The 62188-nt window shown below is 52.1% G+C and overlaps 1 protein-coding gene across 1 annotated transcript; it reads left to right on the top strand.

The window, feature by feature from the left end:
• Window positions 1–1734: 1734 nt before the first annotated feature.
• On the top strand, window positions 1735–44299 carry ATP8B3 (ATPase phospholipid transporting 8B3). Its single transcript, XM_030540809.1, has 29 exons — window positions 1735–1789; window positions 3713–3778; window positions 4595–4686; window positions 5876–5989; window positions 8333–8431; window positions 10339–10400; window positions 11203–11275; window positions 11401–11471; window positions 14504–14586; window positions 16382–16540; window positions 18817–18905; window positions 21531–21724; window positions 23019–23237; window positions 24301–24317; window positions 25292–25296; window positions 27188–27344; window positions 29594–29785; window positions 30140–30252; window positions 31460–31624; window positions 32178–32289; window positions 32673–32748; window positions 34092–34224; window positions 35379–35643; window positions 36125–36348; window positions 37559–37642; window positions 39953–40192; window positions 42393–42531; window positions 42999–43129; window positions 44033–44299. The coding sequence occupies exons 1-29, from the start codon at window positions 1735–1737 to the stop codon at window positions 44297–44299; spliced, it is 3696 nt and encodes a 1231-aa protein (XP_030396669.1).
• Window positions 44300–62188: the final 17889 nt, after the last annotated feature.

Raw genomic sequence — 62188 nt, forward strand, 5'->3', positions numbered from 1 at the left:
CCTCAGTCAGCTGTTTTGAAAACTGTTGGATGCAAATTATCCAGACCTGCTGATTTTAAAATGTCTGAATTTAATAGCTGCTGCTTAACATCCTCTGGTGTTACTGGTAAAATGGAAAGAGTTTCATTATGTAATATGTTTCCCATATTCATTGAATACATCTGCTTTTTCTGCATTATTTTTGATAATACTACCATTTCCATCTAATAATAGACCAATACCATTGTTAGGATTCTTTTTGTTCGAAATATACTTAATAAACTCCTTCTTGTTGTCCTTAACTAACTGGCCATAGATGTCTCCTTGTGTCCCTTTTGCTTCCCTTATCAATTTTCTACAATTCCTAGCTTCTGATTTATATTCATTATTATCTGCTTCCTATTTTTCTACTTCTTTATACATATTTTTGTTCTTTATAGTACCCTTCTCTTTTCTTCTAAATCAGGTTGTTTTTAGAATCAATAAAGCCTTCTTCCTCGATTGTGAGAAGTGAGAGCTGAGTCTCAGGAGCAGCAAGGGTCCCTGGCTTGTAATTTTTATTTGTAATTACCTGGGTGATGAATGATATTTATGGAGCTGAGAGTTTGCTTGGAACCAAACTTGCTGTGTATTTTTTTCTGTGGAAATATTTCATGGATCCTTTGAACTTTGTTATTTCTCCCCTGCCCCCACTTTTCTTTGTTTTCGACTCAAGTTTCTTTTTCCCAGCAGCAAGATTTGTGTTGCGCCTGTCTTAGGTGACAGTTAATCCCGATGCATATACGTACGCACGCACAAACACCCAGCTTCCATTTCAACTACGTGCCTCAAATCCTGCCAGCTGCAGGTGCTTAATTCACTGTGCTGTTTGTTTGGGGGATTTTTTTGGCAACCACTGGGAACATCGGTATTTCTGAGCTGCTGAGCAATCCAAGCAGAAATAATAACACAAAAGTTATTCACTGATACAATGGGGCTCAGAAATGCCACGTGCACCAGAAAGATGCTGTATATTAGAACTTTCTGTGAGCACAAGAGGCCCCTTCTGAAGGGGCCAGTTATGCCCAAAGCAGGAACTGCATGGCCCTCCTTATGAATTCCAGCTGGAGTCAGTGAAATGTAGGCTCAGATCCTCTCTTGGGTTAGTTTATTTGTGGAGAAACCCATTTTTTTTAAAAAAAGTGCTGTCTCTGTCGGTGAGATTTTTGCCCTAGTCAGTGTCAGGAGTGGGAGGGGCAGGAGCAATTCTCCCCCTCCTCAGGGGCTTCCCACTGGGGAACGTGGGCACTGCCACTGCCACTGCCCCAGCCTTAGCGGGGCAGCATGCCTCCTGCTGCACCCTCAGCTGACACAGAGAGGAGGAGGAGCCATGGGTCTCTCTCCGACCCCTTTCAGGCATCTCCTGCTTGTGTGGGCCACTAGGATGACCACTGGGACTCGAGTGCAGAAGCTGAGATCTGACAGTTGTAGAGATGAGGCAGGGGAATTCTCTATTGAGGCTGCTGGACAGACAAGCCTTGTGGTTCTCTCTGGCTTTGTAGTGCCTAACCTGTGCTGTCCTGCGTTTCTGCACAGGGATCCCCTACCTTGGGGTGTTAATTCACACTTTGGGGATTTTGGGGAAAGGCCATGTGTGGCTGCTCATTCTGGAGCAAAAGTGTCCTATTTTGTTAACAAAAGATATGAATTAAAACAGATTCACTTAGTTTGGTGCTGTACATACAGCAGCCCTTGGTCCGGACTGAGCAGTCAGCCATGCACGAACTGGAGGTGCACTACAGAGAGCTGATGGCTCCCAAAGTTCAGGCAGGCAAGTTTGAGTCGGGAGTTGTCAGATGTTGCCCTTCCTCGGGGGTGTTGTGAGTGTCTCCCTGAAGTGTTTTGTGCTCATGTGTGTCAGGGGCAAACTTAGCATCAAACTAAATTGCGCTGTGCTGTAATCAGAGTGATGGGAAGAGGGAAAAAGGAGCCCATGAGAGAAAGAGACACTGAAGGGAAAGAAGAGAGAAAAAGGAAAAGGAAAAAAAGAAGAGAGAAAAAGGAAAAAAGGGAGGTGATCAAAGGGAAAGGATCAAAATAATGACAGGGCAGACCTCCGTGTGGGATTATTAACTAATGAGATAATTAATGCTTCACGCCTCTCTAGTTCCTTTCATCTAAAGATCACAAAGCATTTCACAAACAGTCCACACACATACCTGTGTGGAAGTTCTTCGGATTACTGGGCATAAAGCCAATCTTGTAATTGACAGAGGTGTTTGCTCTTTGGGCATGAGACACTTGGTTAGGATTGCAGGAGGGGACAGAGTTTCTCCTACACGATGATGGCCCCAAACGATTTCTTGTAACCTCTTGAGGGGGGAGATATCTAGGAGTTTCCTGAGCAGCTGGGGCTGGACTAAGGTGGGGCTCGAAGATAATCCATGCTGTTGCTGCTGTGTCAACTGTTAGTGCTGGCTTCATCTTAAATACAAGTTTGGTCACCTCATCCCAGAGAAAACCACCTCAACGTTGGGCCAGATTCTGGAGCCCTTCTTTAGACATTGGCCACTCTGATTTGAGTGGAAGTCCTGTCCCTGCAAAGTCTGAATAGCTGTAATGAATCCATGAGCTGCAAAGCTATGATTAACCACTGGAACGAACTCCCAAGGGAAGTGATGGACTCTGCATCTCCCAATGTCTTCAGATCCAGATTAGCTGCCTTTCTGGAAGAGATGTTTGATCAAATCCAAATTATTGGGCTCAATACAGGGGTAACTAGAATTGGAATTTTAGGGTATCCCAAGGATGTCATTTGGAGCAGTGAAGGTCAACTTCTTCCAGAATAATCTACACGTGCTCTTGAGTAGTCATTGCCAGAGCCCTGGGACCTTTGCTGTAAACATGCAGGCCTTTACTACTTAAGCTAACCTAGACTTCCTGTAATTGATGCTACTAGCAGGACCCATTTGATTCCTACAGGCCAGCTAGGTCACTCATTTACTCCTGCACACGGTCAGTACGTTGCTTCGGGACCTAAAGAGTGCCGCATGCAGATATTTGATCCAGAGATGAGATCATGAGATCTGGAGAAGTTCGGAAGTAGGTTTCGAGCCAGTTCTGAATGCCGCATCCAGGTAGCAAGGCAGTGAACATGACTTGAGGCCAGAGTGAGAGAAATTAAAGCTGAGGAACTAGATTTAGTCCTGCCACAAGTGGTTTCAACTCATCTGGACTCACATTAACTTAAGCCAGCAGAGCACTTGGCACTGTGACTGTTTTGTGCAGAAAGGAGATAAATAGGAAATGTGATGGAAGAACGTAGCGTAACAAATGAGATTGCTGGCCCTCATTGCAATGAAAAGGTACAGCCTTTAAGACAGATGGAAAGAAAATACTCTTTTATGCAACACATAATCAACCTGCTGTGGAATATAAACTGAGACAAGGAGTTAATTAAGGAGAATTGGACGTCAGAGTGGATAACATGTATTTATACCTACTGGGGTAGTAAAATCTAGCCAATATGAGGCTTCAGGGCAGAAGCTCATCACCGTCTGGGGTCAGGAGGAAATTATTCTACTGTGGCATGGTATTGCATTCTGGGATATCAGCCCCAGAGAGCTTAAAGAACCAGGGCAGCACGGTTACAGTGTATTGCCATCCCACAAAAGGAAAAGAGCCGTAGAACTGTAAAACCTTGCTACGATTATTGTTCATTATCGTAAAGATGTTTGGTTTTTTTGCTTTCTAGATTCTGGCAGCATGACCAACCAGGAGTCGCTCGAGAGCTACCTGAATGGGAATAAGAAGCAGCTAGGTCAGTGCAAGATGGCATGGCTGGGTTGTTTGGCATTCGGAGAGCGGATTGAGAATGGAGAACCTGAGCTGGAGGGGCCAAATATGGCATGTAGGGAGCCATAGTAGAGTGGGGAGTTAAAAACCTTGACTAAGAATGTCCCAACTTGGCAGTAGCTATACCCTGGCACTAAAAAGAGAGCTCATAGGATCTATTTAAATGATTTTGGCTGGGGGACTGTTCATTCACCAAGGGTTTGGTTGTGCCATTAAATCACCACCTTTGCCCCGGGATTGTTCCTGAGGGAAAACGACTGAGACAGGCCCTTCCTGCCTCCTTGGACTGCCCATCCCATGCCAGCTCTGCTCAGCTTGATTTTCCCCAGTGGACTCCAGCCCCAGTGTAAGTGCTGGTTTCCCTCAGTCCTCAGGCACCAGAAATCCGAGAGCCGAGCTTGCAACAGGCTCCGGAGCAGGTGTGAGTGGCAAGGGAAGAATTCCGGTGCTCTCTGTCCCCTGGCAGGCTCTACACCGGGCTGGGCACAATCTAGTGCTTAGTGAGGAGCAAAGAAAAAAATGGGGCTGGAGCTGGATCTTGCTGGAATGGACTCTCACTCTGTTCCAGTTGCCCCAAAGGCCACTTCTAATCAGGCTTGTGGGATCCCAGTCCCTGTGGGTCCCAAGGTCCTCCTCCAATCATGCCAGCAGCAAGCAGTACCCGAAGCTCCTTGCGTGCCTTATGGTGTTGTCATCTGTCCTGGTTCTGCCTCATTTCCCCATGGGCCAGAGACTGTTGCCCAGAGATGGCTAATGGCTCAGCGATTGGCTGCTTTTCCAGATTTCACCTGGGAGGTGAAGGCCAACGACCGAGCCTATCACAAGCAGTTCAAGAAGAGAGTTGCCTTCTGCCTGACGAGGAAAAAATATGAGGTGAGTCACCTTGCTTCAAGCCTGTGCTTATTTTATGGCCACTAGTGTCTCCGCTGATTTCCCAGCTGGCAGTGCAAGCCCCTTGGCCGTGGGCAGGGCTCGAGCAGACAGATCTCTAGAGCGGCTGACTGGAAGTGCCTTTTCTGCGAGTGCCTTGTTCAATGTGAGGAGGGTGGGGCCGGCCTTCCGTAATATTGCTGCAGTGTTCGCCAGTCACGGTCCAGAGCAGCGTGTTGCACCGTTGAGATTTCTCCTAGAAGGGAGTTGTGGCTTTGTGTGCTTGAGGGAGCCGTGTGACCTCTGGCTGGTCCATAGAGAGCATAAGGGACCGCATAATGCCCCCTGCCACTGGAAGGCTCCCTTAGCTTGAGTAGTAGAAGCCACTGGAGGGGGTTTGGAGCAGGGTTCTCGTCCTGCTTCTTCAGAGGCGTGTGCGTTTTGTGCGGTGACTAGGTAGGATGTGTTACCATGGGACCTGGTGGCAGAGGTCAGATGGAAAAGCCTGCATGTGAGAGAGGGGATAAGGAAGGGTAGGCTGGGGTGTGTAACCCACTGACTGTGTTCCATGTTCCCCGCTCTGCCCGATCCACGGAGGATACAAGTCTGCTGCCTGCCTTTAGCTCTGGAGATCCCTGGTTCAACCCCAGGTGTCAGCCACACTGCCAGCTGGCTGGACCCACCCGGAGTAAGCCTGGGAGATGAGCTGATAGGCCCAGATGCTCAAAGGTATTTAGGCCCCTGACTTCCATTGATTTCAAAGGGAGTTAGGCACCTAAATACATGTGAGGAACTGGGCCACGAAGAGTAAGGGCCTGGTTCTCAGTTGCCCTGTACCTTGGATAGTCATTCACTGGGCACAAAGCTGGGGTTGGATGCTTCCACTCTGACCTGTTAGTGCTTTGTATCGGGGTAAAAGATGACCCAGGGTTGGTGAGCCTGAGGCAGAGGAGTGGGTGTGGGGGGAAGGAACTCTTCTTCCACTGTATTCCCCCCCTCCCTCGGTGTAGATCCCTGGCACTTTCTAGGCCCAGCAGCCCCACTGCAGAGTGAATCTGGAGTTTAACCTAGGAAGAAGGGGATGCCTGGGCCCCATGAGATCCCAGTGGCTGGCAGGAAGCCCTGCTCAGCCCAGCTCTTGCTGTGTCCCGAGAAAGCCCAGCCATGTCAGTCTTTAAAATGCTCCTTCCAGGATAACACCATCAAGACAGCCAAATACAATGCCCTGACCTTCTTGCCGCTCAACCTCTATGAGCAGTTCCATCGTCTGGCCAACCTCTACTTCCTCTTCGTCATCCTCTTACAGGTGAGATCTCGCTGGAGGTCGGGGGGAGACTGCTGGGCCTGCCAAGCCAGTGCCCTGAGATGAGCACAGAGGGGAGAGAGACACTGTCTAAAGACGGAGCTGTGTCTAGTGCTTGGAGCTCGGGACTGTGATTTAGGACTTCTGAGTTCTAACCCCAACTCTGCCACAGAATCGCTGCATGATCTGGGGCGAGTCCCTTCACCTCTCTCGGCCTCCGTTCGGGCTGGAGCAGTCTCCCTCTCTCTCAGTTTTATAGGGATTTTGGATGATCCGCTGGATAATTTAAGAAGACCATTTTTCTCTAGCAGCTTTCATGCAAGGATCACAAAATATCCTCCAGTCCTCACACTGCCCCCGTGAAGGATATTAGCTGCAGAGACTGTGATGGAGTGAGTCGCCCAAGGTCACACAGCAAGCTGCTGGGCACAGAACCCAGGAGTCCTGGCTTCCAGTCCTTTAATCACTAAGGATGGGATTTGCAAACATTCCTATGCGAGTTAGGAGCCAACTCCCTTGAAAGTCGTTAGATCAAAGCTTCTTCTCTTTGGCCTTGTCTACACACAGAGCCGTACCAGATTTTAAACCGATTTAGCTAAACTTGCACAAAAGGCCATGCGGCTGCTCTTAGGGATTGGCCACATGGGAACCAAGATAACCATATGGGTTTTAATTCATCCCCTTAGTTATTTCAGTGTCAGGCTGCGTGTGGGCTGTCTCGTTTCTCCACAGGAGTATTCCATTTTGAAATAACTGGCTTAATTGACATAAAGCTAGGAGAAGATACTGTTATTGCAGTTGTTTAGGCGAGCTCTTATTTTGGTTTAACCCAGCTTTGGTTTAACGTATCGGCGGGGGGATATTGACCAGGATAGCTTATTCTGTAGCGGCTGTTCTGAAATATCTGTTCTAGCTATTGTGGACTATTTTGTTCTGCAATAACTATTCTGGTCAAGTTCCCCATATCACCCTGTCTGGAGTGGCTCACAAGCGTGAGGTCCGACCTTCGAGCAGACTGTCAAAAAGCAGGGCCGGCACCCCAGATGGGTCAGATGTTTTATAATTAGATTTCACCAACCCTGTACCAAATGTGAACTCCCAAAGTACGACAGTATTTTTATAACGGAGTCGCAGACAGTCCCCATAGACGCTTCAGTCTGTCTTGCCACCCAGGCAAGCTGGACGATGTGATAAATGCTCACTGACACCAACAATTACAAACTAATCCAGTCACACCCGATCCCAAGAGACCAACAGTCAGCCAGGGCGATTTGCATCCCAGATCGCACACCACAGACAATCCTATAGTAAACTGACTAAAGGTTAATTAGCCAAGGAAAAGAAATGAGCGATTAAAGCAGGTAAAATATATATGTACAGGTGAGTCACACTCCATAATTGCAAAAGCTAGCAGAGGCACAGTGTTCTTCCAGTTTCCCTAAAGTCTTTCAGGGCTACCCAGAATAACTTGGGGGATCTCTGCCTCCTGGTTCAGTTTTCTGCACTGTTAGTATCCACACAGCCAGGAGAAGAATTTTTCCTTGGGTCCATATTTATAGCTTCTCGCAGAAACCAAGCTGTCAGGACAGTCCCCATGTGGGTTCTTTCTTCATGGCAGGAAAAGAGGAATGTACTTAGAGACTTTGATCGGACACGTAATGACCACTCGCTTTCAATGTGGAGGAATTAACACTCTCCTGTTAAAGTTCTTCATTTGCATTACATAAGGCTCCTCTCTGTTTGATGAGCTATTTAATTACTGGGGTATATGCAGTGCAGATGCTTTCTCTTACATTGTAACAGGGGACAGATAAGGGAAAACAGCGCCTGCGACATCCCACCAGTTCTTCATGGAGTTTAAACACTAAACACATCTTTGTACATTTCACATTTACTTTGAACTTTACTAACATGCAAATGAACTGGCCTGGCTTGCATTAGTCAGTGCTCAGCTGATGCCTAGGCCTTGGCCAGAGCTGGCAGTTGCCACTTACCAGCATCACACTCCACGGAGACAAGTCCTTAGTTTGGTTTAGCTTGAGTTGATTAGGACGATCTTTAAGCTAAACTGAAATAAACTGCTTGTAAACCAGAATAAGAGCCTCTGTGCCGGTGTTTAAAAAGAGATTGAAGTTAAACTGGAGGAATTTCTACCTGGGGACAGAGCCATCGGTTTGATTACCAGGAAATTCAGATGCTCCCGTAGAAAGAGTGGGGAAATTACCCCAACTCTTCCAACCCGCAAGAAAAGGTCAGTGCTTCAGAGTGGGGAGTGAAGGCTGTGTCTGGTCCCCCACCTTCCCCTAGTAATGTGATGCTCCTCTGCTCTCTCGCCTCCCATTTCAGACCGTTCCTGAAATCTCCACCCTGCCCTGGTTCACCCTGCTGCTGCCCCTGAGCTGCCTCCTCCTCCTCAGAGGCCTACGGGACCTGATTGATGACATTGTGAGTAGCCCGTCAGTTCACTGGGCTGGAAATCCACGAAGGGGCCCAGTGTATGGTGTGGCTTGTCAGAGAACCTGGGACTGAGCTGAAAAGCAGCCTGGCACTCTCTGTATCTTTAGGCCTCAGCACCCGGCATGTATCCACAATGCCTTCATGGAGGCAAGGGGCTGTGGATATCTACCATCCTCCCTTTGGAGCAGGGATGAGTATCTGGCCCCTTCCCTTGGTCTGGCCTCTCCATGATTGACCCACTCCCCTCCCCACTCTTTGGGGTCCCAGCCAATGGACATGCTTCCTCTTAGATCCACAGACATATTGACTGCCCCTCTACTCCCCACATTCAGACCCACTGGGCATGCATTGTGTCGTGCCCATGTGTGCCGACATCAGGGCAGGCACCCAGAACCAAATGTGAACTCCTGGATCACTATCACAGTCTGACCATGGAGTCACATGGGCAGTTCCTTTAGACCAGTGGGTCTCAACCTATTTATCATTGTGGGCCACATATGTGACCCACAATGTATTCCTTGGGCCACAGGTGGAGAACCACAGCATGCTCCCCCAAACCCTGCCCCCTACAGACACCTATGCCCAGCGCCCAAGCCCCTGCCCAGAGACCCTTCCACAGAGTGGTGCCAGGAGCAGACCCGACTGTGTGGCAAGGCAGCACAGGCCCAACAGCCCAGATCCCGGACCCTGCCACACAGGGCAGGGAAGGGCAGGGCAGCATGACAGCCTCAACCCTGCCTTGCCATGCTGGGCATCAGGCAGCCGATGCTCCGGACCCTGCCGGATTGGGCAGCCAGGCATCCTGGCCACCACCACGTGGGCCCTGCAGCTTTTAGCAGGTAGCTGGGCTGCAGCTCTGTGCTAATTTGGCCACATGTGGGCTGCGGGTTGAGAACCACTGCCTTAGACTCTCCAGCCTATCAGGGAAACTGGACTTGGGGCTATATGGTCACTTACACCAGAAATCACACAATATTCAGGTTGCTTCCAGTCCCAAGAGACCAGTCACTTACCCCAGGTCAACTGGTTCCCTAGATCTCACACCAAAGACAACGCCTGTAGCCAATCCTGGAATAAACTATCTAGGCAAGATAAATAAGAGAGTTGTTTCCAGGCTAAAGCAAGCAGACAAACACACAACTGAGTTGCAATAAATCCTAAGAATTGCAGTGACCTGTCACTTCAAAATGTCTTTCATGGTGGACCCAAGGGCAACCCCTGGGGGTCTCTGGCTTCAGTTTGGTGTCTCTGGCCCTGTCAGAATTCAAACAGCAAAGAGATGGAAAGTTTTCATGTATCTTTGTTTTATTCCTTCATTCAGCCTCCCAGTCCGTAGGACAAGTTTCCTTGGACGTTGCCTTTCCAAGGGGCGATAGAGCCATTCACCAGTCCTTTGTATTGCGATGTTCCTTGATAGATCATCTGATTTTTATAGTTCTTCTGGCCACCAGGGTAGGGGTGGAGGTAAACACTCTTCCCCTCCGGGTTCACAAGTTTAGAACAAACATTTTCAAAGTTCTAAAGCAAAACTTACATATTTCCTTGTAGCCTGGAATACAGACATTGCAAATCAGATTCAGGCAGGCAGCAACTTACAAACATGCAGTAGAGTTGTAACACTAGTAAATCTAGTCTTGTAGGATGGACACCTATTTTAAGCAACATTACCACATAAGCGATGGCCGTGCCTCCAACTATGAATGAGTCAGTTCTTAGCTAATGCCTGCAGCCCAGGAAAGAGCCTGCTAGTATCACACCTGGAAAGGGCAGATCTCCTCACTCTGAGACTGGAACTCCCGGACAGAGCCTGGTGCTAACAGGGATGTTCTCTTGCAGCCCTGGTGAACGGGAAAGCCAGACATGGCCTGTCCTTGTCTTTTCTCCTATATTTGCAGGCCCGACACCGGAGCGACTGGATGATCAACAACAGGCCCTGTGAAATCTTGATTGGGAAAAGGTTAGGGGCCTTGAGAAATGTCCAGCTGCGAGCTACAGGATAAAACTCACTCTTTACAGTCATGTTCTCCTCCACCGTGTGTTTGAAGAAGTGGGGGGAAGCTCTGTGCCATTGTCTGAGCTCATAGGGTTCTCCCAATTTAGCAGCTGTGCTCAGAGAAGTGGTTGTGATGTGTCATCACCCCCAGGCTGTCCCACAGAGACACACCTTCCCACAACCTGGGGCAGGTCTCATTTGCTCCATCCTTGGGATTAACACATCCTAGTCCCAGCTGGGATGGGGATCCAGGGGGCCCTGGCTCCAGGCGACACCTCCTCCTGTCCTAAAGGAGTTTTCCTTTCCTTGGAAGGGCACCCAGAGAGTTTCTGCCACTTCTGGCCCATAGGGCTCCTAAAGGGGGCGCTGCAGAGTGTCACCCCGGCTTGAAGTTGCACTTCTCAGGAGGTGGAAGGGTGCAGAAGGGATTGAAACGTCCCATCTGAGCCCAGGTCACTAATGGCCAAAAGTCACTGCCATTGATGGCTGCTAGTTGGCCTGCCTGCTCATGTCACGAAACCAGCCGCCCAGCTGGTCTTCACATTGGCAGGCTTAGCAGAGTGGCTAAGGATTGGATGGGCCACAGAGACTGAAGTCCCCTCTGGTCTTGGAGGTCAGGGTCAAGGCGCAGGGGCTATGGAAGTGGGAGTGAAACTTGCCCTGCTGCTGCCTGGGTACCCTGTGGAGAGAGGTCTCCAGGGCCGTCAGCTCAGCACGTCTCGCCCTAAGCGGCTGGCCCCCTAAGTGGCTTGTTTTTCTCTTGCAGCTTTAGCTGGAAGAAGTGGAGGGACATCTGTGTCGGTGACATCATCTGCCTACGCAAGGACAGCTTTGTCCCGGTGAGTCAGGCCCCTCATGGCGGGCCGGGCCCCTCACTCCAAGGCCGTATGCTGGGGAGCAGGGATGAGGGGGCCTCGTTAGTAAAGTCTCTCTGAGGCCTTTTCTCTTTCGCTTGCTTTTAAAGGCCGACCTGCTCTTGCTGTCCAGCTCGGAGCCCAGCAGCCTGTGCTACGTGGAGACAGCGGATATTGATGGGTAAGGAGTGGGAGAGACCGTGGGGAGACCACAGCCACCGGCTGGGGACCAGAGACACCACAGCCAACGTTCTGAGGCCTCCATATTTGGGATCCCGGCTGGAGACACCTTGGACCTGGGTTTCAGAGGTGCTGGGTGCCTGGCAGCGGTGGGTGCTCAGCACCTTCAAAAACCAGGCCCCAAGGGATTCTGAAATGGGACACCCGAAATTCAAAACCTGGGGTGTGTTGCATCTGCAAAGCAGGGGATCACAAGTCCCATCAGCCCCCTCTGTACATCCCTGCTTTCCTGGCTAAGCAGGGACCATATTTCCTACCAGCCCCATCCCCTTTGCATTTCCATTCCCCTGACCAGGTAAGAGGAATGGTCATGATCCAGGCTGGGCTTGGTTTGGGGAGCGGGAGCCACACGGCAGCAGGGGTCTGGAGAGAAGCCCCAGGAACCATGTGCAGAGCCGCAGTCAGCATGGATTTGTCAAGAACAAATCCTGTCAAACCAACCTGATAGCTTTCTTTGACACGGTGACAAGCCTTGTGGATGGGGGGGAAGCGGTAGATATGCTATATCTTGACTTTAGTAAGGCTTTTGATCCTGTCTCGCATGACCTTCTCATAAACAAATTAGGGGAATACAACCTAGATGGAGCTACTATAAAGTGGGTGCATAACTGGTTGGAAAACCCAGAAAGTAGTTATCTGGTTCTCAGTCATGCTGGAAGGGCATAACAAGTGGGGTCCCGCAGAGATCAGTTCTGGGTCCCGTTCTGTTCAATATCTTCATCAGTGATTTAGATAATGGCCTAGAGAGGACACTAACAAAGTTTGCAAATGATACCAAGGCTGGGAGGGGTTGCAAGTGCTTTGAAGGATAGGATTAAAATTCAAAATGATCTGGACAAACTGGAGAAATGGTCTGAAGTAAATAGGATGAAATTCAATAGGACAAATGCAAAGTTCTCCACTTGGGAAGGAATAATCAGTTGCACACATACAAAATGGGAAATGACTGCCTCGAAAGGAGTACTGTGGAAATGGATCTGGGCGGTCATAGTGGTGAAATATGCCACAAGCGAAATATGAGTCAACAGTGTAACGCTGCTGCAAAAAAAGCAATCATTCTGGGGTGTGTTAGCAAGAGTGTTATGAGCAAGACATGGGAAGTCATTCTTCTGCTCTACTCCGCACTGCTTAGGCCTCAACTGGAGTATTGTGTCCAGTTGTGGGCACCACATTTCAGGAAAGATGTGGAGAAATTTGAGAAAGTCCAGAGAAGAGCAACAAAAATGATTAAATGTCTAGAAAACATGAGCTGTCAGGGAAGATTGAAAAAACTGAGTTTGTTTAGTCTGGAGAGGAGAAGACTGAAAGGGGACATGATAACAGTTTTCAAGTACATAAAAGGTTGTTACAAGGAGGAGGGAGAAAAATGGTTCTTCTTAACCTCTGAAGACAGGACAAGAAGCAATGGGCTTAAACTGCAGCAAGGGAAGTTTAGGTTGGACATTAGGAAAAACTTCCTTACTGTCAGGGTGGTGAAGCACTGGAATAAATTGCCTAGGGAGGTTGTGGAATCTCCATCATTGTGGATTTTTAAGAGCAGGTTGGACAAACACGTGTCAGGGATGGTCTAGATAATAGTAAGTCCTGCCTTGAGTGCAAGGGACTGGACTAGATGACCTCTCGAGGTCCCTTCCAGTCCTGTGGTTCTATGAGGAACTGGCTGTGACTGCTGGATGTCACAGGTGGGTGCAGGCCTGTGTGGGACTTGTATGGGAGCAGCAACAGCTGGCAGGGAGCCAGAGCAGAGCAGCCCCAACGAGAGACACTGACTGAGCTTGGCTTGGAAACCTGCAAATGCCTGTTTGCAGGAATAGAGACTGGACTGGAGCAGTGCCCTGGGCCCCAGGGCTGACCAGCCCTGACCCTCGATGGGACTGTCTAGGGCCCGAACGGGAACTGCTGTTGCTCAATGTGACTGTAACCGTGTAAGCTTCTGTACCAAGGGTATCTGCAACCTCCCCCTTCCTGCCAGCCCCAGTGACAACCTGCCCTTCAGCCCTGTGTCTGAGCAGTTACTGGGACCCACTGGGGCTAGCGCCCACAAGGCCTCGCTGCTGAAGCATCTGCAGGCCTTGCCTCTGAGGTGCATGCACCTGGCATGCTCCTAGGATCTAGGGGTTTGGGGTACAGAATAACCCTAATAATTACAGGGGTCAAAAGAGGTTCCACTGGTGGTTAAGGCACTGGCCTGGGACTCTGCAGAGTTGGGTGAAATCTCCTGCTCTGCCCAGACTCCCTGCCTGACCTTGGGCAAACCATGTCACCTCACTGGGCCTCAGTTCCCCATATATAAAATGGGGATAATGATCCTTGTTCTCCCCCTCTCTGTCTGTCTGGTGTATTTTGAGTGTAAGTTCTTCAGGGCAGGGACTGTCTCTTACTCCGTGTATAAGCAACACCCAGCCCAATGGGACCCTGAACTCAACCGGGGCTGCTCGGTGCTACCGTAATGTATATAAATGGTAATAATTAATAGTACGCCTCTCACTCCACGTTTCTCCAACCCTTGGGGACAACAGGTCAGTGGTTCTCAATCAGGGGTGTGGGTAGGGGTAGGCAGAGCTCTTCCAGGGGGTACATCAACTCATCCAGATATTTGCCTAATTTTACAACAGCTACATAAAAAGTGCTAGCAAAGTCGGTACAAATTAAAACTTCATACAGGCAATGGCTTGTTTCTACTGCTCTATGTACTATCCACTGGAATGCAAGTACAACATTCCTATTCCAAGTGATTGATTTTATAATTCTCAGGTAGAAATGAGGACGTGAGTGATTTCTCAGTCCTAGCGTGCTGTGAGCTTTGGAACATTTATGTCTGGTTTTGTAAGCAAGTTGTTTTTAAATGAAGTGAATCTTGGGGGTACAGTAATCTGGAAAGATCGAGAGCCGCTGCACTAGGGGAGCGACTACCACCTCTTCCGCTTTGTGGCTTTTCCTTCAGATTGTTTTCAGACCCGTTCTTGTTTTCAGGGAAACCAACCTGAAGTTCAGACAGGCCCTTCTGGCCACGCACCAGGAGCTGGTGAGCGAGGCGAGCATGGCTGCCTTTGACGGTGAGTGCCCGGCAAGGACAAGGTGCATTTCGTTCGCCTCGCCGGCTCCAGGAGAAACCCGGAGCAACAGGGATATTTATTTAATTACCCTGCTAAAACGAAACACTCCCCGGCACGCGAGTCTTCCCTGGTGCAGAGGGCGAAAGCCCAGACATGTGACTGATGCAGAGCCCTCTTGGGAGGCTGGTGTCAGTGCTCTTGCTCATCGTGCTGCAGGAGGCCAGATTCACATCTCTTTGTGCCGGGGGTGGGGGCTGGTGGAACAAGACAGTGTCACGGCTTGGCCTCAGGGGATTCCAGCACGGGAGGCTGCAATGGGTAAAGAGTGCATCCCTCATCCGTGTTTGCCACCACCCCTTTCCAGTCAGTGTGACGGGACGACGACTCACCGGTGCGGCACCTCCTGCTGGTCATCCTGGGAATTAGCTTTTTCCAGCCTGGAGCACCCTCTGTAGGCCGGTGTCTCACCTACCGCTGGCCCCCGTGTCCCTCCCGGACCCTGGTGCCCTTTACGTCAGGGTTCTGCCTCCTAACAGTAACCCACAATGTGGGGCTCCCCACCCAGGAGATCCCCCAGCCCTCTATCCCCACCTTGCCTCAGTGGCTACTGCCAGTCACCATCAAGCCCCTGCTCCCTGGGGCAGACTGCAGTTTGTAAACCACTCATCATCAGCAATGGGGGTTGTACCAGCCGCCTCTACTTGTCTCTGGGCTGCCCCTCTGCAGCCCCAGGACCCTTTCATAGGCCCTTAACTCGCCTGCAGCCTGGGGCTTTGCTAGGCTGGAGCTCCCCAGCCCCCTCTGCACTTCCCCAGCACTGCTCCACTCTAAATACCCTTCTCAGCTTCCCAGGCAGCCGGGTCCTTCTCTCTCTAGAGCCAGAGAGAGTGTCTGGCCAAGCTTCTGGCCCCCAGCCCTCTCATAAGGGCCAGCTGGGCCCCGATTAAGCTGGCCACAGCTGTGTCTGCTTTCCCATCAGCCTCCCTTTTCCCAGCTGCAGCCCTCTCCAGGGCTGCTTTCACCCCTCCAGGGCCAGAGCGGGATGACCACCCCGCTGCAGTCAGCTTTGCCTACCTTGAGCTCCCCAAAGCGGCCTGCAGGCCCCTTCCCAGCAGAGTTGCTTTCAGAGGCTGCGGCGAAGGGGACCAGGCACATTCCAGGCCAGATAGATGGAAGGGGAGGTTGTGGCCGCCTTCAGCATTCTGCCCTTAGGACCATTCTGCCAGGGCCTTAGCCCTGGGGTGAATTTACACCAGTGTAGCTGAGATCAGAATCGGACTGATCTATTGTATATTGAGATAAAAACAACCAACCCCTGGCCCTCCCGCCATTTCCCTTCCTCCCCTCAGGACCTAGGTCTGTGTTCCCAAGGATTGTCCTCAGCTGTGTCTCCAGCTCCTGGCTGTTCTTTCTTCAGCCATACAATACGGAGGGTGATGCTGAACTACCCCGAAGCTGGGGCTCTGAGGATGAAGGGGTTAATGTTTGACCCTAAGGCCCTCCTTCATTGCTTCCCAGGGAGGTCACTGGGCTCGCTCATCCTCCCGCCATCCCAGTCCATCCCCCGACCCGCCATCCCTTGGCATATCTCTCTCAGGTCACTGTGGCCTCCTGCGATTCCCTACGAACCCTGGACAAGCCCCGTCTCTCCCTGGTCTGAGTTTCTTCCACAGAAGCTGTCATCTCCCCCAATCAGGCAGAAGGGGGTGAGGGGTGGGAGGAGGGACCCCTCTCTTTAGTGGCTCCCCAGAAAGCCAAGGAGTGATTCAGACCCTCCTTGCTGTTGGCATCCCAGGGAAAGTGACCTGCGAGGAGCCCAACAGCCGCATGCACAGCTTCATCGGCACGCTGGAGTGGAGGGGTGAGAAGTACTCGCTGGATACTGAGAAGATCTTGCTGCGAGGCTGCAGGATACGCAACACTGAGACCTGCTACGGCCTCGTTATCTACGCGGGTGAGTGCCAGCGGCATATGTGGCCCCCCCGCACTGCCCAGCCCCAGGAGGAGGCAGGGATGAAAATAATAATAATTGGAGATACACCTATCTCCTGGAACTGGAAGGGACCTCGAAAGGTCATCAAGTCCAGCCCCTCTGCCTTCACTAGCAGGACCAAATACTGATTTTTGCCTCAGAGTCCCAAGTGGCCCCCTCAAGGATTGAACTCATAACTCTGAGTTTAGCAGGCCAATGCTCAAACCACTGAGCTAAAGACAAAGAGTTGGGGACAATCAACCATAGCGCCACTGAAATCAATTCAGCAGAGCTCCCTTGAAGTTGATGGGAGCTAGGCTGATTTATGCCAGAGGAGGATCTGGCCTGGTGGGCTGAATGGACATGTGGGGCTGCTGCTGGCGAGCAGTGTGGGGCAGAGCCATGCCCCTCAGCCAGCCTTCACCTGCTGTATCTCATCCCTGCGGAAGCTGGTCCGTATACCTGAGTACGGAGGCTGGCCCAGTGGGAAGCAGGCCACCAGCCAAAGGGTAGGCCAAGCTTCTCACTGGATGGCCGCGGTGGGAGGTCTGATTCTCTCCCATGTGCATTCGGTGTAATTGGCCAGGTGCATCATGGTGTTGGGGGATGAGTTGCCTTCCTGTGAAGCCTCAAGAATAGGCCGCTGCTGGCAGGAGGGGAGGGATGCCGGACTTGCTGAAACAATGGTCAGCCCCAGGTACAGCCATAGCCTCTGTGTTTAACCCATCAGTAAAACTTCCTTTTCGCACGGTGTCAGCACTATCGCAGCCCAGTTCACAGGTCACCCCGTGTATGACGTCCACACATGCATAGGAGTTGCTAGACATTGCACGATAGTATCCAGGTCTGTTGGATATTCCTTCCCGATGCCTAGCTTCTGCTCTGCAGCGGGGCGGTGGATAGTTCTCATAACGAGAGCAACTGCAGGTGCTGTTCTGACTCATTTGAGTAGCACGGTTGGTCACGCAAAGAAACACCTGCAGATTCACTGTTTAGATTCACATTCTCAGGCTCCCTTCAGATTTTCCCTTACAGTGAAGGACTTAGGAAACTCAGTCTGTTTGTCCTAAGAGGTGACTTGATCCTGGTCTATAGGTACCTACAAGAGAAGATTTCTGACAGTAGAGAGCTGCTTTTGTCTAGCAGACAAAGGCATAACAAGATCCAGTGGCTGGTAGCTGGTGTGAAATCAATTCGGGCTAGAAATGAGGCACATTTTTATGTGAGTGTAGTTAACCATTGGGACTGCTTACCATGGGATGCACTGGAGTCTCCATGACAAAGTCTTTAAAGCAAGACTGAGCATCTTTCCAAAAATATGCTGTAGCTCAACCACAAGATATGGACTTGGTGCAGAAATTACAGATCGGAATTCTATGGCCTGTGTTATAAAGGAGATCGGACTAGAGGACAGAACGGTCCCTCTGACCTGACTCTGCAAAGGTTCTTCAGCCTTTTGGAGAGCTCATTAAATCCCTACCGTAAGGGCAGAGGACGAGGCGACACCTGGTCTTGTTAATGATCCTGCCACTGTCCCCTGATGTCAAGATACCCAAGGTGGGATTTGAAGGCTCCATGTGGCCTGTGGTTTCCAACTCTGTAGCTCTTTGCCAGCTTCAGGGTGAGAACAGTTCTGATCACTGGCAGGTGTCTCTAGTGCTGGCGACATCGGACAGCAAGCGGTTTCTGTTTATCTAAGCAATACAATTGGGATGGGCATACTAGAAATGCCATTGATACCTTGGGCCAGAGTCTTATTTACATGGAGGCCCCTTTGCACCATTCTGGCAGCAATGAAGGAATAAATTGCATGTATGCTCCTGACAAGTTGCCTCCGCAGCCCTTGAATCGCAAAGGTCGGCCATTCACGTGCAAGTAACATTTCTAGAGTTCCTGCACTGGAGCTCTCCAATGCCTGTACAAAGGGCTACACATAATTATACCCAGTTTATAGATGGGGAAACCGAGCCACAAAGGTGAATTGAATTGCTCAAGATCACACAGTAGGTCAGTGGCAGAGCTTGGAATGGAACCTGGGAGGCCCCTGGTCTAATCAGTAGACCACGCTGTGGGATGGTGGAACAGGCTTCCCTAGAATGAGTTCCTATCACAATGTGATGACACCTACATCATGGTGCATGTGTGAGACTTTTCTCCCCAGTCTGGAAAGCAAAGTGGGTGTGATGCAGCCAGCGTGCCAAACAATTGCCAGGGCCAGGTGTTTTTTTATTTTCCTTTCTAAAATGTGTCTTGTCCAGGGTTGGATTCCAAAATTATGAAAAACTGCGGGAAGATCAAGATGAAGAAAACTAAGCTAGACCGCTTGATGGACAGACTGGTGATCTTAGTAAGTGCATCTCTTCCACAAGAAATGGGCTGGCCAGCTGAGCTGGCGCTGCAGGACCGCTCACTCCCCAGAGGTGTAGCTCTGTCTCTGGGTCAGCATGGAGTGGAAGGCAGGTGTGGGACTAGTGTTGGGAGCGTTTTATCTGGTGAGTTGAGGTGGGGGGCAGTTCAGACCTAGGTCAGTCATTGCCATCTGAAAGCTGCTGGGGGAGATGAGTTGGGTGCTTCTCAGTCTGGTTCATAGTGGCTGGATGTCAGTGTCTCTCAAGGCAGCATCGCAACTGGCGTTACTTTGCTTGCTGGCAGCTTCAGCAGAGGGACCAAAGACAGAGGCAGAACTCCCCTCTCCTCTAAAGATGTTGCCTCTGACACAGCAGTTAGTGCAGCTGGGACACTTGCATGGCTTTTCGTTCTCAGCAGCTGTCAAAATGGCACTTTCCCCATGGCCCCTCCCCTGAGCGGCCAGACCTGTCCTTGTCCTGGTGGGCTCTGCCCACCCACTGTGAAAGCAAAGAGACCAACCCCTTTCCCCAGCACTGCAGTTTACATCAAATAACAAGACCAGGTCGACTTCACTCCATTGAAGTCAAAGGGGCCAGATTCTCAGCTGATGGACATTGACCGTAGCTTCCCTGTAGAGCTGTGTCAGTGTACACCAGCTGAGGATCTGGCTTGGAGAGCACATTGTCATGTTCCGTTTTCAAAGCCACTGAAAGGTCCTCTGTCTGTAGATTCTAATTTAATGGCTAATTCTTGTCCTGCTGTCTTGAAGAACCGCGGCCACATATGTTTGCAGAGGGCTCAGCAAGCAGATGGGTGAACGTGGTGGTAGGACCATGATGCTATGTTGATAGCTACAAATGAGCTAGTTGAGGCTTTCTAAGCTCCTGCTTTCAGGTGTTTGTAACTTTCCAACCAAATGCCCCATCAGGCCTATTTCCATCAACACTAGGAACAACAAATATTCCTCGTGGATGTCTGGTTAGATACCAGCTACCCCCGGGGCTTTGTATTGTGTCTATCTCGGAGACAACACAGTCCACGGCTATTTATAATACCATCTTGGTGTTCATCACCATTGTACATCGGAAACAGGAACGAATTAGGCTTGGAGAGCGAGGAAGTGACTTGTCCCCAAGGGTTTTTTTTTGGGTGGGGGAAGGGGAGACAGGACAAAACCCAGCTCCCCAGAGCCATCGTCCTAACCACAAGACAATCCCCGTCTGCCTTGAAGTGTCTATTTAAAGGCAGCACTCTCAGTTACCTGTTCTAAGTACGCTGCCTCATTGGCTCTGTTCTTCCATCCTTTATCGGTGGCTCCCACATGATGCTCTGTGGCCCTGGGGGGTGTGGTCTGTGGATGATCACGTGGCACTAGCTCCTCCTCCCGCTTGCCAGGTGCATGGAGAGAAATGAAAGGGGCATTAAATACTTTCTTACCGGTGCTTTGCCATATAAGCACTGGCTGCACCTGCTGCGGGGATATTATGTGACTAGAGATGGGCAGGGGTGGGTCTAAGCCATAACCACCAGGAAGGAAGGTGCCCATGAGATGTATCTATATTATTATTATTGACTGTGTTATCTGTAATTATTATTATTTTATTATTAGTTTGTATTCCAGTGGCACCGAGGAGCCCATTCATGAACCAGAACCCCAGTGTGCTAGGTGCTGCACAGACACAGAACAAAATGACACAGTCTCTTCCCCAAAGAGCCTCCCATCTAAGTAAAATATGGCCCCCCACCAGGGCAGAGCTTGAGAACTTGGGCTCTGTGTCGAAGGTCTTGTCCACATGGGAACGTTTTACCAGTTATCCAGATCTAGTTATACTGGTATAAACCTCCGTCGTGTGGACACTCTTGTTCCAGTAGAAGAGTGGCTCTTTTGGGTTTAGTTCTAAACCCCTTCCCAAGTGACACACAGTAACCTGAAAAAAGGCCCAGAATAAGAAAGTCCACACAAAGGTTATACCAGGATTCATGGTTTCATCCATCTTCTAGTCAGGGCTCCCTGCGTAGTTAATTTTCACCCGGAAACCCATTCACTGAGCCCAAAGACTTTATTAGACTAAGGCATGTCAGTCCTCAGGAGACTCAAATGTGTCACATGGCGAGAACAGGAGAGACCAAGGTGCCACCCATGCCCAAGGCCCTGCAATCGCAGGGAATTGATGAGGTGACAGATGCCCAGATGATCCCAAAAGGTGATCCACACTCCCAGCTGCAGAGGAAGGTGAAAATCTCCTAAGCTGACCACCTGGGGGGGGAAATTCCTTCCTGACATCGAATCTGGCCATGTGTGACCAGGGCATATGAACAGGACACACTAGCTGAGGATCTAGGGATTACTCTAGTGGTTTAAATTCACACCATAGGTTATACCGAAGAAGGGCCTGTCTGCACCCTTGTAACTACCCTGCTTCACACCCGTGCAGCCATTATCTGCACGGGGAGAACACCAGTGTAGCTACACTGCTACTGAAATGGCTAATGCAGACAGACCCTCACTTCTGCCTCTCTGGACGCCTGGGCGGTGCTGCTTGGCCCAGGAACCCCCTTGGACAAAAGCCTGGTGGAATCCTGCACGGTGCCTTGAGATGTGGATTTCTTCCCCTGCCCCCAGATCTTCGTGATGCTGGTCATTACATCATTCTGTCTCGCCTTTGCCGCCGGATTCTGGGCCGTGAAGTTCCAAGTGGAACACAGCTACCTCTCCTCTTTGTATGTCGGCACAAGCCCTGCCGAGCAGGCCTTTTTCACCTTCTGGGGCTTCATGATCCTTCTGAGCATCATCATCCCGATGTCCATGTACATAACGTAAGCTCCTCAGAGTGGATTCTGTGCTGCTTATAAATAATTGCTGTCTTTTACTTTACCCTTTTGCCCTTCTGGGTAAGCCTGCCATTCGGGGCAGCAGGGAACATGGGACTGTGGGTCAGCATGCCTGGGTTCTGTTTTTTACTCTGTCGTGACCTTCAGCAAGTCACTTCTTCTATTTGCCTATCCATGGAAGGGGGTAATATTGACCTAGCTCAGAGGACGGGCTGTGATGCTCAAATTCATTAACGTTAGTAAAGTGCTTTGGGATCCTCAGATGAAAGTCACTAGAGAACCGCACAGGAGGCTGTTGTGGTCTGGAGGTACAGCTAGGCTGGTGGCAATAGCTTGATGATAAAGATAATATTTGGTCACTAAATGATCCCAATGAGGACACAAGTGTGAGCCTGAATACAGTTAATGCGCAGCATTGTGGCTGTTCAAAGCACTTTACAGAAGTTAGATACTGAATCCTTTCCTGCCGCAGTGAGGTCAGTGTTCTTAACCCCACTTTACAGAGTGGGGAAACTGAGGCACACAGGTGAGACGTGACTTGCCTGAGGCACCAAGTCAGGATTAGCGCTTCTGGCTCCCACACCTTTGCCTGGGTCTCCCTCGGTGCTCATCAGTATGGTAACAGGATGTTAGATTGAAGAGTGGAAAGGATAGAATGTGATAGCTGGTTAGGGCTAGGAACAGGAGAGAGCAGACTCTCCCTCCTCCTCTAAACCTGACCTGAGCCTTCGCTGAGTCTGGAAGAGTTTAACATTCTCCTCTGCCCATTACTTTGCACATTCACTTCCCTGGGAAGCAGGAGCGATGAAGATCTTTGGGACATCTCTGTTTCCGTCCTGACCAGAGGCAGAAATGACTGGAAATCTCTTGCTCACCCAATAACTTGAGATTCTCAGCTCAGCTGGGAAGACATCAGAGGTCCGATTCATCAGAAATAGCTTCCTGAATTTTGGGTCCTTACCTGAACCTTCAGAAGTTTGAGGTTTGTCATTAAGGGCCAGCTTTTCAAAGGTGCTGAGGGACTGATGTTCTAGCACTCGGCACCTTCCATTAGGGGCAGATTTTCAAAAGAGCTTCGCACTCAACCTGCTCCTGACCCAGAATGCTGAGCTCTCATGAAATTCTGACCCTAAGTGATCTACATTGTTTTGGATTTTAGCAGGATCCGAGTTGTAAGACAAAGAGAAAGGGGGAGATGTCAGAGTCCCAAACGTCCCTCACTCTGTGGCTAAAATAACTATTGTGCCTGTTTTGTGTCTCCTTCCCCTGGGTCTCCTAGGTTTGAATTTGTCTACATGGTGAACAGCTATTTTATTGACTGGGACCTGGAGATGTATTACCCTGCAAAGGACATGCCAGCAAAAGCCAGAAGCACCAGCCTCAATGACCAGCTTGGCCAGATTGAGTACATCTTCTCAGACAAGACGGGTACCTTAACGCAGAATATTATGACCTTCAAGAAATGTTGCATCAACGGGATCATCTATGGTACCTCTGAGTGGAAGCAGGTTTCTATGGGTTCTTGGGGGAGGCTGACGTTGAAGAGTTGCGAGGTGCAGGACACCTGGGTTCTATTTCTTGTTCTGCTGGGGATTGGTCCTGCTTTGAGCAGGGGGTTGGACTAGATGACCTCCTGAGGTCCCTTCCTTTGCTACAGACCTGCACAATCCATAGCAAATCATTTAATCCAGTTCATTAATATTAGTAAGGTGCATTGAGGTCTTCAAGTAGAACTTCAGCATGCAGTTATGTCAGATGCCGTTGGGCAGCTGGTTTGCTGGGACTGCTGCTTTTCATGCTGGTCAGTGTTGTCCCATTGTTCGCTTGTGCTCTTCCTAGCTGCGTGGTGCACTCATCGCTTAGGGTGACCATATGTTCCGGGTTGGCCAGGACAGACCCTTTTTTAAGCCCTGTCTTGGCTGTCCTGACTTTTTTGGCAAAAGTGGGCATTTCTCCTGTTTGCTCTTGCCAACTACGGGACAAAGGCACTTTTGTCAAAAAAGCGGGGTGCATCAGAACGTGCCGGGGGAGGGAGTGGCAGTGCCGGCCCCTCATGGTGGGGAGGCAGGGCTCAGGAGAGCAGCAACGCCCGCCCTGCGTGGGAAAGGGAGGGTCAGGGCTTGGGCCAGCCTCACACGGGGGTGAAGGGTGACTTGGGTGAGCAACTCGGGTCAGCCCCGCATGGAGGTGCGGGCGCTCTGGCTAGCCCCATGCGCTGTCCTATTTTCCCTTTGGAAAATATGGTCGCCCTACTTGTCTCTCACTTGGATTGTAAGGTCTTTGGCGCAGAGACTGGCTTTTTGTTCTGTCTCGTTCCTGGCACAATGGGACCCTGAGCCATGGCGAGGGCCTTTGGGTGCTACCACAGTACAAATTATTGTTATGTCTTATAAATAATGAGCATTCTTTATAATCCCCTAAAGAGAGAGGCTGGGGAATGTCTGAGAGAGGGCCCAAGCCCCAAAGCTCCTCTTAGGATCCACCTCAGCACCTCCCTCAGAGAGAGGGGAGCAGGGGTTGTTTCAGATCTGAACTTCCTGTCCAACCTATCCGGAAAGCAGCCAGTATGGAGCTCTCCGTTCTGGCACCGCAGCCTTTGGCTGGCCTGGTGACACTAGATGAACTGAGACATGACGTGTGACCTGGGTGATTGAGGGCAGGCTGCGGGCAAGTTGGTAGGCAAAGGTGCTTATTGAAAAGGGGGTAGACCCATAGGGAACCGAGTAGAGCTGGAAATGTATCTTATTTCCCACAAAACATTTTGAGAGGAAATGAATTTTGTCACAGAATTTTTTTGAGGGTGGGGTCATTGAAACCCTGCAAACCCTGAATTTTTCAGTTCTGGGTTTTGAAAACTGGTTTTCAGGTTTTTGACACCTCCTCACCCCCCAATTTCAACAGAAACAGAAATTTGTACCAGAAAATTTCCATTTTGTTGAAAAGACCTTTTCGGTCAATGTTGTGTCCCTCCCAGCTGGAGTGCTGAGGGGAGTTCAGCACAGAAATGATTGCTTGTTCGTAAATTCCTGCCAGCTGCTGCAGCTCTCCTGTGACGCTCCAGAATGCATTCATGTGCCTTCCCCTGCTTTACTTCAAGAGCTCTCCTTAAATGTGACCTCAAAGGAGGGAAAGAAAAGGGGTTGTTCTTTTATGATGAAGAAGGCCCCAATTTTCTTTTTTAAAGTTATTTTTATGGTTGTTTTTACCCTTAGAAATATCAGGATTTTCAGGTCTTGTCTCCCCTTGTATTGCTGGATGATTAGTTGGGAGTCTTTCGTGGTTTTGAGAGCTTTCTCAGGCTCAGCTCTGAACTGATGAGACTTGCAGGGCAGGGAGTATTGAATCTTTAACACAGAGAGCTTTTCTCCTGACTGCCTATTGTACATTTGTGTTAAAGGTTCATTGACAAAACCAGACAGGGGGAAAGCCCCAAGGAACTTTAAGGAGTGTGAATAAAAACCACTTTCTTATCAGAAGTAAATCTAATTTCTCTTCCTTGGTATCTGGTGTCATAACCCTTTCAATTCTCTGGTCATCGATAGAGTTTCCCAGGGAAAGTAGGTCAGGTGAGATCTGAATTTCTAATGCTAAAAATATGCAAAGAACCCAAACCAAACAAAAAACTTCAACCAACCAAACAAAACGCCCCTTATTTTCGATCCAATTAAAAAAAATCCAAGCCTGTCAGGACTTCTTCATAAAGAAGCGAATAACAGGACAAAGACCACAGATTTTTCCTTTTGCAAAGTCATCTTGAAACCCTACAGCTAGTGGACGGAGCTTAGGGACTGGTCGTTCTTTGGATCTTTTAGACGGGTATCTGAGAAGGAGATTAATGAGGGGCTTGGCAGTGAGAAACCAGGAGAGATCAAGACTCCCGCAAGGCAGTGATGAAAGTGGGAGAAATGGGAGGGCAGGTGGCCAGTGCTGGAGAAAATTGTTCTCTAATGAGTTAAGGAAAGATTTGCAGAAGTGACTAGTGATTTTTGGGCACCCAACTTGAGATGCCTAAAAGGGCCTGATTTCCAGAGGGTGAGCGTACTCCGTTTTTTGACAGTCAGATCAAAGTGTTTTCAGCTGGGTTCCCAAAATCACATGTCACTTTTGACCATCTCGGCCTGAGTGCCCACTATGAAGCGTTCAGTGCCAGTCTTTTATTAATTGATTTTTTTTTCCAACAGGATCTGCAAATGGTGAAAACAAACCTTCGGTGCGTAACTATCCGATGTGTAGTTATAGTGGTTATACGTGGCAGAGCCGAGAATCCCCTGCATAGCAGAGCCGTACACTCCTCCTTGTGCTTGCTGTTCCCCGGCCCAGTGTTTAACACAGTGACAGCGAGCCATTGTCAGCTTCCAGGGAACGGGAGGAAACTGGGCCTGCCGATCTCAGGGGTTATCTCTGAGGATACTGCTAGCCCCATGTTGATCGGTGCAGGAAATAACTGTCTCCAAACACCTGGTCCATCAGGTGGGCTGATGGTGGTTTTGGACTGGTCTGTATTCCTGGGGTGCAGAGGGCTAGGAAACGTGTAGCAGATTTGGGGCCTGATTCCCCATTCCCCTGCACCTGGTACAGTCATTTACAGCTGTGCAAATGCCCCTCAAATTGTACCAGCTCAGAATGGCGGTATTTTTACACCTGTTCTGCACAGGGGTGAATGATGCCAGCAGGTGCAAGGCAACAGAGAATGGCTTGTAAATACCTTCTAATAACAATGTTGTGCTAGCCAGCATCACACTTCACAGTGAGGTTCCATTTATTAATGGTTTATAAAGGGTAAATAATGATTAATAGGTGTCACAGGCGTGTTCCATGTAACAAGCATGAGTAGGATGGATTATAAAATGGTTATAAGCCACAGTTATAAGCCAACTATTGATCGGTTGGGTGCTAGAACGCTTGATTAGCCAGTTATTAAAACCATCTCGTAATCATGTATTAATGTGTTATAAACAGGTCCTTAGTATAAAGGGTGAGACACTGGCCTGTTTGCCCATTAGAGGGGAAATGGATGGTAGGAGACAGGTTGCTAAGGGAGATGGAACCAGCTTAGGGTCCATCTGCACTTGGAGTGGGGGTGATTTCCCGCTCAAGGAGACGTACCTGTGTTAGCTCTGATTGAGCCAAGGTGCTGAAACCAGAGCAGGGACTCGTTTGCCCTGAGTACATCCGTCTGAGACCACAGGCTGGCGCTCAGCCTGGCTAACCCGTCCCGCTACTCACACTGCCAAAGCTATGCTCCAGTTTTAACACCTTAGTTCCATCCGGTCTAGCACAAGTATGTCTCCTTGGGTTGGGAATCCCCCGCCCCAGTGCCCAGTGTAGACAGGCCCTTTGATTTCTCCTTCTGGAGAAAGGTGGTCCCCATAGTGCTGAGCCGGGTCTGCCTGGCTCTTTGATTTTGCTCCTTGCTCCTGTGAACGTCTTGGCCCACTCCTCTTGCAGAAAGCCAGCATGAGCTGGAACCCCTATGTGGACAGGACGGCCGAGTTTCACGACCCCGCACTCCTGGAGACCGTCCTGCAGAACGACGATCCGGTGGTGAGGGAGTTCCTGAGGCTGCTGGCCCTCTGCCACACCGTCATGGTGGAGGAGAAAGACAGTGAGTTGGGTCTGAAAATGACACTCCGCCGCCTTGCTGGCTGGGGAGCGCCGTGGAATTCTCACGGGGCCCCAGGCTCTGACGCGGCCTGTCCATCTTCTCGGACTTTGCTGCTTTCGGCAGCCATGTCTGAAGCCAGAGGCCGGTGCATTTAAAGATGAGCCTGGCTGGCTGAAGGACCTTCACCTTAGACCCATTCCCGTCCTGCACCAGAGCTCTGTGTGGGGTGGAAAGGGGTCATTGGGGGCATGGCCCCAGGTCCAGCAGTGCTTGGCCCCAGCTGAGGGCTTAGTGCCTCCTTCGGGATAAGAGATTCCCCAGAGCAGATCAGAGGGGGAATGCTGCTGAAAAGTGGGGGAGGGACACTGAGAACCCACCCCTTGCCAGCTGGGAACCCGCCCTTGGGTGGGCTTTGCCCATGTTCCTCTGATCACTGCAGTCACCCATCGCCCCCTGCCCCACCCCAAATATGGAATTGATGCCAAACCTAGCAAAAGGGGAAACCCTCAGAGGATTCTCACCCTGGTTGGATTCAGTTAGGGCTGATACTTTCCGTGCACTGATCCAAAACACACACAGTTCAGGAAGAGCGTGCAAAGGCAAGGGGTGTCTCCAGAGGCATAGAGGGCAGGTGGTTCGCTTCGGCTCGCGAAATGGGACTGTGCTCTGGACTGAGGCTCCTGCTGCTTGGAAGAAAACAACCAATCCTTTTTCTAGCAAAAGTCAAGAAAGCCCGAACCTGGAAGATTGTTCCCTTTTCCCTCAGGGCATCACAAGGTGGCAGTGTGAAATGGGGTAACCTGATCTTGATGTGCAAGGCACATTAACATTAGGGGGTGGCGCTGGGGCAGGTCACCTCTATGCTAGGAGGTGGCACTGGGGCAGTTCATTTCTACGGTAGTGTCAAGGTTTTTTCCCCACTTTGAACTTTAGAGTTCAAGAAGTGGGGACCTGCATGAACACTCCTAAGCTTAATTATTAGCTTAGGTCTGGTACGCTGCCACCAATCAGAAGTAGTCTGGCACACTTTCTGTTCCCCCAAAACCTTCCCTGGGGAACACAGATCCAGAACTCCTTGGATCTTAAAACAAGGAGAAATTAACCATCCCCCTCCTCTTCCCCCCAGACTTTCCCCTCCCTGGATTGCCTTGAGAGGTTTCACACTGATCCAAACTCCTTGGATCTTAAAACAAGGAGGAATTAACCATCCTCCCTCCTTCCCCCCTCCCCCTCCAATCGCTGGTGAGTTCAGACTTAATCCCTTGGATTTTAAAACAAGGAAAAATAAATCAGGTTCTTAAAAGAAAGCTTTTAATTAAAGAAAGAAAAGGTAAAAATTATCTCTGTAAAATCAGGATGGAAAATGCTTTACAGGGTACTCAGATTCATATAGACTAGAGGGACCCCCCCCCCAGCCTTAGATTCAAAGTTACAGCAAACAGAGGTAAAAATCCTTCCAGCAAAAAGACACATTTACAAGTTAAGAAAACAAACATAAGACTAATCTGCCTTGCCTGGCTATTACTTACTATTTTGAAACATGAAAGACTGATTCAGAAAGATTGGGAGAGCCTGGAATGATGTCCCATCTCTCTCAGTCCTGAGAGCGAACAACGAACAAAAAACAAACACAAACAAAGACTTCCCTCCACCAAGATTTGAAAGTATCTTGTCCCCCTATTGGTCCTCTGGTCAGGTGTCAGCCAGGTTTACTGAGCTTCTTAACCCTTTACAGGTAAAAAAGATATTAACCCTTCACTATCTGTTTGTGACAGGTAGGGACGGTGCTGGGACAGGTCACGTCTATACTAGTGGGTTGCACAGGTGCACCAGCATCAATGTAGCTGCTCCAGTGGCCCAAAGCCTTACAGAGCTTGGGCCAAGGGCCTGCGGGGGCGCTCCTCCGAGCAGCAGGAAGAGCGAGCTTTGACCAGGAAGCAGCAGAGTGCTCGCATGTGACGAGCTGCATTTCTGCCCACATGAAGCAGGGGATTAGCTCCATACCAGGGTGTTCATTTAAAAGTAATGAGCCGGGGAACAAAGGCATCGGGGGAGCGAATCCTCTGGCTTCTGGGGAACCATCATGGCATGAGGCCCCGTGAATCCCCACAACCCTGAGCAGAGACTTTGCTTTGCCCTGAGCGGGGCAGGCAAATGGCCCTGTAGGCAAAGCCAGCGTCCTGCTGGTTGCTGACTCGGCTCAGGCCTAACAGGAAGACCCTTGTCTGTCTCTTGCCCTGTTCCTTTAGCGGGCCAGCTGGTTTACCAGGCGGCTTCGCCAGACGAAGAGGCCCTGGTGACGGCAGCCAGGAACCTCGGGTACGTCTTCCTCTCCCGGACACAGGACACCATCACCCTCAGCGAGCTGGGCATGGAGCGGACGTACGGCATGCTGGCCATGCTGGACTTCAACAGCGTCCGCAAGAGGATGTCCATCCTGGGTGAGCCGGACGGCAGGGGGATAGTTACTTGCTGGTCACTGCAGATCGCTGCAGGCCTAGCCGCTGGAGGGCAGCATCGCTCCCACCCGTGAAGACCCCCGAATGGGAGTGGTGCTTTTCAGCGGTCGCACTAGGGGATATGGCCAGGACACCAAGAACCAGCCCTGAGAGTCTCCCTTAGCTTTGCTGGGCACCTCTGGTGCCTTTATGCAAACCTGGGCCTTAACGGTGCGGGGTCTCCCCAACCCCCATGGTGTTGCCCTCCACCCCACAGTTTCCTCGGCAGCCAGGGAGGGGCCGTGGGGTCAGGGGAGACACAGAGTGCTCCGTGGCTAAGCAGGCTCCTTCCCGCAGTGAGGGACCCCGAGGGGAAGATCCGGCTCTACACGAAGGGGGCGGACATGGTGATCCTAGAGAGGCTGCGTGAAGATGGGTCTGCCACGGCTTTCACCCAGCTGGCCCTGGATGTGAGTGCGGGACCAGCTCTGGGAGGGGTGGGGGCTTATGGCTGCTTGTGCTCCTTGTTTTCCCTGCGTCCTGGATGTGATCTCACTCTCGCTGTCTGCCTCTTACTCCAGCTGTCTCCCTAGGTCCACGTGATTTGATTCAGTCTCAACCCTCCACGGTACAAGGGCCCCAAAGCTGCCAGTGCGATCTAGGCCTGGCAGCCTCTGCCAGTTTGCTCCTGCTTCCCCAGGGCTGGATCCTGGCTCCCCTGGTGCATCCTCATCCCGGGGTGACAGGTGCAGTTACCCTGAGACTCTGACAGCAGCATCAGCAACTCTTGTGATTTTATGTCAGCTCTTGTTGTATTTGATGTTTTCCTGGCTCCTGGAGTCATGTGATTAGCTGAGACACTCAGAGGTAGATTATGCTTTTGGGAGGCCCTCGGCCAGAGCAAGTGGGGCTCCTCTCCACCCCTTCTGCCTGCAAGTCCCCCTGCCCCATGCTTGTGCTGGGGAAATGGAGTCCGGGCGTGGGAGCTTGCCCTGTGCCCCCACCCAGCACTCCTGCCGGGAGCGAGGCCGGCACGCGGAGGCTTCCCTGGCTCTGCCCGGCTGGCACTCCTGCTGGGGAGCAGGGTCAGGGCACAGGGGCTTCCCCTGGTTCCTGGCAAGAGCGCCAGGTGGGTGGAGCGGGGCAAGTCCCCGCATGCTGATCTCACTTCCCTGCAGGAGTGCCGGGCAGAGCAGATCAGGGCACGGGAGTGCCTATTCTTCCGGGGCCCCGCGAGTGGACAGGGCCCCTGGTCACGGGCCCTGTTGGCCCAGTGGCTAATCCACCATTGGAGAAGCTCAGCGTTCATTTAAAAAAGAAGATGTTTTTCTCGTCTTCATGGTTGCAGAGAAAAGCTTGAAAATGGGGCCCTGAAGGCTCAAATCCAGAAGGCCCCAGTTATTATTGGTTAGAAACATCTCATGACTTTTGAGCCACCCTGGTGATTTTCCAGGACCTGCCTCAGGATGTCTGGATGCTGGTGGGATCAGAAGGGTCCTTCAGCACGGACTCTGGAGCTCCCTGTTGTACATGAGTAGCCTCCTAGAGGTCTCTGCGCTGCAGCTGGCAGTGGTGGCATGGTGGCAGCCATGTGATGGCCGCCGTCGCCAGGTTAACGCTGACCTAGCTGCAGTGTCACTGACCTGCCGGCTGTATCCCTGTCCGTCCTCTCTGCAGAGCTTTGCAGAGGAGACCCTGAGGACTTTGTGCCTGGCCAGCAAGGAGGTGAAGGAGAAGGACTACGCTGAGTGGAGCAAGAAACACCATGAGGCCAGCGTCTTGCTGCAGAACCGTGCCCAAGAGCTGGACAAAGTGTACGAGGAGATGGAGCAGGATCTCCAGGTAGGATCAGGCTCTCCAAGGGCTGGGAACTTAGTAGGGGCCCGGTACAGGTGGGAGGAGGCAGGATTCGGGGCTGGCTTGGTGTGGCTGTTGCAGAGTCTTATCCCTGGTGTGACTCCATGGGTCTTGATGGTGTCACAGTTTGCCAGCATAGGGCTTAGAGAGAAAGGCCTCCCCTGCTCGATGCTGACCTGCACGGTCCAGCTGGAGGAGGGAGAGGGCTGCTTGGTCTCCATGGTCCTCTGCCCACCGTGAGGCCAGTCGTCATGTATGGTTTTTGTGTTGTGGGCATCTCCCCACTGGAGTCTGGGCTGAGAATCCACCAACCCATTTCCCGTAGGGGCCACCAAACAGCCATCATCTGGGAATGGCTTTTGGTCACTTCACACCTGGGCTGGAGTCTGCAGGACACGGCAAGAAGAATTGTGATGGAGAGATCATTTGTGGGTGGGTGGGTAGACCAGGGAGCAACCCCCACCACTGGATGCTGCCCCACCTCGCTCCATCCTGCGTGCACTGATCATTAAACCCTCCCACGCCCCTCTTTCTCCAGCTCCTTGGAGCCACGGCCATTGAGGATAAGTTGCAAGACGGGGTCCCCGAGACCATCCAGCTGCTAAAAAAGGGGAACATTAAAGTGTGGGTGCTGACTGGAGATAAACAAGGTACAATCCACGTGGAACCTCAGAGCCAGACTAGAACCGTCCGTTCTTACCTGGAGCAGGATCCTCCCCTGCAAGGGCCCCCACTTCCCTGAATTTCTTCTGCGTTGCTGGGCTCTTTCTGGGACAATAACATGTAACACTTTCCACGGGTCTCTCTCATTTTACAGAGGGGGAAACTGAGGCAGAGGGCGCAACCTGCCCAAGGTCACCCAGCAAGAGCAGGGCTAGAACCTGTCTCCTGCTGCCCATGCAAGTGGGAGCTGCCCAGCCATGCTGGGAGCTCCATAGCTAGTGCTAGGAGTGAGTGGGGGCAGTGCTGGGATATTCCCCTGATGCCGGGGGACCCCCGTTGTAGCAGCAGTTTGGTGACTTGTGCGTTGCAGAGACAGCGGTGAACATCGGCTTCGCTTGCCGGCTGCTCACAGACGACATGCAGATCCTGGAGGAGAAGGAGATCTGGTGAGTGGGTTCCCGTCTCCTCCCAACGCCTGTCTGATAGAGCAGCAGGCGGGAGATGAAGTGCTCACTGGGGGGTATGAGCCACACTCAGAGCCATGCTAGTGCATCTGCAGCCTCTGTCTTGTTATTGCAGCCATGAGCCCCTCCCAGCACCTGTCCAGCTCTGCCAGTGCCCCTCAGTCCTGACCCGAAGTCCCCTGCTAGCCCAGCACTGGGCTCCCTGCCAACTCCAGAGCTCTGCCAAAACCCCACAGGGCCCTGCTAGCCCAGCCCTGGGGTACCCCGCACTCCCAGCTCTGCGATGCCTCTCACTCCTGACCTGCAGCCCCCTGCTAGCCCAGCCCTGGGGTCCCCTGCACTCCCAGCTCTGCGATGCCTCTCACTCCTGACCTGCAGCCCCCTGCTAGTCCAGCCCTGGGGTCCCCTGCACTCCCAGCTCTGCGATGCCTCTCACTCCTGACCTGCAGCCCCCTGCTAGCCCAGCCCTGGGGTCCCCCACACTCCCAGCTCTGCGATGCCTCTCACTCCTGACCTGCAGCCCCCTGCTAGCCCAGCCCTGGGGTCCCCCGCACTCCCAGCTCTGCGATGCCTCTCACTCCTGACCTGCAGCACCCTGCTAGCCCAGCCCTGGGGTCCCCCCTACTCTCAGCTTTGTGGTGCCTCTCACTCCCGAGCTGCAGCCCCTGCTCTCCCAGCACTTGGCTCCCCACCACTCCACAGCTCTGCCAGTGCCTCTGGCTCCTGACCTGTAGCCCCCCTGGAGACTAACGCCCACTATTCCCCTGCAGAATAGGAGCAAGAAAAGCAGCCATATGGCTCCTACCCCATGAGCCCACATAACACCCAACCGCCCCTTCCCTGGGACTAGGAGTTCAGTCTGCACGGCCTGTTCGGGGCAGGGCTGCCTGCCAGCCAGGGGGCTGATTCTGGAGCTGTGGGCATCATACCCATTGCCTGCCTTCCCACAGGGGAGCACTTCAGACGCCGATGTCCACCCTGGAGCGGGAAGGTGAATTCCCAGCTTGGGGAGATGGACCCCGGCTGGCTCCGCCGGCGCTCATATGCGAAGCCTAGCAGCATTGCTGCAGTGGTGGGAGGGGCTCGCCAGCCAAGTATGATCCTGTCCTTGGATAATACCTGGGGTGGCTGGTCTCTCTGCAGCTCGGGCCACCCTGGCTACCCTGGTACAGTCACAGCAGGCTTGGGTTTCACCGCCAGCCCCGGTGTAGGCATAGAGGGTTCTGCAGCCTATGCCCAGAGCTGCCCAATCTCCCTAGGATGGCCCCTGGCTCGCCTTGGCTTTGCCCCACGTTCCATCCCCTCCCTGCCCCTTTCTTGCCCAGTGAGATGCTGGAAGCCTGTTGGGTGAGCAACAACAACCTGGCCAGCAGCGGGGAACGCCTCTGCCAGTTCCAGCAGCACTCGGGGGTCTTGCACCAGGGGAAGATGGCCTTAGTCGTCACCGGGGACATCCTGGTAGGTGCTGCTCCACCGCACCCTCCCCTTCACCGCGCAGTGCCAGATGGACCGTAGTTATCTCACTAGAGTCCAGCAGAGAGTAAAGCGGGGTAAAAACCGCCTAAGTGAGGCCGGGGGGAGATAGAACCCAGGAACCCAACCCCAAGTGCCCGGTGTGGATTCTGGGGTGGGGCCCATGGCGAACGCATGGTATTGCGTCATTTCTACAAAGCCTCCCCTTCCCAAATGATCCCAGGATCACCCCGCCTGCCACTGGAAGGCAGCCCGCTCTGGGCGCAGCACGGCAGCTGTTTAGCAACGCACAGCAATGCCAGCCAAGCATTCAGGGCTGGAAGTGAAGATGGGTCTGGCCCCAGTGGGCACCGCAGGGGGAATGGAAGGAAGCTGAATGTAGTTATAGTTACTGAACATTTATATGACAGTAGCACCAAGCGGTTCCAATCAGGCTCAGCATTGTGCTGGTGATGCTCGGAACACACAAGAAGACGTGGGTCCTGGCCCTGCCCTGAGCAGTTCACGCTTTAAGAAGAGCGGAGGGGTGGGGCTGGGGAAGGAGGAGGCCAATCTAACTCATGTTTATAGACACTAGCAATTTAAAAAACTAGATAAACAAAGTAAGTGTCCAGAAGCCTCCCCAACCACCTGCCCCTGGCAGATTTCTCCTTGGCAGCAGGGGAGAGGGGGTCTTGAAGGGACATTTAAAGGAGATGCTGGCGGTGGCTTCTGGATTGGACACTTTGAGCTTCCTATCGTGCCTCCAGTCCGAGGGTCTCAAAAAGGTTGGTGAATGAGGGGAAGAATTTGCAAAGTGCCCAAGGGGTTTAGGAGCACAGATCCCAGTGTACGTCGATGGGCCTCATGCTGCTAAATCACGGGGCCACTTTGGAAAATCTAGCCCTTCCGCTTTACGGTGGGCAATTCTTACCCTGTTTTAGAGGGGAAACCAAGGCAGGGTTGTGGAAAGACTAGGTGTCTCAACTGAGAACAGAACCCAGGAGTCCTAACTCTCGGTCCTTAGCCTGAACCTCATAATCATCCTCCCCCTTCCCCACCAGCCAAGTGGGGTGTGGCTCGGGCACAGGGCTAGCACCCCTCGCCCCTGGGGAGCCGCTGGTCTGATGCCATCTCATGTGTCTCTGCTCTGTCCTCAGGAGAAAGTCCTGGGCACTGGGGAGAAGGTGAAGAGGAAGGAAGGTTTCTGGGCGCGGCTGGCCTGCTGCAAGGCTCAGACACAGCCGGTGGCAGACAGCTCGGTGGAGAAGGCCTTTGTAGACCTGGCCACCGGCTGCCAGGCCGTGATCTGCTGCAGGGTCACCCCCAAGCAGAAAGCCCTGGTAGTGCAGCTGGTGAAGAGACACCGGAGCGCCATCACGCTGGCCATTGGGGACGGAGCCAACGACGTGAACATGATCAAGAGTGAGGCCTCAAGCTGGCGGGTCGGGGATTGTGTGAGCTCATGGAGCCCTGCGAGCTCAGCACGGACACCTCCTCCATGCAGGCTCCTCCCCTCTTCAGCTCCCTGTATAGCAACCTCTTCCACGCATCATCAACTGAGCTTCACCCTGTAGCCTTCTGCACCCCAGCACAGGCCACTGTCACTCGAGTGAGAGGAGTGACTCTGTCAGCTGGTAGCAGTAGTAGGCTGTTCTCCTCTAGTGGCCCAGCCACTTTGCCGGTATGTTACAGCCACAGGATGAATCTATGGTGGCCCTGGGATTCCCCTTTTGTGGCTGATCGGTCCAGAGCTCACCCGCAGGGGCTAGGTCTCAGGGCAGATGCAGGTCAGTCGGAGCAGTCTACCAACCCCACAGGACCGGGGCTGATTTCCCCCGCCCGGGGACACGTTTATAATGTTTACCCTGTGGCCCTTCAGCCCTGCCTCTCTCTCTCTCTCTAGCGGCTGACATTGGGGTTGGAATTAGCGGGCAGGAGGGGATGCAGGCTGTCCAGTGCAGCGACTACGCCCTGGCCCAGTTCCGCTACCTGCAGCGGCTGCTGCTTGTGCATGGCCGCTGGTCCTACCTGCGCATCTGCAAATTCCTCCGCTACTTCTTCTACAAGACCTTCGCCGGCATGATGGTGCAGATCTGGTTCGCTTTCTACAGCGGCTTCACGGCCCAGGTCAGGCTGCAGCCATGGCTGTGCTTGGAGGGTGCGGTTGCATCATGCACCCTCTCTCCCCCTCCTACCCTTTGCCACCCCAGCCAGCCCTTTCCCTCTCCTCACAGAAGGGTGGCATGTCATGCCATGGCTGAGGCTGGCTCCAGTAGCACTTTCTGGGGGTGGACATGTATCCTTTGTCCTGGTAATGTGCCCCTTTCTGGTACCTGGGGGCAACAGCTCAGCAGTAAAAAATCCCCACGGGGTGAAAGCTCCCCGAAATCCATTCCAGGTGCGCACAGAAATCCAGGCCAGATTGTGCCCACGACCCTGCGTGGCCCTGGAGTTTGATGCAGCATCCAGCATCTGCTACAGAATTGTCCACTAGGAATCTCAGCTTCCACTGGAAAACAATCAGGCCGAAGTTTGCAAAAGTGACTCTTAATCTTTGGGTGCCCAGGTTGGAAAAGCTGCAGAGGGGCAAGTGCTGGGCACCCGCTCTCTGGAAATCAGGCTCCTTTGAGGGGTCTCATGTTGGGCTCTCAAAACCACTAATCCCTTTGAATACCTTAAGCTAAATTTCTAGCTCTTAAGGTCATGAAGAAAACCTCCCAAACATGGAGTAGGGGCCAGCTGATGCAGTGAGGCCTGCAGGGAGTCTAAAACAATAGCTCTGAGAAGTGTGTGTGTTATCTCTGAAACCTAGTGATGACCATTTATGTACCAACATTCTTAACCCTGATCCAGCTAAAGTGCTAATCCCACAAAACCAAATCACATCTCACGCCTTCCCAGAGGCGAAACCCACTGCCTCCCCCAGTGACAACTTCTACCGACCACTTCTGCCTTTGAATCCAACATGCTGCGGCAAATTGAAAATTAAACTTTTAGGAGCAGGATTAAGTAAATGCAAACCGATCTCAGATCATACAAACCTGGGGCCTCTGTCCCTACTGTCTCGTCGATTTCATAGTTAATCCTCCATTTTTTTAATGTGTTGGAGGCTAGTGCAGAACCTCCATTCTGCGACAGATTCGCAGGCAGTTTGGGTTTGATCCAGAGTCTGCTGGGACTTGGTACTGACGGCAGTGATTGGACTTTTTTAGATCTCTCTGGCTGCAGGCCCCATGAGACTTTGCTTATGTCCCTTTCGTTGTCTGCTCAAAGCACCTGTGCTCTGCTGCTCTCCTGGGTTGGTTCTGATTGCTTTCTCCCGTCTCTCCCCCTTTAGCCTTTGTACGAGGGCTGGTTCCTCGCACTCTACAACGTGTTCTACACCGCCTACCCTGTGCTCTGCATGGGACTGATGGAACAGGTAGCGTTTCCCACTTTGCTGCATGCTGCCAGGGACAGCCCTGCAGCTGGGCTGTCGGGTGGGAGGCCTTGGGTCAGTCCACCTATTCTTTGGATTGAATATGTGTGTTTGCCAGATTGTGAGCTGGCTGCTCAGCCACGGGAAATCAGAGTCCCTGGGGCTGACTTCAGTGGACTCTGCGGGTTTACATCGGGTGGGGATCTGGCCCTCAGCCTGCCCACACTTGACTGTGTTCAATCACATTAAATACACCGACAGTCTTGCACATTCTGCATGCTAGCACTCTGCCCTGCCAACCCACCCTCAACGGCCTTTGCATGTATATCCCAGAGAGCCCAGCTCAGCTCCCAGCAGCAGTGCACTCTGGGATTGGGATCGTAGGATATCCCAGGGACACCAGGGGAATCATCGAGCTCCCGTAATCCCTCCGTTCCTGGGAATCGGGGGTAGTTCCGCAGTGTGTATCTCACAAAAAGGTGCAGGGGTGACCCTCACTGTCTCTGGTTTAAATAGCAAACACCCGTTGCAATGTTACTCTAGTTTTAAACGTATACACTGCTTTCCACCCCAGATGGAGTAGTCCATGCTAAAGGTGACCTGCAAAGGGTATGGCTGATACTGGCTTAGTGCCCTTTGCTGGCTTACAAACAAAGACTGACATTTTTGTTGTTAATTTTTTTGTCACTAATTTTTTTCCTGCTTGTTTTTACGTTCTGACAGTACCAAGTTTACACGCATCAGGGGCCCCGGTGCCCAGACTGTGGCCCCACCCCCCCGCTCCACCCGCAAGCCGCTCCAAGGCCTCGCCCCTGACTGGCCTCTTTCCCCCGAGGCCCCGCCCATGCTCTGCCCCAAGGCCCCGCCCCTGCTTGGCCTCTTCCCCCCCGAGGCCTTGCCCACCTCTCACTCTTCTCTGCCCCTCCCCACATTTGCTCCTCTCTGCCCCGTCCCCCTTTTGTGAGCAACAGGCGAGGTCTCAGGGGAAGAGGCCAAGCAGGGAGGAGGCCTCCAGGCAGAGCGCAAGCGGGGAGGGAGGATGGGGCCTCAGACCAGGCACCGGGGCCCACAAAAGATTATTCCAGCCCTATATTCTGATGTCAGGTGTTGCCTCCCCTGTTTTCCCTGAGACGCTCTGCAGCTGCATGGGAAGCTAGCAGGGCACAACATGACAAGAGTCAAGGAAACTAACCCCAGTGGATTAGGAAAGGGAATTGTGGTCAGAAGGTGGGATTTACAAAAGCCCTCGGTGCCATCTTAAATCCACTCATGGATGGCAGTGGGAGTCTGAAAATCGCACCTGGGTGGGTTAACACACTTTGCTTTTGGTTGATACTGTCTTTAACTTCAAACACCTAACAAGCTGTTGGGAGGAAAATGCTCTATGGTAAAGATTCAGCACCTCCTGCTCCTTCAGTTAAGGGCCAAGAAAACTCCCCATCCCCATTTCTGGGTCTTCCTATGAGACCTCCAGCGAAAGCAGAAATTTACTAAAGTAAAAAGCCAGGCAGAAACTCCCTGCCTTGTTTTGAAAAGCAACTTTCAAGTCTCCTGACTGGCATTCTTAGAGAAGCAAAGCAGGGCACAAACCCTGATCTTCCCCTATGTGGGTCACTTTTGAGGAGGATGCAATCAATCCGGTTATGGACCCTCCAAGGAGAAGTCGGCCCCTTGCAGCATCTCTGGCTTGATCTCTCCATCTTTCTTTCCTCCAAGATTCTCCATGGGACTTAGAACCCCAGAAGTATCAGGGTGGAAGGGACCTCGAGAGGTCATCAAGTCCGGTCCCCCCGTGCTGAGGCAGGACCCAGTCTACCTTCAGGCCTGTCCGTGTCCCTCTTAAGTGTCCTTGATCAGACTGTGCCTGGTACTTCCATGCCTCTGAACCGCTCCCTACTAGGAAATGGTAGCAAGGGCTCATGCCACTCTGTTTGTGAGTGGGGGCTGCGCTCCATCTCCCCTGTCCCCCTCAGCCGGCTTCTCCTCCATCTGCTGTGATCTGGGATCTAGGCCTCAGCATTTTGAGCTCCTAGCTGTGTGTGAAGACCACACACAGAGATTGCACGTGTCCCTGGCGCTGTAGCACCTCAAAATCTCATGCCCCCCCCGCCCAGCACAGGTGGGTGGATGGCTGGCTCCCCCACCGGCCCATCCCTAATATCTCCACCCCTCCACCAACCTCGTGGGTGGGCTCCTCCTCACCCCAGGCTCATCATGGGTGTATGTAACATGGCTGGGTGGGTGGCCTCATTAACATGGGTGGCATCTGCGTGTCAGAGACCCCCATCTCCCTTTCTTCTGGCTGCTCGGCAGGACGTGAGCGCGGAGAAGAGTCTGCAACTCCCCGAGCTCTATAAAGTGGGCCAGAAAGACGAGCTCTTCAACTACCGGGTCTTCTGCGTGACCTTCCTCCACGGCACCGTCACCTCCTTGGGGAGCTTCTACATTGCCCTGTGGGCCTTCGAAGACAGGGTTGGCAGCAGGGTTGTTGGCGATTACCAGTCCTTCGCCGTGACAGTGGCCACTTCGGCCTTCCTGTCTGTCGTTGCTGAGGTGAGCCTCGCTTCCCCCCCCACGCCCCATCTCAGAGCAAGGAGCTGGGGGGGGGCACCCTCGAGGACAGGTAGCAGGGCAGAATCAGATAAACTGAGCCTCATTAGGAGCAGCATCTCAGCAGATGTAGGACCTTGAGTGGCACCATATGGGCTACTTTTGAGATTATGGGCCTAAAAAACCCCCCAAGTTTCCAGGCCTTGACACGCGGGGACCAAACGGGTGTCGTTCCACCAGAGTCAAGAGCTGAAGCTGGCCTGGTCTGTTCTAAGCATCCTTGGCTGGAAGGGTTCCCTGGACGCAGCCAATGGCCACGTGGGGGGAGGCGCTGCAGTCTGAAGGGAGGTTGGCTCGGCTTGGTGTGAGCCGTCACGGGGGGCTGGCACGAGTTGGGGAAGGGGCCAGGGCTGGCGATGAAGAAGAGGCCGTTTTGCGGCTGTGAGGCGCCGGGTGAGGAAACTGCTTTGCAGGGCTGTTGGGAACCCGCAATTCTGGGCAAACGGTTCCTTCTGGGTCGGAGCGAAACCCCAACATTTTCCCACGAATGGGACCTGGAGAACATTTCTAGTCAGGGCCAGCGAAACGTTTCGTTCCAGGAACAGTCCAGCGCTTGGGGTTGAGAAGGTACAGACGTATTATTCCCACATCACTGGGTCTCGTTCGTTTCAACGCTAGTCAACCGTCTGCGGATTGATTCCAGGCTGTGCCATTGCAGGAAGCCCAGCAAATAACCTTATTCACAAACATCGCCGGCTCCGGTTATTTGCCCTCCCCTGCTCCTATTCAAAGGCTGTTCCAGAACCTCCCTCTGACGGCTGGAAACCTTCTCGTTTCTACCCTCTGTGCATCTGAGTCCATAGACACCTCTAATGTTAAATGTAACACTAGCGCTGAGGTTTTCCTGTACTTCAAAGATAAAACTGAAGTGAGGAAGGTGAACTGTTGTGACCGGGGCAAAGGGAGACGTTTCGGCGTTATTGAAATGAAACGAGAAAGTCGAAACAATCCTGTTAGGCTTTTCCCGTCGGAAATGGCATTGAAATGACCGCGGCCCCGTGGGACGTTTTGATTTCTGTGAGACTGCGTTCCCTGGTGGGAAACTGCTCTGCCCTTTCAACTCCTTTGAGCCTCCCAGACTAGGAGATGAGCCCATGTTACATTAGGGGAAGTGCTGGCCATCTTCCCTGTTGGTTCCACCCCTGCCAGTGGGTGACACAAACACTTCCCAGCCATTGCTAGCCCTGACTGCACTCGGCTAGCATCAGCTGTGTTGGGCCCTATACAGACAAGCCCCTCTGGCGAGCACTGTGTTCTTGGGGAACTTCTCCTCTGGCACTGGAGGGGTAATTCCCAACTCCAGGAGCTCTGATTGAGCTAGTGCAGTGTGGTGCTGAGGCTGCCCGGGTGGCAGGAAGGGGTAACCGTCCCAGGACGAACCCCTCTGAGATCTAGGCGTGTCCTCGGGGCACCTTTCCCCTCCTGCATTTTTAGTGCAGTAGGTCAAGCCAGGCTAGCGCAGGCATGTCTGCCTGAGCAGCAGGTCACAGCTCCAGCTCCGAGGTAGACCTGCCCTCACCCTTTTGCAGAGTGCGTCTAATTGGCACGGGAGAAGCACTAACTGGATTTGGATGCCCCCTCGCATTGACCTTTACGTCCCATCTCTAATATCACCAACTGAACTGGCCCATTTGGCCACAATGACTTTCCTCAAGGCTCAGCCATGGCCTAACTCATGGTCCCCAATGTGGTGCCCGCATCCTGGCCGGTGGTCGAGCATCCACTGAAATGCCGCTGAAATTTGGTGGCAACACCTCTGGATGACACAACTTGCCGCCAACAAACGGCATCATCCGGAGGCATCGCCACCAAAATGCCACCAAATTTCAGCGGCATTTCGGTGGATGCTCAACTGCCACCACAGTCCTTCGTCTGGCGCCTGCCAGACAAAATGGTTGGGGACCACTGGCCTAACTGCTCCCCTGGCAATCAGCAGGAGAGTTAATGGCCCCAGAATTAGGCAGAGCCGAGCGCTGGGGTCAGTCTCACCTGCTGTGTCAAAGGCCTGGGATAACTCTCCTGGGTTGAAGGCTCTGCGAGCAGCTCTGGGGAGCAGAGGCTGCCGATTCCTGGACTCAATCCCAGCGCTGGCTGCAGAGTCTAAAGGGTTAACGGGCTGCTGGTTCTGCTTCTTCCTGGACAGATCATCATGGACATTAAATTCTGGACCATTCTGACCTTCCTGACCATCGCAGGCAGCCTGATCTTCTTCTGCCTCTTCTCCTTCCTCACCCAAAATTTCCCGGCCTTCAGAGAAGCCCCTACCATCTTCCGCTTTCTGGGTAAGGCGCCGCCCCGGGACCCCATGGTGGAGGGACTCGCATCTGGGTCACTTCCTCTCCCCACTCCTGACCCATTTATCTTGAGCCCTCCTCTCTCATCCCCCTGCTCAGCGGTGTCAGAAGCAGGAAGTCGGGGCCATGCGGAGTGGAGTGTTTGGAGACACCGTCCCCCTGCCCCGTACAGCCTGGGGGATCTGAGTCATGATCCCATTGGCCTTAAGCAGAGCCCTAAATCCATGACTGATCCATTCCTGCGTAACCCTGCCGCCTCATGGGCCCATGGGCTGTGCTAGGAGAGTGGCGTACTGATGCAGTGTGAGCTGGGAAGACGCACTGGACGCTGCAGTTGCCTCAGGGTGAGGGCTCGGACCTTCTATCCCCACTGACTGGGCCCTGGGTATAGGTAGAGTCATTAGGGTCTTTCTCATGTCCTGTGCGACTCACCCTGGCCTGCGTCCTACTGACAGATGCCTCCCAGAACGCCCTGACCGACCCGTACGTCCTGGCCATCGTCCTGCTGTGCGTGGTGGTGAACACCATCCCCTCCCTCACCATCCGCCTGCTCCGTGTTATCACAGGCACCGGCACCATTCAGGATGTAAGTGTAGCTCTGGGCAATGGGGTGGGAGACCAACATCTCTGAAGGCCCTTCCCTCGCAGTCCAGGCCCTGGGCTATTCTCAAAGGGTCCGTTGCCATGCTGACCTGTTTTCCAGGCACGTCAGCACGTCTCTAGCCTGGGTGTGGCTGGATTTATTAAAGGGGTTGGCCGTTGCCGTACGGGCTGGGATAAGGACAATCCACTCTCATGCTTCAGGGCACCAGATGATCACCTTAGTGGTCAGGAAGAAATGAGCCAACCCACCACTGGCACATATGGCATGATACATTGATACAGGCTCCCCTGAAGTATCAGGTACTGGCCATGACTGAAGCCTTGATGCTGGGCTGGAGTCTTTTCTCGTTCTATGAAAGGGCCTTTTGGCTTTCTGTATTGTTGTGTGATGCCATCCCATCCTTGGCAACAAGATCCTGTGTGTTCTTTGGAGTTGAAATCTCCTGGCCTTTTCTCATTGCATTGTGGTGGGAATGGCCAAGCATCACCCATTTACCCCCATTGTTAATGGGGAAGCAGGAATATACATTGCCAGCACCCCCTACTTTCCTCTCCCAGCTGGGGGCAGGTGTCATGGCCTAGCAGCAAAGCCAGCTGAATCAGTGCCCCCCACAGGCTGAGCAGCGCTAGCGGGAGGCTACTTCCCCCAGCTCTGCTCGCTGGCTGGGTGGGAGTGAACCAGCCTGCGCAGCAGGGAACCTGCTCTGCCCATGTGACAGACTGGAACCCGAGAGCTGAAGAAACTCGTCCCAGGCCCACCAAGGAGGCTGGGGCAGACCCCAGATCTCTCAGACTGGTCCCTTCACCCCAGGGCCAACCTGCCTTTCTCAGCCCAAGTTCTCTCCCTTTGGGGGTGGTGACCTTTCTCTCCTTGGCTCCCCTGCAGAAGATTAGCTCCAGGGACCTACGGGTGGCGGAGAGCACCGTGGAGCTGAAGTCGCACTTCCGCAGGGGCTCCTTGCACCGGCGCTCCAGCTACGCCTTCTCCCACAAGGAAGGCTACGCCGACCTCATTGCCAGGGGCGCCAGCCTGCGGGTGAAGGACTCCAGGAGCCGAGGCCCAGTGAATGCCGGCAGCTACCAGAGCATCCCGCTGCCCACCAGGGAGGGTGCAGCTTCAAGCCCCAGTGTTTTCTTAAAGGAATGCAATTAAAGGGATTTTATGTTTCATGCTGCTTTTGGACTTGGGAAACTGCTTCCCAGCTGGGTCTGGAGGCTGCAGACTGTGAGTGCTAGCCAGGCACCGAACTGGCTGCACGTCTCCTTTAAGGGTCATTTTTTCTATTTTTTGACTGCCAGAGAAGTATTCCTTTGCCAGCCTTTCTGCAGAGCAACAGTGACACCTGGTGGCCACTAGTGTTATTTGCAGGCGTGAATTATCTGTGGATATTCCCTCTGGACCCCTCACTGCTGTTTCAGGATAAGGTTACTACATCATGCCAGCTGCTGTGTCAGGGCGGAGTAAGGGTCTCTGGGCAGGAAGATAGTGCCCTTAGCAACACTGATGTGTCAGGCAAGGACCATTCATGCGCTGACCAGCTCAGTCTTTATACACTGTGCTCAGAACTCTCCTCACTTGGCAGGAGTACACAGAGCGGAAGGATGGTGGCCTCATTCTGCCCCAAAGCTCACCTCTCGAGCTCACTAACACAACCTCGGTGTTGTAATGAACTAGCTCGTGCTTGTGTGCACAGCTGCCCTCTCCTGGATGGACTCGGAATTGCTCCAACTGTGGGTCATAGGCCCTATACTGTTAACAGGGATTCTTACTGACCTTAAAAGACCAAGGCCTGTGGCTTTGGAGCAGGAGGATATGGATCTTGTATCTGCTACAGCTGTGAATGTGCAGGCAGCCAGCGCGTGCCACAGAGTAAGTGGGCGTGTGCCTGGCCCCAGCTTGTTATGGTACATTCCGTGTTCCGAATTAATAAAGTGCCTCAGTACAATAAGAGCTCTGGGTCTGGCTATTTAATGCCATATGGGTCCTCTTGAAGGGCTGTCTGGGGATGGATTGCACCCTCAGCAAGTTCGCAGATGACACTAAGCTGGGGGGAGAGGTATACGCTGGAGGGTGGGATAGGGTCCAGAGTGATCTAGATGAATTAGAGGATTGGGCCAAAAGAAATCGGATGAGGTTCAACAAGGACAAGTGCAGAGTCCTGCACTTACGATGGAAGAATCCCATGCACTGCTACAGACTAGGGACCGAGTGGCTAGGCAGCAGTTCTGCAAAAAAGCACCTAGGAGTTACAGTGGATGAGAAGCTGGATATGAGTCAGCAGTGTGTCCTTGTTGCCAAGGACACCAACGGCATATTGGGCTCCATTAGTAAGAACATTGTGCCAGCAGATCGAGGGAAGTGATTAGTCCCCTCTATTCGACACTGGCGAGGCCACACCTGGAGCATTGTGTCCAGTTTTGCTCCCCACTACAGAAGGGATGTGGACAAATTGGAGAGAGTCCAGCGGAGGGCAATGAAAATGATCAGGGGGCTGGGGCACATGACTTACGAGGAGAGGCTGAAGGAACTGGGCTTGTTTAGTCTGCAGAAGAGAAGAGTGAGGGGGGATTTGATAGCAGCCTTCAACTCATAGACTCAAAGGTCAGAAGGGACCATTATGATCATCTAGTCTGACCTCCTGCACAATGCAGGCCACAGAATCGCACCCACCCACTTCAATAACAAACCCCTAACCTATGTCTGAGTTATTGAAGTCCTCAAATTGTGATTTGAAGACCTCAAACTGCAGAGAATCCTCCAGCAAGTGACCCTTGCCCCACGCTGCAGAGGAAGGCGAAAAACCTCCAGGTCTGCCAATCTGCCCTGGAGGAAAATTCCTTCCCGAACCCAAATATGGTGATCAGTTAAACTCTGAGCATATGGGCAAGACTCACCAGCCAGCACCCAGGAAAGAATTCTCTGTAGTAACTCAGATCCCACCCCATCTAACATCCCATCACAGACCACTGGGCATACTTACCTGCTGATAATCAAAGATCAATTGCCAATTAATTTCCAAAATTAGGCTATCCCATCATACCATCCCCTCCATAAACTTATCAGGCTTAGTCTTAAAGCCAGATCTGTCTACCTGAAGGGGGATTCCAAAGAGGATGGAGTTCGGCTGTTCTCAGTGGTGGCAGATGACAGAACAAGGAGCAATGGTCTCAAGTTGCAGTGGGGAAGGTCTAGGTTGGATATTAGGAAACGCTGTTTCACTAGGAGGGTGGTGAAGCACTGGAATGGGTTACCTAGGGAGGTGGTGGAATCTCCTTCCGTAGAGGTTTATAAGATCAGGCTTGACAAAGCCCTGGCTGGGATGATTTAGTTGGGGATTGGTCCTGCTTTGGAGCAGGGGGTTGGACTAGATACCTCCTGAGGTCCCTTCCAACCCTGATATTCTATGATTCTATGACCCTTCCCTCCTGGGAAGTCTCCCTTCCCCCATCCCCTCCCTGCATTTCTGTCATGGAGCTGATATCTGAGCTTGATCTGGGTCTGTCTTCTCCGTGGCTTGCTGCTTTGGGAAGACTGGTTGCTCTAGAGTTTCAGTGCCCGACCTCAACCTCATGCACAGGCTGCCCCACTCTATCCGAACTATTTCGTTGCCACGAAGCTAGGGGAAGAAAAAGAAACTGCTTGTTGGACTCCCTGGCTTTGTAGGCTAATCCTTTGGTGTGCCTGTTCCCTCACAGGCAGCAAAGAGAAGAAAAGAAAGAAAAAAAACCTCCCTGATTTTCAAGCAGCCAAAAGGAAAAATGTGTCCTTTTAAAATCCTGAGGTCTGTGCCTCTGGTTCAAAATGATCCCACCGCTCTGGCACTGAATCCCCACTCTGGCACTCTGAGTGCAGAACTAAGGGGCCCGCAAGGATGCTCAGAATTAATACTGGCCACTCCAGGCTTGTATTAAACTCCCAAGGTTACAGCTTCTCTCTGACATTGGCTTGGTAAACGCTGCCACCACCCAAATGCAAAAACCCCCTTGGACCCAGGAAGGAGCACTTGGGAATTCCTCCCGGTGGGTACCCTCAAGCCCTTTCACCCCCACCGGCTCCCCCCTACCCCGGGGAAGAGCTGAGAAAGAAAACAAAGGAAATTATCTGTTGCCACCAGCTAATCAAACAACATGCCAAAAATCCAGTCCTGGTCTTAAAAAAGATCAATTTTATTAAAAAGAAAAAGGAAGAAATTACATCTGGAACTTAGGTTTTTGCTAAATTTTAAAAGAGCAATTCCCAAAAATTAACCCCCCAAAACAGCTTTCTTGGGAGTTCAGCTTAAAGGTTACAAGCAAACAAAAGCATCAGGGGTGAGCACACAGGAGTCCACAAGCCTTAAAAAATAAACAGAAATGAACCTAGTTGCATCTTTCTAAACATTCCTAATTTACTTACATATTTGGGTTGTTAAAAGTAGTTCTAGATCTGATCCGATGACTTTCACATCTGGTTCACAGCATTCCTGCTGCCCCTTCCCTTCAGCCCGGAGAGAACAACCTCAGACAAAGGGAAAGGTTTGTTTTCAATTTTGAAAAGTTTTAGCCTTTCCATTGGCAAGCTTTGAGCAGGTGCTTGTTTTACCTGGGGAACTTTTTAATCCTTTACAGGTAAAGCAAGTAGACAACAGCTACTAAGAGGGATTTTACAGCTAACTGGCTGGCTGGGTGTCTATAAAAGGGAGCTATTCTTCCCCCCCCTCCTTCATTTATGACACTTTGTTCTGGAATTGGTAGCAGGCTAGATGCTGTCAGGGGTATTTTCTCTGGACCCAAAGGCCCAGCTGCTGCTGCCTGACCAACAGAAGGATTAGAACATTTTCTCATTCAGAGTCTGACGCAAGGACTGGATATGGCGCAGGGCCTGTCTGAGTGTCATTGAGACATCATGTGAGGTGGATCCTTTCGCAGGCTCGGGGCCTGATCTGTCATTTCCCTGCTGAAGTGCCAAGCGGGTGAGACTCCATTGTGCTCTTCTGCAGCTGCTTCAGCTCCTCCGGGCTGATGGAGAAGCAAAGTCCTCGAAACTGGGCTGCTCTTCAGCCTCTCCCATAAGACCAGGCCAAGCAGGTGTCCCATGGACCTGAAAGGCAGCAGATTCAAAACCCACCGAGAGTCTGGCACCCAACAGGCATTTAACCTTTGGAACTCCCCACCCCTGGTTTTTAGTGAGACAAGGAGCCTAGCAGGAGAGGTGAGAACACTGATTAAGCAGATGAACCTTCCTGCTACAGGGCACAAACCAGCTTCTAACTGGTGGGGTGGGGAAGAAACTTCCCACAGGGGATGATTGTTTCATAATTGTCCATTAGGTTTGCTCTGTGCTGTCCTCTGTGCTATGATTTTGAATTACGTGGACCTCTGGTCGGATCTGATTTAGCCTCTCCCCAGGCCTGACCCTGCACTCCTGGCAGTTAACGGGAGCTGGAGCAGGCCCTGAGTTGCTAGATGCTAGGTCTCCGTTAGCACCATTGGGAGCGAAGGGTGCGGCTGTGCACCTCAGGGGCCTGGGTCCTTTGTCAGTGTGTTGAGCAGACTGGACCCATCAGCCCTCACCGCCTGCCCATCTGTATTCATGTTCCAGCAACATGGCTGCAGTCACTTCACCTGACTGTGATGTGGTGCACTCACCCTGCCCTGGACAGCACAGAGTTAACTCCCCACTGAGGGCTGAGGAAGCCACGCCCCCATGTCCCTACTGGGCATGCCCAAGTGCAGTGCTAGTATAAAAGGAAGCAGCCCAGTTCAGTCTGGGTTGATTGCTGGAGTGGCAGGGTGGATCTTGCAAGCTCCAGTCTGAAAGCAACTACAGCCCCCAGCTGTGGAAGCCAGAGGTGCTGATACCCCGGCAGATGCCCAGATACTTGCTGATACCCCAGGGGATTCATGACTGCTGAGAACAGCATGGGCTGGAGACACCCAAGAGTCCTGGCTGCAGGAATCATGGTAGGAAGAAGCCCAGGGGAGGGACTAGCCATAGTCCTGAGTGTAGTTGGCATGTTGTGGCTGGATCCCTGCTGACTCAGCGGTGAACTCCCAGTCTGGGACCCCCTAACTTGGCTGCCACCCACCCCTAGATGGTGGCCTGCCACCCCGTTGCCTCTGGCCACTGGACCTTGCAGGCCTGAGGTGGAGGGGAGCTCAAAGGACGGGGTGCACTCACCCTGCACTGGATGGGGACCTGATTTTATAGGGACAGTCCCAATATTTGGGGCTTTTTTTTATATAGGCTCCTATTACCCCCCCACCCCCTGTCCCAATTTTTCATGCTTGCTGTCTGGTCACCCTATGGGGACACCCCCTGTCACACTGCCCCACCTCAGAAGGGTGGGTTGACACATGAGTAGGAGATGCCCAGGCAGGTGGGGATCCTGCTCCTCTCCATTCCTACCACTGTGCAGCGATTCATGGGTTGTGAGGCTAGAAGGAGCCATTAGCTCAATCCGGTCTGACCCCTGCACAACACAGGCCATTAGCTCACACCCCATCCCTCCCTGGAGGAAGGTCAGTAAGTGGGGTTGGGCTAAGGCAGCTTCCAGAGAGGCAGCCAGACTGGATCTGAAGACACCAAGAGCTGCCAAATCACCATGTTCCAGGAGCTGATCTCCTGCTCCCACAGCTTCAAAGCTGGGGTGGTATGTCTGGATGGCAGTGGCCTGGCTGGAGCGCCGAGCCCTGGGCTCTCATTCTGCTGTTCGGTTTGCTTCTCTGGGTTACTGCAGAGCGGAGGGGCTCAGCCAAGGATCGGGGCCCTGTAGAGGCAGGTGTTATACAAGCATGCGCTGAGCAGACGGCCCCTACCGCAGAGAGCTGGCAACCCAAGTCTGAGATGAGACAGCAAGCGGGTGTAACGAACAGTCCAGGGTGCCAGCCGGAGGGTTCTGGTCAGTGTGGCGAGCAGTGCTTAGTGTCCGTGCCATGGGGGGGCCATAGGGGTGCTTTTCAGGCCCTGGGCCGGGCCTTAGAAGTGTTTGAGGGAGGGGCTGGGAGGACAGGGCCGTGTCTGTGAAGATTTACATGGATCCTTTCTATGCACTCGGGCAGCATGGGAGAAAGCTCCCAGGTGCTTGCTGGGTAAACTGACAGCTTGGCCAATGGGGTAAAGGGGTGGTCAGCATCTCCCATGCAGGTGATGGGGAGGCTGACCTTACGAGTGGAAGGCTTGTCCAGTGGTTAGAGCACTAGCCCCAAATGTAGGGGGCTGAGGTTCAATTCCCTGCTCTGCTACTGACTTCCAGTAGGACCTTGGATAGTCGCTTGGCCTCTCTGTGCCTCCGATCCCCTTTGGATGCCTGGGGACGATGGCCCGTCCCAGCTCATGGGATAAATAGGGGGCCGGGTCAGTGTGGGGCACAGAGCGAGGGCTGGGAAATGTTTCACGGACGGCCCCATCTCGCGTTTTTGGCATCAATTGGAATCTCTTTGCGGCAGGTCTGGTCTTGGCAGCCTGTTTGTTCAGGGCTGGCGGCGTTGTGCAAGTAACAATTGGTTTGATGGTGTGGGGGGGATGTGTCTGAGGCTACAAGCGAGGAAGGTGATCTGGGCAGCAGTGTCCGGTGTGGGTGGAAGGGGGAGTGTCCCAATCCTTGGCGTGAACCCCCCCCCCCAGAGTGCACAGATGAGGTCGGCAGGAAGGGCTGGCAGAGGAGGCTTCTCTAGCCCTTCTCAGGGTGGGTCTCTTGCTCCGCAGGCCCTTGCTGGAGCAGCCTGGGGAAACCCCCTGCCTGGGCCCTTCCCAAGCCCTGGGAATCCAGCCACGTGGGTGCTCGTGTCCCACACGGGGCGGGCGGGGGTGGCAGGCTCCCTCTGCTGGGGGGGCGGGGAATATAAAAGAGACACTATCAATAGTGCGAGCCCAGAGCTGGTTCGCTGTTGTCCCCTCGTGGTGAGGATCAGCAGTGCAGCGAGTCCAGGCTCAACAACAATTCTGACACTCGCTGCAGGACACAGGCGCCCTTGTCTCGGTGACCGTCTCTAACAGCTGATGAGTGAAGTGGCTGATGGTGCTTTACCCATGGCCGCAAAGGGCGGATGTCTCAGCCTGCCTAGATCACCGGCAAACTGGCTCGCAGCTTTGCACGGCACTCGGGGTTTATGCGGCACTTCGGTTTTCTTTTTCTGTTTTCACTTTCACCCATCCCATCGTTAATCAGGTGATGGGGAGGCTGCGCTTAGAATGGAAGTCTTGTCCAGTGGTTAGAGCACTAGCCCTGCAGTTAGGGGCCGAGGTTTAATTCCCTGCTCTGCTACTGACTTCCAGTGTGACTTTGAACAGTCTCTTGGCCTCTCTTTGCCTCCAAGGGAAGCTTTCTACCTAGCCAGTGATTTCCCCCAGCTAGCACCATCCACACGTGTGTGTGTGTGTGTAGGGGGAAGCTGTATTCTTTGTCTTGCAATTCCTGGGGTTCCACTCAAATGAAATGGAGGGTTTAGTTTTTTGGGTTTTTTGTTTTTTTTTTTTTTTTTTTCCCCCCAGTGGGCAAAAGGAGCAGAAAGGGTGTGTGTCTGTGTGTGTTAAACAAACACTTACACAACACCCTTATCTTCAAAATCCTGCTTAGCTGGCACTCTAGAAACAGGGAAACTCTTTATTCAGCCCAGTTTACAGTAGTTGTGCTCATTCTGTAAGCAGAGGCCTGAGCCTCACGTGGTCTGTAAACAGCACCCTGGGAGAAGCAACTCAGCAACCCCCTTTTAGTGACAACATCTTCCCTGCCTCCATCTTGCAGCAGGGCAGGAGGGGCTAATAATCAAGTGCTGATCGATACCTGTGTGTGCCGGCCAGGGAGAACAGCGCAGTGACCCCCCGTCACCCTCCATCCTATCCCTACCTGCAGCAGTCTCTTTAACCAGTCGTGTGGACCAGTCACTAGGACGGGAAACAGCGACACGCTCTCCTGGCGTGGTTTCATCTACACTCGCATCAGCTGCATTTTCCAGGCAGTGGCTTTTGGTTCACCACAAGCTGGTCAGGAGTTGTTCAGCTGCAAACGAACAGCAGGGCTCGGGCTGCCCTGACCCAACGAGCCCTGGGCTCTGTGTTTTAAGAGCATTTTGGAATCTGTATGCAGTGCAATGGGGGCACCCTTGGGTGAGAAGTAAAATGTGTTCTTTGGGACACCTCCAGGAACACGCAGCATCGGAGAGAGGGTAAATTCAACCAAAGCTTCCCCCCCTCTCAGGGACCAGCCTCATTTAACCTCTTGGCTTTGCAGAGCTGAGCTGGAAACAACATGAGAACCTTCCCGGTCAGATTGTACCCCAAATACTCATCCTGTATCCACAATCCATATCCTGAGTCTGCTGCTTCTCAACTGGGGCGGGGGGCTGACGAGGCAATGGACATCCCCCACCTTAAAAACAGTTGAAGTAGATACAGTAAATCTGGCTCGGTCTGAGCGTTTGTCTCCAAACCAAAGTTCCTGATTCAAATAAACCCAAACTCTGAGTTCTTCCAAACCTAGATCCCGTCGTGTAGTTACCAGGTCATTCTGAGACCGGAGTCCAGAAGAGGATTTAGGGAGACGCAGCGTATCGCGACCCTCAAAAACCCAGCTGATGGTACTAAAACTGGGAGCTAGAAAGCACCACAGGATCTGCATCCAACAGCCACAATAAAAAAATCCCTTTTGGATTGGCACTGCCTGGAAGGGTCACAGGTGGGGATTGAACCTGCAACCTCTGAATCACCCTCTAGTGCCTCAGCGAAAAGGCCAAACCCACTGGAATAGGCACAGCAGCAGACTCTAAAATCTCTTTACCTGCACTAACCACTAGAGGGGGCAAAGAGCCGTCCTGGGTTAGTCTGGATTAAATCCTCTATTGCGAACAGCTCCATGGGGGCGAAGGTTAAATTCTGCAGCTCCCCATTTTGGGGGGAGGGGCAGCTGGGGTACAATGGGGCTGTGCGCCTATGTGGGGGGGGGGTAAAAATCCAGGCAAATTTGACTCCTTATGCTTAAAGCAAACCCCCCCTGGGATGGGGCTTAAATGGTGACTCTTGTGGTTACTTTTACGGCCCCTTCCAAGCCAACGGGGAAGGCCAGGGGATCTCTCAGGGTGCAGTGAAGACTCGGGTGTTTCTAAGCCGCACGGGAACTTCCAGAGGCGGAAGAGGAACTATTCAAACAGAAACGAGAGCTTTGGAAGGGAGAGAAACCCAGATTCTTCAGGGCATCAGGTGCCTTCTCTTACAGAGCCAGAAGGGATTTTCTCTAGGGAGCAGGTTATCCCATGGCTGCTTCGGCAGGGTCTCTTCCTGGGACTGGCAGCTATGGGGGAAAGGCTACCGGACTAGATGGATTCTTATGGGCCATGGGGATTTTTTTTTTTAAGGGTGGGACATCTCCCAAATGGAAGGGACTGAAATGAAAGAGCCTAGGCTGGGGCGAGGGAGGCTGGAATAACTAGGTGACCAGACAGCAAGTATGAAAAATCGGGACAGGGGGTGGGGGGTAATAGGAGCCTATATAAGAAAAAGACCCCAAAATCGGGACATCTGGTCACTCTATAACTCAAGATTTGCCTCATTGAGACCTCAGGAATTCTGCAGCGCCAGTTGCATTTCTCAGGTCGATGATCAGCAGGCACCAGCAAGACATCGATTGGTTTATGGGCGACAAAGGCAAATTTGGATCTATAACAAGAGGACCGCTTACCAGAAGAGTGTGTATATGTTAACTGCCCCAGCTTTAAGCATCCCTCCCGGGCCGCAGTTCTGGTAGATCTCTGAAACCAAGCTGTGTTGGTCCTGAAGGGGCAATCCATCAGCTAGCCTGGTAGGTGGCACCCATTCCTCTGAGTCAGCTGGAGCCCAGAGAAAGGTGCCATCCTTTTCGTGTCCTCACTTGTGCTCATTAAAGATCTACCCTATCCTGGTGTTCTCTTTGACTGATTAATAACCCTGTCTCTTTAAAACCATGGCAGCTTCTTTCTGGCTTAATGTTTTTGAGTTTCAACTTCTGGCCATTGGAAAGCCAAAAGCCTGAGCCCGTAAATGTTTATTTTAAAATGTTTTCACTGGCTTGTTAAACATCCTGCTGCAGCAGATGCAAACCAATCCTCACAGCTCATGGGTTCGCACTGGAGCACTGACCAGATTTGCAAGATATTTAAAACCCAGTTCCTCACATGCAGGGCGACCAGACAGCAAGTATGAAAAATCAGGGTAGGGGGTAGTAGGAGCCTATATAAGAAAAAGACCCAAAAATCAGGACTGTCCCTATAAAATCGGGACATCTGGTCACCCTATGCACAAGTATTTAGGGGCCTAACATCTATTGAGATCAATGAAAACCCCTCAAGGCACCTAAATATCTTTGAACCTCTGGCCCCAAATCAAAGCATCTATTACCCCCTTTACTTCCCTTGTTGTTCACCTGCATGGGAAACTGACTAGAATCAAAAGTGAAATGGACTCATCTTATGTTTTACCACCCAAGAGAAATGAATAATCCAGGTGCTTTGTGTCACCCAGGTGCTTTTCACTGCACAGGGAAAGCTATTTTGAGATAGGGGTTTACGTGTATGGTGAAAAATATCTGGATTATTCCTTCCACTTGGATCCTAAAACCAGCTGAGTCAGTTTCACTTCTGATTCTAGTCAGTTTCTCTTTCATCTTCCCTTTCTCACAGCATGCTGTGGCAACAGGGACAAAATCAGATACTCCCAGTCCCAAGCATCTGAGCAAAGAAAGGGGGGGTATCTGTTAGCACTACAGAATTTAGGAGACACAGATTAGTGGCTCGGACTCCATCCAGTGGAGGGCGTAGTGGTAACACACACACACTAGGCAAATCCTGAGGAAACCCTAAAAGTCTATGGTATCCCGCCAGGTTACAGCAGCTGAGGATCTGGCCCATGATTTTTAAACCTTCTTTTTCACCCAGACAGAGGAAAATTAAATCGTACACAAGACCCCACGGTGCCCTCCAAAGGCCAAGTAAAACCGTGCCGTTGTCTGACATACATGCTCCAGGGTGAATGACTACAAAATAATTTATTGAAGGAACAGAAAGCTGCAGAAACTTACAACACAGTCATGAACAGCAGAAGATGAACAAATAGAGATTTTTTTTTTCCCTTTTAAAATCTGCCAACAGGCTGGAGTTAAGGATACCCGGTAACCTCGCCCTGCGTGACTCACTGAAGAAGCCCAGCCCCCCAACTCCAGATTACACAGCACAGTTTGGATAAAGTGCCTAACACATACAACTCTTTTTATTTTTTATTTTTTTAACCTTTGTAAATAGCTTAAACAAACATAATTGCAAGACACAGAGGAGTACCAATTGCATTTCGCTGTAGAATAGACCCAATCCCATGAGATTACCAGCGACACAGTGGCAAAATAAATCAATTCAATTAAATGAAAAAGCCATTTCAAAATTAAAGAGATGCAATTCCCTTCCCCCTTTCTCCCCCCCCACCCAAAAAAAAAAGTTCATGCAGTACCAGGGTGAGCGTCACCTATTGCTATAGAAAAAAGACAAGTGATTGTTTCTCGAGGTGTTTGGGCTAGTCCATTTTGGTTGTTCTTGGGACGGTTTCTGGCTGACTTGGTCTTCTTTTCATTTTTAAATTTCAGAAAAAAAGGAACAATTTTTTTTATTTTTATTTATCTAAAAAAAAAAAACCCAAAGAAAGAAAGACAGAGGTAAGAGGAATTGGATTCCACACCAGGCCGTGTGAATCCAGAACCGACCCTGGCTCTCAGAGCCTTCTTGGAGTAACTGTCCCCTGAGACAAGGGAAGTGACCCCTAGATTCCAAAGCCAGAAGGCATAGAAAACAAGACTTGATTCTCTTGTCACTCACTTCTACAACTAGATTTTGTAAAAACCAATTGAGTTAACCAGTGTAAATCGCTGCATAGCCAAACAGTCTGGTCCAGCTTTGGCTGGTTGGGCCAATACACATTTCCTGAAGCAAACCAAACTGAGCGTCAACCAGTTTAAGGGGATTCACACAGCGGTTTGCATTGGTTTCACTAAACCGATTTAAAATCACTGTGGCAGCTTTGCAGGCGGATGAGATGTTACATGCGTGTAAATCGTGAGTATGTGGGGAGGAGGATGCAAAGCCCATTAAAGTCAATGGGAATATGTCCATTGACTTCAACAGTCTGGGATTAGACCTTCCCTGAAATCAATGGAGTCAGGTCTGTAACCTCTAAACATTTTGCGTTGCTTTCCTGAGATGCAGCTGGGAACCTGAGCCTGCCGTCCTTACCCATGCTGACTTAGGGGCGTCAGGAACAGGCCTGGGATTGATGACTGGAAGTTTCTTGATCGCTGGAAATGGACAGAGCTGGAGATACTCTCCCACTTGACACTGCACAGAAATCATATTCAGGCCTCCTCTGCTATAGCCTGGCCCCTCAGCTCTACGGACCAGGGGTGGTCACCCAAGTCAAACCACTGGATGCGTATTGGCATTCAAGCCATGGGGATGGGTAGCCTGGGGGACTCCCCTTGGCTGCTAGGTTTTCTAAGCAGCTCTCAACAGAAGCAGGACCCTCTATAAGCTCATTGGGAAATGGCAATTGGACCTGCCCTCCTACAGCACCTTAGGAAGCGCTCAGAGGCCCAGCCCCTTGATGGTATCCAGGTTCCTGAAATCAGTGGATGTTAGGAACCTAAATACGTTGGTGGATCTGGGCCAAAATGCTTTAGAAACATCAACAAATTAAGCCTCACTCTCGCTGGCAGGCAGAGGAATGATCACGATCCCCATATTATAGGTGGGGAAACTGAGGCACGGCGTGGTGAAGCAATGTGCCTGAGAATGAATGCCCAAAAGGGAGTCCATGCTTCCCACCACATCCAGTGGCCGTTTTCCCTGCTTTTGCAGGCTCTGAAGTGAAAATGATTCCTGGTTTTCATTTCCTGCCTGGGTTCCCTGCTCTGCACCCTCTACCTACGACCTGGATCCCGTGGCTGAGAAGTGCTACTCTGGAAGGTGCCCAATGATCCTGAGTCTAATTTTCATGGTAGCTGCATGGTAGATGCCAGCATCAGCTGGAACTGCCCAAGAACTGCCCGAGACCTACTGAGAGCAAACAGCTACATGGGTGGGGGTGTCGGCCAAGCCCCTTAAAACAACCGTCAGCCAAAGGCCAGACCCCCAAAGCTTTTGAGCTACACCTCCCTCAGCAACACGTGTGCCAGGCCCAGGAACAACATGCAAAATGACAGACATGAGGGATGGGGAACGTTGCGTCCTCTGGGAAGGCACCAGGGCTTTTTTTGCTGGATTGCTGGGGAGATTCAAACATGCTCAGCAAGTGTCAGGATCCCCTGCTCTGCTGGAGATGCGCGTTTGACTCTCTGCTGGAATCAGGGGTCTCCAGAAGTGTCTTTGACTCATCCCCCTACTTCCCGGGGCCCTACAAAGGCTCAGAGCTCCTCTCTGTGGGCCAGATCCCAGCAACTAGGCTGGGACTCAAATGCTCTGCTGAATTGAGGGCCTGGGATACCAAGCGCAGTCACGCATTTTGGTCCCGCTTCAGCAAGATGCTTAACTTTAAGCACATTCCTTGTCCCATTTACTCAGGTGCTTGAAATTAGGCACGTGATCCAGGACCCTGTTGACTTGAGGACCCCTCAAGTCCCCCTGCCTTTCTGCTAGGGAGTTTCTTCCCCTAGGGAGCTGGACTGAGAACTAGCAAACTCATGGTCACAAAACAGTTGTCAGACGGGCATGACATGGGTAGAATTGAATGGGATGACCTAGGGGAACTTAGAACCTTTTCAAAAGAAAACAGGTGTTATTTTGTTTGGCAGTTTTCACTTTTTCGTTTTAAACAAAACAACATTTTTTGTTTCCTTTTAAAAAATTTCATTTCACATTTTTGCATCCCCCACCCCAACCTTTCCCCACTCCCCACTGTTACGGAGAGGAGAGAAGGAAAAAAACCCTATGAAAATGGGGTGTTTTTTCCCGCACCATTTTGAAATGAACAATTTTGAAAATTAAAAAAAAAAATTGACTTTCCTTTCAAAATGTTTCATTGCATATTTTTAATGTCAAAAATGACATGTCCCGCCCCCACACACAAAAAGTTTCTCACAAGACCCCATTTTTCTACTAAAAACCTCTTCGCTGCAAAAAGTTGGCCCAAATCAAAGCAGACTAGACACTCTTCCATAGACACCTAGCATGGGCAGATCGGACCAGAAAGGGACAAACCTTGCAATTTTGGAAATTAGGGATTAGCTGATCAAAAGCAAACCCCACTCAATTCCAGCTATGGGAAGAGTGCTCCAGCCCCCAGACACTGAATTAGAATGCTGCATAGGGTAAAATCCTGTCCCCCTTCCCCATTGCAAGCAGTGGCTTGAGTTTTAGTGGGGCCAGGATTTCACCCCTAGAATTCCACATTCCACCCATCCTCCAGGTATATGGGGATTGATCTAGCATGTTGCACCAGCTGCTTGCTCTCCAAGGGTCTGGATGGGGATCCCAGTCTCAGCAACACTTGGCTCTTCCCTCACTGAGCACTTTTCATCCCTAGATCTCAAAGCACTGCACACATTCACTCCATTTTACGGTGGAGAGCTGGGGAGTGGAGCAGGGAAATGACTTGCCCGGAGGCCAGTGGGGAGAGCCAGAAACAGACCCCAAGTCTCCCGGCTCTCAACCCAGTACGGGTGGCAGGTTTAGAAATCACTAGTGCCCCTTACTGCATTGCACCCTCGCCTTGTAATCCTGGATACAACTAGCTGGGAAGGAGGGACAGTGTCTGAGCAACGGGAAGCCACAGGTGGCTCGGCAGCAGAATTCCACCTCCAGGAACGATCAAATGCTAATCACCGGCCATTGCACTTCCCAGGGCTGCCCCACAGGGTCCAGAGCTTGCGTCTGCTTCCCACAGTACAAAAATGTTCTTCAGGGACACCTCTGGTTGAGAGAATTGTCATTAGGACACAGCTAGGATTGTCGTTCCCTGTATGGAAAAATCTTTGGTATTGTGAAAGGTTGTTCCTCAAGCCATTTTGGTGACTGTCTGGGCAGCCGGCAGCGCCAAGGGGACCCTGTGGGAGACAGCAGGGCACTGGTGCCGGGTTTGGTTTACCATCTGTGAGTCAACCTCCCCTCCCCCAGGCAAAGGCAGGAACACTTGCTGCAAGAGGGGAGAGAGACAGATGCCAGACTTGCCGACCTGCTCGGCGTTCGGCTCCTCCGGCGCCCACCCGAGTCAAGCCAGTCAACTCGCATGGGCGCGGAATTAAGGCGCCGCAGCTGAGCACGTCTGCAAAAACCCCCCTTGCGCCCGTCACTCCGCTTTGTTGGGGCCGCTTGCTGGGTGCCAGGCTGTGGAAACAAGCTCTCGGGCAGCGATGTGAGCTTGGACTAAGATCCCAAAAGGACCCATGTTTAGGCAATGCCAGGGAAGCTCCCCTGCTCCAGGAAGGACGGATTGGGCCGGGAGTGTCCCAAGCAACTCTGGACACAAGATTCCTGCCCTTCTCTTGCCCAGCAGCTGGCATCTCAGTGACCTCGGAGATGACTCCTTGTGTGCACTGTAGGTGAGGACGTCCTGCGGATGGAAATGTGGACTGAAGTGATAATGAGATCTGGGGGAAAGCCCTGTGCTTGGAGAAGGTGCTGGTGCAGGTGGGGGGGAGGAATCTGGGGATCTCCCCCACCCCCCCGCCACTTAAAGAACCCAAGAGCTGGATGGACCAGGACCGGGCCAGTCTCTCATGCTGCAATCCAGTGCTGAGCATCCGTGCCCGCTCTGTGGATGGCGCTAGGCAATTTGCCAGAAAGGCAAACCCAGTAGGCACCGATCCTGGATCCTCCAGGCTGCATCAAGGCCGGTGGAGAGTTGCTTGCTGGGCTGGGGTTGCTAAAGGAGTCCCCGTTTGAAGGAATTCAGCTAGCTTCCTTAACCCCATGTGGGCCAGTGAACTGCCTCTTCCTGCCATGTGTTTCCATGTCTTAGGTTCCCCTATCTTGCCCAGCCAGGGGATAGCAAACCCCTTTCCTGCCACAAGAGCTGCTAATAAGCAAAGAAATAACGTGAGGCCAAGGTGGCAGGAAGGCAGCTCCTGCCACTACGGGGAGCAGCGGTAGGAATCACTGGAGACTGCAAATAGAAGGCAAAGCTGTTCCCTTTGGCCCTGAGAAAAGTTTGCCACTCGCCCTTTTGGCCAATAGGCCCAGACCCTGTGGGCACCAAGGGAAGCTTCTGATCTCATTTACACTGGCGTAAAGCCGGAGCAACCCCACTGCAGCGAAGGGAGAGTTACTCCAGTGAGCGGGGCGGCTGGGAGGGAAAACAATTGGCGTTGAAAAGAGCAATGATGAGAATCCATTGGCAGCCCCAACAGGTGTGGCTGGCCAGGCTGCCCAGGCCAGAGGCCATTGCTACCCGTAGAAGTCAGGACTGCGGAGTTCTGCAGAACCCACTGGGCCTGGCACAGCACAGGAGCCAAGACAAGGCAGCAGGGCCAAGGAGAGTGTGGGTGGCGGAGATGCTGTCTCGTGCGCCTACAGGGGCGCTGTAATTAGTGCCAGTCTGGGAAGGAGCTGTACGTTGCTTGCCGCAGTGGACTGCAGAGAAGCTGAGATCTAGCTCAGATGAGCTCAGGGCAGAGGGACTGTCTTCAGGGGTGGGGGTGAAGAGGGGCCTGCAGAGGGTGGGGAAGTGTCATTTAAGGCATTGGCTCTTGTAGTGTTTGAGAAGCAGAAAGAGGTAGGTTATACTCTTTCCCCCCCCTCCAGGTGTGGCTATTTCCTCTTTTCATACGCCCCCGGATATTCCTACCCTGCACCCCCATCTTTGGACAGGTGGGGCTGGGTGGACAGACCGGGACGAGGAAGGCAGGCAAAGCAGGCTGCACTGCGCACATTTTGGGGACAGTGAGCTGGTTATATTTTGCCCCATGGCTGGAATAGGAAGTGGGTTCTCCCTAAGCCTTTTAAAACCTTCCCCTGGCTAGCAGGACTGGGCAAGTTAACTATCTCCCTCAGCAACCCCTGCAGTGGGTGAGGCCCCACCACGGCCCAGTCCACTCTCAAGTGTTGTCAGACCCGATCCAGCAAAGCAGGTGTTCGGCTGTAACTTTGATGCAATGACCCACCCGCTTAAAGTCAAGCACTGCTTACGTGCTGTGCTGAACCCCCAAAGAGAACAGCAGTGGCAGGGTCTCTTGCAAGGGAAACTGATCGGGGTTATGCACTGAATCCCTCACAGGGAGTTAAGTATCCCCTAGGTCATATGCTGGCACAGGGGTGTGAATTTCACCCTGAGTTAAGGGCAAAATGAGCCATCGGTTTAAATAGCGACAATTGTAATGAGCTTTAACACAACAAAGAGACAACCACCCAGCTCTCCAGGTTGTGATTCCTGGTGTGTGTGAGTAATGAGACAGCTATTTAGCATGGGTGTACACCCCACCCCCATGTAACAGGCACGGGATAGGAGCCTCAGTAGAATACAGTGGGGTAGCGAGGGAGAAGGGTGTGAAACTACAGCTTAGCAGACCCAGGTTCAGGCCCTTCCTCTGTGACTTTGGGCAAGTCTCCATGTCTTAGGTTCCCCATCTGCCCCTGCCTATCACAGGGATAAATGCATTAAAGTGTGTCAGGTGCTCTGATTGTGCGGTACGAGCCTGTCGCAACAGACTAAAACTGGCTCTTTAGTCCATCCTGGAGCATGAAAGTGGAACTGTGCATGGCCAGGCATCGAAATGCTTTCCAAGCCCACTGAACTGGGGGACCCTCTTTTCCCCCTTTGTTTCTAAAGCTGCCAAGGGGTTTGGAATTAATGGGATCTGAGCATCCAAATCACCTAGGTTGCTTTGAAACATCTCAGCCCAATTGTCTTCCTGGCCTGGTTAGATCCTGGCACCGGAGCCGAAGTGGCTAAAACAAAGGGGAGGCCATTTGCTGGTGTGTTCATTGATTTGGGCCCAGGCTGGGCTGTTTCCCTTGTCTCAGTGGGCGCAGGGGCCTTGCTGATCAAGCTGCAGGGGTCATCGTGACTGATTGTCTCTCTCGCTCTCTTCTGCACAAAGACACTTGTGATTTGCTACGA

The sequence above is a fragment of the Gopherus evgoodei genome, chromosome 22, assembly GCF_007399415.2.
Source record: "Gopherus evgoodei ecotype Sinaloan lineage chromosome 22, rGopEvg1_v1.p, whole genome shotgun sequence".
NCBI lineage: Eukaryota > Metazoa > Chordata > Testudines > Testudinidae > Gopherus > Gopherus evgoodei.

Excerpts from the sequence above, each read along its gene's own strand:
- ATP8B3 (XM_030540809.1), top strand. The coding sequence starts at position 1,735 with ATGCACGAACTGGAGGTGCACTACAGAGAGCTGATGGCTCCCAAAGTT. Across the intron at positions 4,687-5,875 it reads TGACGAGGAAAAAATATGAG|GATAACACCATCAAGACAGC; the intron begins GTGAGTCACCTT and ends TGCTCCTTCCAG. Across the intron at positions 10,401-11,202 it reads GAAATCTTGATTGGGAAAAG|CTTTAGCTGGAAGAAGTGGA; the intron begins GTTAGGGGCCTT and ends TTTCTCTTGCAG.